The following is a 72,089-nucleotide window of genomic DNA, read 5'->3' as shown; positions in this document are numbered from 1 at the left end:
AGAGCGCAGTTCAGTGTCTCCCTCCAGGCAAACGGCGACAGGTGGCGAAGGCTTGAGCGCATCTCACGCCGGAGATGAAAACAGCATACAGACAGAAACAGAAACTCCCGTAGGAGCCTACAGACAGAGAACCTCCCGAAGGAGTTTGGTGATAGAGATATGATACGGAACGACCCGACCAGGACTGAGGGGAAGAGCGACGGTACTTAAAGCCCACAGGGGCGCTAATTAGAATACACATCAGGTGCATGATGGTAATTGATACTCGAACTAGAAGTGTGTGTTCGGCACCAGACCAATCAAACACATAATGACAGGTAGTCCAAGGGTGTGGCTGCTGAAGAGCAAACGAGAGTAAACGAACGCGAGGGTGGGGGCTAGTGAGGTGAGGAGAACAGGGAATTAAAGGTCAAGGGAAAGGCGAATCTCACAGTACTCCCCCCTCCACGGGAGCCACCGGGCGACCCAAAAATACAGACAGAGGGGCAGGGGACAAAAAACAAGGCAACAAACAAAAATTGGGCCATGCTAGCGGGGAAGCTACACCAAAAGTGGGGCTAGCAAAGGGGCAGGGTAGCTGAGGGGTAACTAGGGTAGCTGAGGGGTAACCAGAGGAGCTGAGGGGTAACTAGAGGAGCCGAGGGGTAACTAAAGGAGCTGAGGGGTAACAGCCAGGGCACTGAATAGCTACAGGGCCTATGCTAGCTGTACTGCTACATTAACAAAGAGGCTGCGCTAGCTGCCGGAGCTAGGCTGGCAGACAGGGCTGGACCAGCATGAGAGAACAAGCTAGCTGGAAGGACAGTCCTAGCTGTGGGAAACTGACCTAGCTAGCTGAAGGGGCAGTCCTAGCAGTGGGAGAAAACTGACCTTGCTAGATGAAGGGGCAGTCCTAGCAGTGGGGAAAAAACTGACCTTGCTAGCTGAAGGGGCAGTCCTAGCAGTGGGAAACTGACCTTGCTAGCTGAAAGGGCAGTCCTAGCAGTGGGAGAAAACTGACCTTGCTAGCTGAAGGGGCAGTCCTAGCAGTGGGAGCAAACTGACCTTGCTAGCTGAAGGGGCAGTCCTAGCAGTGGGAGAAAACTGACCTTGCTAGCTGAAGGGGCAGTCCTAGCAGTGGGAGAAAACTGACCTTGCTAGCTGAAGGGGCAGTCCTAGCAGTGGGGCAAACTGACCTTGCTAGCTGAAGGGGCAGTCCTAGCAGTGGGAGAAAACTGACCTTGCTAGCTGAAAGGGCAGTCCTAGCAGTGGGAAAACTGACCTTGCTAGCTGAAAGGGCAGTCCTAGCAGTGGGAAAACTGACCTTGCTAGCTGAAAGGGCAGTCCTAGCAGTGAGAGAAAACTGACCTTGCTAGCTGAAAGGGCAGTCCTAGCAGTGGGAAAACTGACCTTGCTAGCTGAAAGGGCAGTCCTAGCAGTGGGAAAAAACTGACCTTGCTAGCTGAAAGGGCAGTCCTAGCAGTGGGAGAAAACTGACCTTGCTAGCTGAAAGGGCAGTCCTAGCAGTGGGAAAACTGACCTTGCTAGCTGAAGGAGCAGTCCTAGCAGTGGGAAGGCTACACAAAAAGTGGAGGCCATGCAGAGGGACCGGGTTAGCTGCCTGGGCAAGGCTAGCTACAGGGCCTATGCTAGCTGCAAGGGCTGCATTAACATAGAGGCTGTGCTAACAGCCGGGGCTAAGCTAGCAGACTGGGGCCATGCAGAGGGACTGGGTTAGCTGCCTGGGCATGGCTAGCTACAGGGCCTATGCCAGCAGCAAGGGCTGCATTAACATAGAGGCTGTGCTAGCAGCCGGGGGTTAAGCTAGCAGACTGGGGCCATGCTGGTAGTAGAGGCCTAACAAGCTGCAGAGGAGCTAACCAGGCTAAACAGGGAAGCTAACAGGGCTAACAGGGGAGCTAACAGGGAAGCTAACAGGGAAGCTAACAGGGGAGACTAACAGGCTAAACAGGGGAGCTGACAGGGAAGCTAACAGGGGAGTCAACAGGGGAACTAACAGGGGAACTAGAGGGAACAAAAAAAAAGGCAAACTCAACATACTGTGCTGGCTGGGGTCGTCGACTGGTCGGGTCGTACTGTTATGGTTTGTAACCGACCCCAATCGCACAACACAAGACAGGTATGAGAGTAAGCCAAGAACTGGGCATTTATTGAAAACAACAGAAAACGGCACTGTCCCTTTAAGGGAGAACACAAATCACAGGAAAACAAGAATAGGGAAAAAGGCCAGTGCCTTTAAGAGGCGAGCTGGCTAAGGGGAAGGCTAAGGGAAGGCTAACGGACTGGGCCAGGGCAAGGGACAAGGCAGGAACAGGGAGGACTAGGAGGACTGGACAGGGAGGACTAGGAGGACTGGACAAGGAGGACTAGGAGGACCAGAAGGACTGGACAGGGAGGACTAGGAGGACTAGAGAGGGGAAACAGGGACAGAGGCCCGCGGAGGCGGGCTGGGGACAGGGAGGACTAGGAGGACTAGAAGGACAGGGAGGACTAGGAGGACTGGACAAGGAGGACTAGGAGGACTAGAAGGACTGGACAGGGAGGACTAGGAGGACTAGAGAGGGGAAACAGGGACAGAGGCCCGCGGAGGCGGGCTGGGGACAGGGATAGAGAAAACAGGGTAAGGCCTTGGAACAGGGCGAGGGCTGGAGCTGCTTACAGGGAGGAGTAGGAGGGCGCAGGCTAGACGTCTGGAGGAGAGTGCGCCGGCTCGGAGAGCGCATCAGGCGCGGAGGTCTGAGTGGTGCGCGTCTGCTTGGAGTACGCGCCGGTACGGAGAGCGCATCTGGCGCGGAGGTCTGAGTGGTGCGCGTCTGCTTGGAGTACGCGCCGGTACGAGAGCGCATCTGGCGCGGAGGTCTGAGTGGTGCGCGTCTGCTTGGAGTACGCGCCGGTACGGAGAGCGCATCTGCCGCGGAGTCTGGATGCGCGTCTGGATGCGCGTCTGGAGTGAAGAGCGCGTCTGGCGCGGAGTCTGGATGCGCGTCTGGATGCGCGTCTGGAGTGAAGAGCGCGTCTGGCTCGGAGGTCTGGATGCGCGTCTGGATGCGCGTCTGGAGTGAAGAGCGCGTCTGGCTCGGAGGTCTGGATGCGCGTCTGGATGCGCGTCTGGAGTGAAGAGCGCGTCTGGCTCGGAGGTCTGGATGCGCGTCTGGATGCGCGTCTGGAGTGAAGAGCGCGTCTGGCTCGGAGGTCTGGATGCGCGTCTGGATGCGCGTCTGGAGTGAAGAGCGCGTCTGGCTCGGAGGTCTGGATGCGCGTCTGGATGCGCGTCTGGAGTGAAGAGCGCGTCTGGCTCGGAGGTCTGGAGTGGAACACTGGAATACCTCCCATAGAGGATTAGAGAGCGCAGTTCAGTGTCTCCCTCCAGGCAAACGGCGACAGGTGGCGAAGGCTTGAGCGCATCTCACGCCGGAGATGAAAACAGCAAACAGACAGAAACAGAAACTCCCGTAGGAGCCTACAGACAGAGAACCTCCCGAAGGAGTTTGGTGATAGAGATATGATACGGAACGACCCGACCAGGACTGAGGGGAAGAGCGACGGTACTTAAAGCCCACAGGGGCGCTAATTAGAATACACATCAGGTGCGTGATGGTAATTGATACTCGAACTAGAAGTGTGTGTTCGGCACCAGACCAATCAAACACATAATGACAGGTAGTCCAAGGGTGTGGCTGCTGAAGAGCAAACGAGAGTAAACGAACGCGAGGGTGGGGGCTAGTGAGGTGAGGAGAACAGGGAATTAAAGGTCAAGGGAAAGGCGAACCTCACAGGGTTCCCTGTATCTAAAAATGTTTGTCGCAGCGTGGGTTCCCCCAGCCCCGCCCTCGCCAGGCCGGGTATTACGTTAGTGCCTCCCCCGTCCGGACTTCCAATCCTAGCAGCGGTAGTGAGTCAGGCACACGTAATTTGGGTGGTAGTAATATCACTACAGGGCTACGGTGTGTAGAGACCCACCCTATTGGGCAGTGTGAGGACCACACACCATGAATGTCCAGCCGCAGAGCAGGCCATCCCTAGCAAGTAAATTCTGTGCAAAAACGGGACAATGCTCAGCGGGGGAACTACCTCATTCACCAGGGGTGATGATAGCTCCCCCCGTGTCAGACCGCCCCTTTCTGTCGGGGTCCCCCCTTGGGTGCAATTGCCTCGTTGGTAGAGTCAGGGTGCGGCTCTGCGTAGGAGTGTGTGGTGTAATAAAAATACCCCAGAGGAGCAATATCCAATTCTACAGCCGTACCTTTTAAAAACAAACCTGAGGGAAGAGTACTCCTCTTCCCAGTCAACAGGTGGAGTACTTGGGCTTAATTCTAAGCTCAAGGTCTATGAGGGCAACCCTCTCAGAGCGGCGGCGAGAGGATATTCTCGGCGCGCTCGGGAGGTTCCGTCCTGGCAGGATGGTTACGGCGCTGTCTGTGATGCGCCTGCTCGGTATGATGGCATCTGCTCAAACTGTGGTCCCTCTTGGCCTCCTCTTCATGAGGAGGATACAGAGGTGGTTTTTCAGTATGAAAATAGACCCTGTGAGAGGCAAGTGGAAGCAGCTGAAGGTTCCCATGTCAGTACTGGGGGACCTCGCCCACTGAGCAGGCTATCACACGTCAGGCGAGTGGGGACTACGTCCAGACATAGTCAGGCAGGTCTGGGACCAGTGCCCTCTGTGGTTCTTGGTCAGTCGGAAGGACAACCCCTCTCTGGGAGTGGATGCCTTCTCGATGTACCCGTGGCCGCCCGGGATTCTGTACGCGTTCCCCCCCATACACCTGATAGCTCAGCTGTTGGAGCGGGTACGTCAGGAGCGCAGGACTTTGATCCTGGTTGCGCCGGACCGGGGCACAGCTGTGTGGTTCCCGGCCCTGATTCAGCTCTTGGTGGCCCCGTCGTGGCCTGTTCCGTGGTCACCACGGGCCCTCTCTCAGGCACGCGGAACACTGTTTCTGCCTCCTGTTCTGGGGCAGCCTCTTGGCTGCTGAAAGGGTGAATCTGGAGGGGATGCGTCTTAACTCTACTGTGGTTAAAACCATCCAGAACGCACGCGCTCCGTCCACTACCGCGGTTTACGCAGGGAAGTGGCGTATGTTTCAAGAGTGGTGTGAGGTTGGGGGCCTGGACCCGGTGTCGTGCCCCCTGGACTCGGTTCTGTCATTCCTCCAGTCTATCCTGGATAGGCCTCGACAGTGAAGGTATACGCCGCAGCTATATCGTCTTGTCATGTGGGCTTTGAGGGCAGAACGCTGTTCAGCCACCCTCTCGTGAGATGTTTCCTGCTTGGCGCACAGCGTCTCAAACCTGTGGAATGTGCTCTGTCTCCGAGCTGGGACCTCCAACTGATCCTGGAAAGGCTGTTGGGGGCCCTATTTGAGCCTCTTGAGCAGGCGCCATTGGATCAACTGTCTTTCAAGACCGCGTTCCTTCTGGCCATCACCTCCGCTAAACGCGTGGGTGAGCTGTGTGCTCTCTCGGTGCGGTCAGAGTGTCTATTCAGGCCGATAACAGTGCGACTCTGAGGCCTAATCCGGCCTTTGTGCCAAAGAATATCTAGAGCTCTTATCGCTCCAGGGATATTGTGCTCCAGGCTTTTCACCCTCCTCCTCACGCTAGTGAGTTGGAGGCGAGCCTTCACCTGTTGTGTCCTGTCCGTGCGCTGATAGTTTACCTTAGTCGCATGCAGGATCTCAGGGCTACCAATCAACTGTTTGTTTGTTACGGTGGCTCTCATGCGGGTAAGGCGCTGTCCAAGCAACGCCTGTCACATTGGTTATGCGAGGGCATTGCCCTCTGCTACACTTTGGCCGGACAGGTTCCCCCCGCAGGCGTCAGGGCACACTCCACTCGTGGAGTGGCGGCCTCCGCTGCCCTGTTTGGGGGGGCCTCTGTGGAGGACATCTGCGCTGCGGCCTCCTGGTCCTCCCCGGGTCCTTTTGTTAGGTTTTACCTCATGGACATGACTGGGGGCTCTGTCTCCCAAGCAGTCCTGAGGGCCGGGACCTCTCCTGCACCCCGCCATCAGGTGGGCTAGCAGGTGTGTGTGGGTGTGGACCGCAGAGTGCTCTGTCACGCGCGGTCACGCTTGCACTGTGCGTTCTAGAGTGACTGGTTCCCTTTTTCGCACATTGGTTGTAGTTGACTGCCTCCCCCCCCTCGTTAGGACGGGCGGGTGGATGGGACTCCCCTCCCCCCCTGGTCAGGGGCTTATGGGCCCTCAGGGGGTGCATTTGACATGGCCACGTGTCCGCTCTGCCCCTGTTGATCTCAATGGCAGAGCGAGACGCGAGCCAGATGTAATATAACGAAGGTTATCCTATAACCCTAGTTATATGAATACTGGCGGAGCGTCTCGCTCTTCAGCGCCCTGAGGACCCTTGGATGTTTTTCATGCATGGAATTCAGACTTGGAAGGGTGTAAGCGTGACCACTTCCTGTGTTTTGTAGGAACACACAGGAGTAGGCGTGGTCACGTGCAAGTGACGTGCATGTGTCAAGTTTTTCACGTGCACAATATGTGCATGGAGATGAATATCTCAATGGCAGAGCGAGATGCTCCGCCAGTATTCATATAACTAGGGTGATAGGATAACCTTCGTTATCATGTAACTGAGATTGATTGATTGATTGAACATTTTATTAACAGATTGCAGAATGGGTACAATACAGTACAGCTCAATACACACAATTGTTAAGGGGATGCAGACCAGAGAAAGACTTACGTCTTGTTTACATCAGGGTCCCCCATTTTCAATTCATCATAAAATTGAAGGAGGTGAGTTAGTGAGAGTCATTGTGTAAACTGAAGAGGTGAGTTAGTGATAATAGTTATCATGGACTCTAAATATCACTCTGCCCTCAGATTCATCACTAATGATAGATACAACACTCATCACTTTGTCTCTTAAGCGGTACTGGGCCGAGATTTACTGTACACTGTACATTGGAATACTGACAAAGCCATACTTGGTAATTTACTGTACAACTGGGTTAGGACATTTGTAGGGGCCAGTTTCGAATTGCAGTCTCCCGTAGGTGTTCTTTGAGAGTATTTTTTAAAGTGGGTAGTGATTCACATTCCTTTACAGCTTTAGGGCGTTCCACATTGATGTGGCATAATTGCGAAACGTGTTTAGTCCCTTGTTTGAGCCGAATCTGGGTTTAACATGACTTGTGGAGCTCCCTCTGGTGTTGTGATTCACTGACCTTTGGAAAGTATTTTGACATGTACATGGGTACCTTGTGTAGTGTATCTTGTAGACCAGGCCCATTGCAAGTTGCTGTACTCTGTCGTCTACTCTAAGCCATCCTAGGTTGTCAAAGTGGGCAGGGGTGAGGTGGGTTCTCAAGTTTCAAGTTCAAGTTTCTTTAATAGTTGTCATACAGAAGTACAGAATACTTTTGTACAAAATGCTTCTTACTGTTGCGCTCCAGAGACTGTGCAAGACAAGATAAGTATGAAATAAAAACATAGTAAAATTAGAAGTAAAAAAAGAGGTCACAGTGTTCAGTTTAGACATATGTACAATGTTCGATGCAGAATAGACGTAGTTACCATACAATATACAATACTGTGCAGTGTACTAATATACAATACTATATAGTGCAAGGCAGAAATGGAGAAATGGGACGAGGTGCAATTTAGGTACAATTCACAGTAGGTGTACGAGTTGTAGTGCAAATCCTTTATCAATAAATATAAAGTGTAAGTGTGTTTGTGTGATCTAAAGTGTGGAGAGTGGGTGCTGCAGTGTGTTGTTTGTTTGAGTGAGTGTGTGCGTGTGGGTGTGTGTGCTGTGTGCATTTGATGGTTGTTGCATAGTGATTATTGTTCGTTTAGCGATTATTGTTCGTTTAGCAGCCTGATGGCCTGGGGATAGAAGCTTCTTCTGAGTCTTTCTGTGCTCGCCTTAAGACTCCGGTATCGCTTGCCTGACCGCAGCAGTTCAAAGAGGCAGTTGTTCGGGTGGCTCGAGTCCTTAATAATTCTCTTAGCCTTCCCCTTGCACCGCTTGTTGTAAATGTTCTGGAGGGTGGGAAGCCCCCCTCCAATTGTGCGTTCGGCTGAACGTGTCACTCTTTGTAGTCTGCTACGGTCTTGTGCAGTGCTATTCCCAAACCAGGAGGTGATGTTGCCGGTCAGGATGCTCTCTATTGTACATGAGTAGAAGTTCCTAAGGATCTTCTGACTGACTTGGAACTTCCTTAGGCGCCTGAGGAAGTAGAGGCGTTGTCGTGCCTTCTTCACAACACTGTCAATGTGTGTGGTCCATGTCAAGTCCTCGGATATGTGGGCTCCGAGGTACTTGAAACTGTTCACTCTCTCAACCGGTGCCCCGTCGATGCTGAGGGGGCTGTAGTCCTTGACCCCCGACCTCCTGAAATCCACAATCATCTCTTTTGTTTTGCTGACGTTCAGGGAGAGGCAGTTCTCCTGACACCACTGTGACAGGTTCTCTACCTCTTCCAGGTAGGCCCTTTCGTCGTTGGCAGAGATCAGGCCCACCACTACTGTGTCATCAGCAAATTTGATGATGGTGTTGTTGTTCCGCTGTGCTACGCAGTCATGTGTGTACAGGGAGTAGAGGAGGGGGCTCAGAACACAGCCCTGGGGGGCCCCTATGTTGAGCGTGATGGATGAGGAGGTGCAGTTGCCGGCTCTTACCACCTGGGGTCTGCCCGTCAGGAAGTCCAAGACCCACTGGCACAGGTCATAGTTCAAGCCCAGGTCCCTGAGCTTGGCTATGAGTTTGGAGGGGACTATGGTATTGAATGCTGAGCTGTAGTCGATGAACAGCATTCTCACATAGTTCCCCTGCCTCTTGTCCAGGTGTGATGCTGCTGTGTGCAGCACATGGGCTATGGCGTCCTCCGTGGACCTGTTGGGGCGATATGCAAATTGCAGAGGGTCCAGGTTGATGGGGAGGGAGGAACAGATGTAGCCCTTCACTAGCTTCTCAAAGCACTTCAGGGCTATGGAGGTGAGGGCTACAGGGCGGTAGTCGTTGAGGCAAGCGGGCGTAGATTTTTTGGGTACAGGGATGATGGTGGACTTCTTCAGACAGGTTCTAGGAGTCAGGTCAAGCAGTAGTCTGACTAGTTTGTTTTGAGATGTTTGTAATTTGGTTTTTAGTGCCTTTGAGGTGCTTTGGTACCATGAGGTGCAAGCATATCGTAGTACCCTTGAATGAGTGCTCCTGCCAGAGTCTTCAGGGTATTCTTGTTTACCAGAGAGGAGATCCGGTACAAGAATCGAGTTCGTTGGTTGACTTTTTTTTATTGCATTGGATGCCATTTTGTCACAGGAAAGATTAGCCTCTAGGATGAAACCCAGGTAGGTAATTTCATCTTTCCTTGTGACAATATTGTCACCCACTGTAACTGAGAAGCCGTCGGTCTTGCTGAGTTTGTTATTTGAACCGAAGAGAATGGACTCTGTTTTGCCCATGTGTAATGATAGTTTGTTATCGGCGAGCCATATGCAGATTTTGCCTAGTTCCGAGCTGAGGGTTTTTTCAACCTGTGTGATTGATTGATTGATTGATTGAAAACTTTATTAACAGATTGCAGAATGGGTACAATACAGTACATCTCAATACACACAATTGTTAAGGGGGTGCAGACCAGAGAAAGACTTTCGCCCCCATTTTCAATTCATCAGTGAGTAAAGTGATGTTGTGTTTCTTTTTCAAATGTAGCCAAGAGTAAAGACCTAACCCTATCAAAACAGCAGTCAACGTGTATATTTTCAGCACTTTGTTTGTTTAGCAATGATTCTAATTGTTATTAGCGAAATATGAGCTTATAAAAATCTCTGTGCATTGCATTGGAAATCTGTGGATTTAGATGCAAGGACAGGAAGCTGTCATGAAATCGTTGTAGTCCTAAGAAAGAGGAGACATAGCGCTTTCGATGGACATCTACATTTCATAAAACTACATTACCCAGCTCACACCAGCCGCAGACAACGGAAGTCCAACCATTTTTGTCTTAGAAATATTGACGTGATTGAATGAATGAATGAATGAATGAAAACTTTATTTAACAGATTGCAGAATGGGTACAATACAGTACGGCTCAATACATACAATTGTTAAGGGGATGCAGACCTGAGAAAGACGTTTGTCTTGTTTCCATCAGGGTCCCCCATTTTCAATTCATATAGACATTTATGACATACACAACATACATGACATTTATGGCATAGGGACATATAGGTATTTAGTACTGATACATTTGTGACACAAACGATATTCAAATATACAGTACTGTTACCCCTAGATTCTGACAGAGTATATACATATGATGGGGAGGGGACTGTACACTAGGAGGGGGTGGGTGGGTGGGAGAGAAATATACATACGGCGGGGAGGGAATATATACATGCGGTGGGGAGGAGACTGTCTATTAGGAAGTGGTGGGGGTTTTGGGCATTTACGGTGGCCAGTTTCGAATTGCAGCCTCCCGTAGGTGCTCTTTAAGAGCGGTTTTGAATGTGGGTAGTGATTCACATTCCTTTACAGCTTTGGGTAGGGCGTTCCACATTGTTGTGGCATAATTGCGAAACGTGTTTAGTCCCTTGTTTGAGCCGAATCTGGGTTTTACATGATTTGTTGAGCTTCCTCTGGTGTAGTGGTTGTGGTATTCACTGACCTTTGGGAAGTATTTTGACATGTACATGGGTACCCCGGTCGTATAGTGTATCTTGTAGACCAGGCCCATTGCAAGTTGCTGTACTCTGTCGTCTACTCTAAGCCATCCTAGGCTGTCAAAGTGGGCAGGGGTGAGGTGGGTTCTGGGGTTCAGGTCAAGCCAGTTTGTTTTGTGATGTTTGTAATTTTGTTTTAAGCGCCTTTGAGGTGCTTTGGTACCATGAGGTGCACGCATAGTTGTAGTACCCTTGAATGAGTGCTCCTGCCAGAGTCTTCAGGGTATTCTTGTTTACCAGAGAGGAGATCCGGTACAAGAATCTAGTTCGTTGGTTGACTTTTTTTATTACATTGGATGCCATTTTGTCACAGGAAAGATTTGCCTCTAGGATGGAACCCAGGTAAGGGCGGCTAGGTGGTGTAGTGGGCAAGGCACTCGCCACCAATGTGGAGACGCTGGGTTCGCGTGTTCGAATCCAGCTCTCCACATTGTTTTCAGTTTAGCTGGTCGTCCGCAGTAATACACATTGGCCGTATTACGGGGAGGGAAACTGAAGGGTGGGGATTGGGCGTTGTGGACCGCGTCTCCTACAGGTCGGTTGGTGCGCCTGCGCAGTAGAATCAGGAAGTGTCGGGGGCAGCGTGAGCCTCCCACGCGTTACTCCTCGCCACTGAGAGATCGAGCTGCGCAGGTGAAAAGATGCGACTGCTGTTACCTCAAGTACCGGAGGGGACTTGTGCTATGTATGACTTAGTCCACATTGCAGCCGGCTTGTGGGAGGCAAGAAACAGCGTTCATGACAGGGGAGGGTTGAATTGGATGATACGAAATTGGGATGGGAGAAAAACATAGAAAATGGGAGAAAAAGTGGATCAAAAAAAAGGATGGAACCCAGGTAGGTAATTTCGTCTTTCCTTGTGACAATATTGTCACCCACTGTAACTGAGAAGCCGTCGGTCTAGCTGAGTTTGTTATTTGAACCGAAGAGAATGGACTCTGTTTTGCCCATGTGTAATGATAGTTTGTTATCAGCGAGCCATATGCAGATTTTGCCTAGTTCTGTGCTGAGGGTTTTTTCAACCTGCAACTTGTTCTTGTCAGAGACCAGCAGGGCTGAGTCGTCCGCAAACAGGAACAGGTTGCAGTCACAGGCTGACGACATGTCATTTGCATAAATTAGGAAGAGTAGCGGTCCTAGTATGCTTCCTTGTGGAACACCACAGCTCACTGTGAGGGGGGGGGATAGAGTACCGTTTACCTCTACCATCTGTTCTCTCCCCTCCAGGTAGGATTGCATCCAGCTCACTGATAAGCTATCAAAACCAATTGCTTTTAGCTTGTCCATCAGAATGGAGTGATTGACAGTGTCGAAGGCCTTTTGTAGGTCCAGCATGACCATGCCGCAGTATTTGCCCGCGTCCACCTCTTGTTTGATGTGGTCGTTCAAATAGAGGAGGCATGTGTCAGTGGAGTGGGACGTTCTGAAGCCAGATTGGAATTCGTAGATTAGATTTTTTTCCGCCAGGTACTTTTCGACCTGTTCGTAGACTATTTTCTCCATGACTTTCGAGATGGAGGTAAGAATAGAAACAGGGCGGTAGTTGCCTGGGTCTAATTTGCTGCCTTTTTTGTGCAGAGGGGTCACTCTCGCAATTTTGAAGTCCTTGGGGACGTGTCCCTGTTTTATAGAGAGGTTTATTATGTGTGTGATGACTGGGGTGATGGCGGCTGCTGCGTCTCTGAGGAATTTGGAGGGGATGTTGTCATGGCCAGTGGCCTTGTTAGGTTGGAGGGCGCTCAATTTTTTTAGTACCTCATCAGTTGTTACCATTTCAAGTTTGAAGTCATCTTTGTGGACCCCTAGGTTTTTGTAGTATTCTACTATGTGTTCTACCTCATAATGCCCTGAGTGGGAGGGTAGTTTGTTTACCAGTGTTGTGGCTATGTTTGTGAAGAAGATGTTTAAGTAATTGGCTACATCCAGCTTGCCTGTGATGAGCGTGTTGTCCGTCTTTATTTTTATGTTTGAGAATCTGGTTTTAAGTTTTTTACTGCAGCCTAGTTGATTATTGAGTAATTTCCAAAGTTCGCGGGGTTTGTTTTTGTTTTCCTCAGTTTTGTCGTTGATGAAATTTCTTTTTGCGGTTCTGATCATGGTGTTTACGTCATTTCTTAGTCTGTTTCTTTGAATTTTTAGTTCAACCACGTGGGCTTGGAGTTCACTGTTTGAGCTTTTGGAAAGCTTTGTCTGACTTTTATGAAGTTCAGAGCATTTTTTGTCTCTGGTTTTCATAGCGGCCAGTATTTCAGTGTGCATCCATGGCTCAGCGCGATTTTTAACCCTGGTGGTTCTTATGGGTGCCATGTTGTTGAGTATTGCTGTGAATTTGGTTTTGAATCCAAGCCATGTTTCTTCAACCTGTGTACCACTGAGTTCATCTGACCAGTCCAAGCTCCCCAGTTCTAGGTTAAAGGCCTCTCTAGAGTAAGTTTTGAGGTCTCTAGATGTGACTGTTTTGTGACAGCCGGCCTTCTGTTTTAGCTTTTTGCGGGTACAGAAAATCATATAATGATCACTTAACCCGCATGCTATCACCCCTTTATTGGAGATCATGGACTTGTCAGAGGTCAAAATGAGGTCAATGGTGGTTTGTGTCGAATCACATACTCTTGTGGGTTGGGTGATTAGCTGGCTGAAACCGTGCAGATCAGAAAATCTACTGAAGGCCTTGAAGACGGGTGCTGCTTTACGCAGCATATCCGTGTTCCAGTCCCCAATAAGAATTTTTTCTACCCCCTCCACCCCAGCTAAACACCCATCAAGTGTGTCATAAAAGCCACTCTGTTCTGGCGGTCTATATATTGTGCCTACTAGTACTGGTTTTGCCCTGTCTAATAAGATTTCAATCCAAACCGTTTCAATTTCATCATGGTTAAGGTCAGTACGGTTGATGTATTTGGTATCCTTGTGTATATACACGGATTACACGCAGACGCCACCTCCATACTGGTTTCTATCCCTCCTGACTATTGAGTAGTTTTCAATTTCAATCTCTGGATCTTGTACAGATGAGTCTAATTTTGTTTCTGTGAAATACAATATGTTAGCCTTACCGTTTAAAAACAACTGTTTGATTTCAGCCAGTTTAGGTCTCAGGCTATTTGTATTAATGTGGAATATGTGAAGTCCATTTTTGCTGGTAATCTGATCGATGTTGTCACACTGGAGGTAACTCTGTTCATTTGTGTCCTGTCCTGTGGTGGGGGGAGGGGGGGCGTTGTTGCTGTTTGTGCCGTGAGTGGGGAGGGGGTGATTCTTTGTCCTTTGCTGGAGTCTGTATTCCTCTGTGTGAAAGCCCGCGATGTGGGGGGGGGCTGGTTGTTTACAGATGTGTCGTGTTTATATCTCACAGGTCCAACAAACCTCAAGGTAATTGCCATAAAATACAACGTATATTGTTTATTTACCTTTCTGTTAACATCTAAAAAAAAAAACACGTCTCAATCCAGTCAAAAATGCCGGAGCTATGGACATTATACAAAAGTAACTGTACTTACAGTAGATTTCATTCACAGTTTTTGCTGCCCTATACCGGGCGCCTGGTGGTACTAAATCCAGATTTAACTCTGCCATTGGAAAGAGGAGATTTGGCCAGATCCATTATATGTATGACTTGGCCATAATAAGGTAATTTCTAGGCCTTATATTCTATATTCATATTTCTTATTGCATGTGTCAGGATGGCAGAATTCAGTACTGTATCTACAAAAAAACCTGTAAATCATCTGCCCTTTGTTAATTTGCTTAGATTCTTAGTACACTTGATCTCAAGGAGGTGCTGGATGAGCTCAGTGAATGAGCTTAGTTTTTTCAATTTTGGTCAATGTTAGCATGGTGTTATTCACCGTCAAAGATAGAAGAAAAAACTAATAATTATAATAATAATAATTTATATGCTCCTTTGGTTCATTACAATTTACTCAAGCATAGTAACAGACACAATATTTCTGACACTGGGAATACATTCCCTGAGGTCCATAGATGTCCCTAGATACCAAGACCATGCAAATGGACCGTGGAATCTTCCATTTACTTGGGTATGTACTTTTATTTAGGCGAATTTTCTGAAAATATGGCTAGTGCTTAACAGGTTATGGCCCCTATTGGTAAGCTACATCATTATTGGAATGGAATCTTGGAACCTATGGAACCCGGTTATCATGGTTATCATGTAACTGAGGAGGTGAGTTAGTAATAGAGTGTCATCATGTAACAGAGGTGAGTTAGTGATAGAGTGTCATCATGTAACAGAGGTGAGTTAGTGATAGTGTGTTACCATGTAACTGAGGTGAGTTAGTGATAGAGTGTCATCATGTAACAGAGGTGAGTTAGTGATAGTGTGTTACCATGTAACTGAGGTGAGTTAGTGATAGAGTGTCATCATGTAACAGAGGTGAGTTAGTGATAGTGTGTTACCATGTAACTGAGGTGAGTTAGTGATAGTGTGTTATCATGTAACTGAGGTGAGTTAGTAAGAGTGTTATCATGTAAGTGGCACGTGGTGTAGTGGTTAACACTGTCGCCTCACAGCAAGAAGGTCCAGGGTTCGATTCCCGCTTGGGGACCAGGTTTCCGCGATGCAGGTACCCAGGTGGGGGATCTCCCAGGCCTTTCTGTGTGGAGTTTGCATATTCTCCCCGTGCTCGCAAGGGTCCCCCCCCCCCCCCCCCCCCATAAGATAAACCCAATGGAAAAACATGCACAACAGATCGCTGACGCTGTTGTGACTCGTGTCCCTGACGAAGACGGGCAGGAGCACTTGGATCTGCTCCCGGCAGCCCTTGGGGGGAAGGACGACGGGATGGGTTAAGAGCAGAGCTCAATCGCATCGGTGACCCTGAGAAAAACAATTGCATGTGTGTGTGTGTGTGAATTCCTCTGTGTGCCGCCCATTGCATGTCGTTGTGTCGTTGCATGCCTGCATTATTATATTATTATTAACTGAGGTGAGTTAGTGATAGTGTTATCATGTTAACAGAGGAAGTTAGTTAGTGATAGAGTGCTATCATGTAACTGAGGTGAGTTAGTGATGGTGTCATCATGTAGGCTAACTGAGGTGAGTTAGCGATAGTTATTATGTAAATAAATTACATTAACAAAAGAGGCAAATTAGTGTACAATAACATCACATGTATGTAGAGAGGACTTCCCAGTCTATTTAAAAACATGATGTAAACAGATTTTTTTTTTAATTTTATATGAAAAGCACAATAGCTAACAACAACCAAATCATTCAGATCTCAACTGTCGAGCAAGCTTGCAAATAAAGACTAAATGCTTCATATTTGTGAGAAAATATTGATATGTATCCCCAGTGTAACACTGCTACAGGGCAGGGAGTGTTACAATCATTATAGTGGGTGAAAACTTGAAAAAATAAATACTCTATTGACACCGATCAATTGGAAGTGGTGACAACATAACTAGAATTCACATTGATTACTTGTTGCACCAATATAAAGCAAGGGCAGCGTGTACCTCTAGGGTTGGGGTTTGGCAAGAGAAAGGGATGGCAGATATTTCAATCAATTCCAATTCCAACAACATGCTAATGCATTGTCTAACAACGTGCCTGGAAACACACAATGGAACCTTCAATTCTGCTGTCAGAAACACTCAAATGTAGGTAAATAGCTACTACACAGTTTGAGGGGTAAATAATCCAATAAAGGTTTCTGTTTGTACATTGCATAACAGTTTCATCCAACAACATTTTGCTGTGCAAACTAGGGTAAGAAACAACCTTATTCTTGATTTTGGGAGGCATTCTTTTTGGCATACTGGGGCAACATCAAACCATAATACCTTCACATTAATGTGGAAATTATTGCTCCAGCCTCCAGGCACTATTTATTTTGTACCTATAATCCATATCAGGGACATTTAATACGCATTTTTGTTTTTCATCAGAGAATTAGGTAGAAATGCTGTAAAACTTAAGACTTTGTGTATCAAATGTTTGGTCCTCACCCAGGAGGGTCCTACAGATGGCAGTGAACAGACTGTGGCTCAGAGCTATTCCATTACCAGAGTTTGGACAGCGAGGTTTCAAAAAGAGTTCTAGTGTCAGTAGCTTATGACTCACTATGATAAGATGGCCACAACATGGCGTCCATACTATCCAACCTGGCTAAACTCCAAGATGGCCCCCAGACCAGCTCACCAGGTAATGCACGACTATAGGTCCATCTACTGCACTACAATGGAAAGAGGGTGACATTTGAGAGAGTAGCTATGACGACGACAACAGCGATAAAGAACAAAACAATAAATATACACAAAAACATTCTATTGGACACATCTCATTTAAATAGGTACAATAGCACAGGAATGCTTGATGGAACAGAACGAGGAACAGTGAAAAAGATAATGCTAATTAAATTCACATGTGCATCATATTAGTCAATTAGACTATAGAAATCTGTTCCAGTCCTTTTAGTTCAAATAGTTATGTATGTATTTAAAGGGGACATATTATAGGAATTGGGTTTTTCCCTAGTCTTTGTATTGAGTCGAGTTGTTATTTAGGCGCTGGGGGAAACATAGGTAGTAGTACTACTTATCTCTTGGCCGGGGTTTAAAGTCCTCAGATTAAGAAACCTAAACAAGCTGTTTTACTGAATTACTGCAGTTTGTGATTTACATTAATCAATTAGCTGTGCTTTTTGGAGCCAAGAACACTGCCTACCTAATGTAGGTACTGCTTAGTTTGTCAAATCGTTTTATTCTTGGGTGTGATGTAACCAGGCAGTGAAGGAAATCATTAATTTTAAATGTGGTGTGTCGCTACACCCACCCAAAACAGTGTTTAATACAAGGGAAGAAAGAGATGCTGGGAAATAAATAATATAAATTGGATTTAGACTGGTTTCTTTGTAAGTCTAAATACAATTTCAGACTAATACACATTCAACAGATTCAGGGAAGTCATATAAAATTGTTGCAAAGATACATAATGTCCCCTCTAATTCACATCAAATGACATCATGTGAAAATATATACTATGAAAATATAGTTTGCATCAAATGACGGGGGGGGGGGGGGGTTCGGGTCCTTGCATTTCTATCTAATGAACAACTGAATTCCATCAAATGACAAGTTGTTTGTATTTAAGCTTCCATGATCCTCTTTAATCACCATCTTGTTATTACTGATACTTTAAAGAGAATGTAAAAGGTCATAAAATCATCAAACGAAACACCTGAAATACATGTTTCTGGCAACTGTTGGAATGTATTGTTGGTTTAGTCATGGAGACACATGGTGAGACACCTGAACCCCTGTTACCTTGTGCCTCTTTCTAGTAGAATCACTATTATCACGATGACGTCCATGATGCCATGTCTCGGACCCTCCCCATTGAATGCGGTCTTGATTCCAAAAACATGCAGCCAAGGTCTTTGTTTGGTCTTTTACTCACTCTTCATCATTTGTTCTGAGGCAGGCAGTATATATAAATAGTTTATATGTATAGACCAGTACGACTTTTGGCGTTTCAGAAGATCTACTGCATTTATAAGCACCACCACAGGTGTAATTCTGAAGCACGTGGTCAGCTGCTTGGTCATATGATGGTCATCTGCTGGAAGTGGAGACAATGAACTCCCTTTTTTCAGAACAGCACTCCCTGTGTAGGATAGTTGGCACTAGACCGCGTTCACTGTCAACTGAGTCTGCTTACAGACGTCTATTGCCTCATTAGTCCAACACCGGTATCTGACACTTTCAGGTGGGATAATTTCATGTTCATGATATGGTTTTAAGGTGAAAAACAGTTAAATGATAATCGTACTAGTCTATACATATACGGTTTATAGTAGCATCTTGATGCTTATATGTGAACATCTATGCTAGTTTAAAAGATTCAAATGAAAATGAAGACTCGCAAGTCTTGAAATTAGTTGGCAAATTCACAAATTAAACAAGTGAATAATTCATATACATCCCCTGAACCGTTTTGTCACTCGCACTACAAAAAATAACATTCATTGAGCTCAAACATTCCTCAACTAATCTCTGCACACCTGTAAGCATATGTACATGTGGTTTGTAACAAGACATGTCCATCTGCAACCGTTACCGGGTTTTTACAGATTTCAGTCCAATTATGTTTTCAAGCAACAACTCTCCCCTCTCAACATGACTGGACATGTGTGATATTTGCAACCAGTGCGGATGAGCGATGAGTGACAGTGTAGTGAATGTTGTAGAGTGTAGTCTTGCTGTAAACTACCCATCCCTGGATCTCCCAAAGTATCCCACCACTTCGCAACTTCTACTCAGTCACTCTTTTCTCTAATTTCATCATCTTTGGTCTTCTCCATCTTCTCGCCCTCCGTCTTCACCTCCTTTTCGACTCTCTTCCCCTCCCTTCCTCCTCCCTTCAGCACCCTGCCCAGAATGATGCAGCCGACGGCGATGATGTGCATTATGAAGTAGATGGACATCCAGTAGTCGACGGTGTCGCTGGCCTTCAGCAGCACGAAGCCCATGCACATGTAGTCGTAGGCCCTCATCTTGAGGAACCAGTGGACCCAGTCGAAGATGCTCTGTCCCCGGGGCCCGAGCCGGACTCGCACGGACCCCTCCATGGCGGATTCTGCTGCGATGCAGAGGGGAATGGTGAGGAAGGATAGGTAGTAGCCGGCGTGGAGGCCGTGCCAGTAGGCACTGATGAACATGGTCCAGCCGGCCCTGGGAGTCAGAGGGAGAGGCGGTGAGTGGACGACAGGAGATGATAAGGAATGGACTTCATTTACATGTATATAGATTACCTAGGCTAGGTCCTTCCTTATTGTTGCTGTCAGACAAACTTTCACCATAAACTCCCCTGGTTTCTCCCTAACCACAAAACCAAAACAATTACCCCAACAACCTTATGATAATTTCCCCCCTTAATTTCACTTCAAGTACTGTAATGTTACATAAAAACATGCCCTCCTCTCTTTTCCAGTATTGTGTCTGAACACTGGTGCCAAAGAAAGTAGGCGCCTAAAGACTGTTGCTGTTCATCATTTTACAAACATGTTTTAGAAAGGGTCAGCCGTTTGCCGTCGCCCCTCGCCTGAGGGTGTAGGCTTTGAAAGGAGCGTTGGGGTAGATGTAGTGATGCAGCCACCTTACCTGAGGGTGTAGGCTTTGAAAGGAGCGTTGGGGTAGATGTAGTGATGCACCACCTTACCTGAGGGTGTAGGCTTTGAAAGGAGCGTTGGGGTAGATGTAGTGATGCACCACCTTACCTGAGGGTGTAGGCTTTGAAAGGAGCGTTGGGGTAGATGTAGTGATGCACCACCTTACCTGAGGGTGTAGGCTTTGAAAGGAGCGTTGGGGTAGATGTAGTGATGCACCACCTTACCTGAGGGTGTAGGCTTTGAAAGGAGCGTTGGGGTAGATGTAGTGATGCAGCCACCTTACCTGAGGGTGTAGGCTTTGAAAGGAGCGTTGGGGTAGATGTAGTGATGCAGCCACCTTACCTGAGGGTGTAGGCTTTGAAAGGAGCGTTGGGGTAGATGTAGTGATGCAGCCACCTTACCTGAGGGTGTAGGCTTTGAAAGGAGCGTTGGGGTAGATGTAGTGATGCACCACCTTACCTGAGGGTGTAGGCTTTGAAAGGAGCGTTGGGGTAGATGTAGTGATGCAGCCACCTTACCTGAGGGTGTAGGCTTTGAAAGGAGCGTTGGGGTAGATGTAGTGATGCACCACCTTACCTGAGGGTGTAGGCTTTGAAAGGAGCGTTGGGGTAGATGTAGTGATGCAGCCACCTTACCTGAGGGTGTAGGCTTTGAAAGGAGCGTTGGGGTAGATGTAGTGATGCAGCCACCACTGAACCGTCATGTTCCAGTAGCGCATGCCGTGTCGGACCTTCACGCAGAAGTCCGTGTTGTAGCAGTCGATGTTCTGGATGGTTTTGAAGTCGTAGGCTACTGGGCTGTCGGGGTCAGGGCTGGACACAAAAACACGCCTTCTCAGAAACACAACAGAGCCATGGGTCTATATGTATTTTAGAACAGACCTAGGATCAGTCGTCTGATGAACATGTGAAAATAAATCACCATGACTTTAAGATAATATCATATTATGATCCGCACTCTGTTTTAACACGTCTTTATGCATGTGGGTGCTGAATTCTACACAGAGACTAAAAGCTCCTTCACACCTAGGATTACAACTATATTGTAAAAAAGATTGTTCCAAGTAAAAAGAATGCCTGCATGAGGAACAATGTATCTTTATAGTTATTCGTTAGTCCTTTATAGTCATACTGCTAGGTGACAATGAGGTTAACTTTCCTTGTCTTTACATAGATGCTACCTAATACTGATGCAGAGTCTCTATATGTATTTGTGCATGCGATGACATGGTACCTATAGGTAACAGTGGGTCCTCCTCCAGGCTTGGACAGCGCTCCCTCTGCGTAGCAGCCCAACCCTGCACTGATGCAGCTAGCCTCCGCCCCGCACCACGCTGCGTAGAAACGCATACGAAACACGAAGAACACCACCGTCATGTAGACCAACCTAGACACAGAGAGAGAGGGGGGAGGGACAGAGAGAGAGTTATGCATCAAGTAATTTTGCCCTCTACGACTTTCTACTGAAAAGGACATCCAATGTATGAAGATTATATACTTTCACATTTGAAGCCTGTGCACTTCAAGAGAACATAATCAGAGCAGCATAACTGGACCACATACCACTTTAACATAACCTTTAGAGGTCAATGGATCGAGGTTTGAAAGCTCCCAAGGAATGTGATAGACAAACATCATGTAGAATGTATACTTTCACTTTAGATACTAATACTTCTCTACTTTTACTTAAGTAGAATTTGAATGGAGGCCTTTTACCAGAGTGCTAATTTATCTGGGTATCTCTACATTTACTTAAGTAGAATTTGAATGGAGGCCTTTTACCAGAGTGCTAATTTATCTGGGTATCTCTACATTTACTTAAAGGAACACGCCAACATTTTGGGAAATTAGCTTATTGATTGATTGATTGAAAATGTTATTAACAGATTGCAGAATTGGTACAAAACAGTACGGCTCAATACACACAATTGTTAACTCATTGGCTGCCACGCTGTTTCCGGGATATGGCTATGCGCTGCCACGCATTAAACCAATGGAGTCCGTCACCTTGTTTGCAGGGCTATAACTATATTCTATATTATAGCTATGGATGCAATACTATGGCCCATTTGACATCGAGTATCTATCATTCAATATGTGAAAAAGAAATAATTGGGGAGCTCCAGTAGCTCACCACGTACCGCGAGTGCTATTTCAGCGCCGTGGACAACCGCGCTCGCGCGGATCTGGGGCTGAGCGAGTTCGAATCCCGGACTGCAGCCGTGCCTTTCCCAGAGTGTCTTCCCCCCCATCTGAACCCTTTCAGCCTGCTTCTGTCGGTCGAACTTGACCAAGTATAAATGCGATAAACGTAGAAAAGAGCCAGGGAAATGGCCAAAGTTTAAAAAAAAAAGAAAAAGAAATAATTGGGGAGCTCCAGTAGCTCACCGCGTACCTCGAACGCTATTTCGGCGTCGGGGACAACCGTGCGCGTCACGGATCTGGGGTACACGAGTTCGACTCCCGGACTCGCCGTATTTTCTCAGAGTGTCTTCCCCCGATCTATACCCCATTCAACCTGTCTCTGTCGGTCATACTTGACCAGAAAAAGCGATAAACGCTAAAAGAAACCAGCTGACTGGTCAAAGTTTTAAAAAAAGAAAAAGAAATAATTTTTCCATCCATACATTCCCGTTTATACCGTGGTGAATATAAGTATGGTTTTAGAGCAGTCTATGGTAATTTCTGGGAGGCTAGTAATAGCCTGTGACGTGTATTATACTAAATCCATTGGCATTTCGTCCCTACACACGCTACAATAAAAAATTCAAATGCATATGATCGGTATTATGTTCCATCATGGGGGGGGGTCGTTTCTGATTAATTGATTGTCAATAACGGCATTCGTTAGTACAACAACATACGCTGATCAGGGCGATGGCTATGAAAACAAGGCACAATCAAGCTGAAATTGACGTTAAATTGCTCTTACCTGTGGCCGGTGGGATTCCAAAAAGAATATATGAGTGAAGCCCTAGGTTCAGGTTAGTACAAAAGAGCGCCCGGAGGCATTTCATCAACGCACAGCCCAATACACAAGGTTTCAAATGGTGCTCGATACTGCCGCCTGGTAGGATGCAGCCGGTATTGCACCTAAGCTATCTCAGACTCAGCCCCATGATAACACCAGGCTCCCTGGATGGATAATGAATGGAAATATCGAATAAAAGAAATAACGATCAAATAGCGAGTATACTCATTGTTGGCGCTCAACGATTGGCGGCCAATAACAAGTTTAATCGTTGTTGGCAGAGAAAGAGTTAAGGGGATGCAGACCAGAGAAAGACTTTCGTCTTGTTTACATCAGGGTCCCCAATTTTCTATTCATAATGACATTTATGACAATGATGTTCAGTAGAAAGCTAGCTGGCTGCATGTTAGCCTAGCTTAGCACAATGAATGGAAGCGGACAGTCTAGCCTAGGCAGTGTCCAACTAACACCTCTCCCGAAAGCTACCCACCACTGTCTGCTTCCATTCATTGTGCTAAGCTAGGCTAACATGGAGCCAGATAGCTTTCTACTGAACGCATAGAGAGGTAACTGGTATCTATCTCCTTGTCTCTCTCTGGAGAAGACGGTGAGCCAATTTCCCAAAATGTTGGCGTGTTCCTTAAGTAAAGGAAAGTAAAGAGATCAATGCCATATACAGACAACAATCGGAAATACAAATATGCAGCACAAGACAACAGCAGTACTCCCAAGGTTCTAAACCTAGTCACCTATTAGCCATGCGATTAAGAATTAATGCAAAATTTGCAGATATAACTACCATTAGAGCACAACAAGTACTTGAAACAGACCCTGAAAAAATAAACGATACATTCAAAGAATTCTACTCCGACTTATATAAATCAGAAACGACCTTCGATCAAAACAAAATGGACACATATCTTAATCAAATTATTCTCCCTAAACTTTCAGAGGATGACGCTAAACAGTTAGAAACACCAATCACACTAGAGGAACTCAAGAAGGCCATATCCGAAATGCAAAGTGGTAAGGCTCCCGGAAGAGACGGTATCCCACCAGAAATGTACCTTTCTTGTTGGGACATAATTGGACCCTTATTACTAAATATGATCTTATACTCAGTCAAGGAGGGGAACTTCCATAAAAACGACAATATTGCACTCATAACAGTCCTTCTCAAAAAAGACAAAGACCCCACCGAGTGCGGTAGTTACAGACCCTTAAGCCTCCTCGGAACCGATATCAAACTGTACTCTAAGGTATTAGCCATCAGATTACAAAAGCATATGACGTCTTTAGTTCATCCAGACCAAACTGGCTTCATAAGAGGCCGCCTGATCACTGATAACATAAGACGAATACTGCACGTACTAGATGCCGACAAGGACGACACCATACCTAAGGCGATGCTGTCCCTGGATGCAATGAAAGCTTTTGACAGGCTGGAATGGTCGTATCTATGGGCAGTATTAGAGAAGATGGGGTTAGGTAAAGGTTTCATTGATATGATTAAAGTAGTATACAAAGACCCATCAGCCATGATTACTACAGGTATAATCACCTCCGGAATATTTCCGGTATCACGCTCAGCTAGACAGGGTTGCCCTCTTAGTCCCGGACTATTCGATCTATCATTAGAACCTTTAGCACAATATATAAGACAATCCCAATCCATACAACCAATCGTAATCAAGGGCACACAACATAAAATTTGTTTATATGCGGACGACGTAATACTGTTCATGCAAAACCCCAACACCACACTGCCTCATCTGCTCAAGTTGATTGAGAACTTTGGTGATTTATCGGGATTCAAGATAAATTGGCCGAAGTCGGCTTTCCTTCCACTTAACACCCCTGCAAAAAAAGATATAACCCTCCCAGGAGAGATACCTATGGTAAAACATTTTAGATGCTTGGGAGTGGAAATATTCCCCACCATAAGACAAACGGTGAAGCACAATTACACAATAATCCAAAACAAAATCAAAGACGACCTTGATAGGTGGGCAAAACTTAAAAACTCAGTACAGGCACGGATATCAATAGTTAAGATGGACGTACTACCTAGAATCAACTTCTTCAGTTCAATGCTACCGTTACCCCCTCCAGAGGGTTACTGGAAAAGATTACACTCCTCCACATACAAATTTATTTGGAATAACAAACCACCACGTATAAAAAGATCCACCGCACAGAGAAATAAAGCAGACGGTAGGGCTGGGCGATATAACGATAACGATAAATATCGCGATATATTTTAATAATCGATATCGAATATCGAAATAAAAAAAAATCGAAAAATCTTTTTTTTTTTTCCTGCAACAGGGCAGTTTTAAAACCAGGGACAGTGGACAGACTTGTCTTTCTTGCCTGCAACTTAAAGTAATGGCTTTGCTTGTCCAAATGACAATACTGACCAAATTCAGATTTCTTTTTCTCTTGTCCATTTATTTTGTTTGCTTTCTAATTTAAAATACATTTTGAAACCGTCTGTACACAGTAGGCTATGTGTGCTAGCAGAACTAGACTCCAGTCACGAGTCACAGTGCACATGTGCGGTGGTTTGTCCACCAAAAAAGCGCCAAAAGATCGAAAATAAACAAGCAGAGCCAGAACTGTTCAACTCCTCTGGAGCCACAGCCAGCAGAGAAGCCGGTTTACTTTAGCTTTTAAACCAGCTGCAGCCTGAGAACTGGAGTGTGAGGGGATGTAACACTAAAGATGGCGGCAATGACAAAGAATTGCTGCAAAATAAACATACATCTGTTGTTAAAAAAAAAAAAAAAAAAATTTTTTTTTTTATACTTATAACAATTCGATAATTATCGATATCGAGAAATAAAATAAAATTATCATATCGTTATCGCGATATGATTTTTTTCCATATCGCCCAGCCCTAGCAGACGGTGGCATGGCATTTCCAGATTTTTTCCACTATTTTAAGGCGTACACATTAAGACCATTGACAACATGGTTTGATCCCCAAGCATTAGTATCCTGGAGAAAATTAGAAGAAAACATAGTAGCCCCACATAGACTGAAGGACATAGCATACACTAAACTACCAATCAAGCATTGTGAACGGAAATTTGGCCCCATAATTACTCATGCGATCCGGATATGGCGTGAAACACAAAAAAAATATCCTAACCCACATAAATGGCACAATCATACTCCCTTATTCAATAACAATGCACTCTTGATTGAAAAACGACCTATAAGATTCCCTATATGGGAAGAGCAAGGCATACACTCATTAGGGGATGTTTTTAACAAACAGGGTTTTTGTAGTTATGGAGAAATATGCAAAAAATTTAATCTCACCAAGTCCACATGGCTTTTTTACATACAGTTACGGCTATGTTTGAAGTCTCACGGTGTTCCATTAGACATACCAATTGAACATCACAGATACCACAAATTCTTCTATGAAAGAGACATCGAGAGGTTTTGTTTCAGATTTTTATCATCAATTACTAACGTCCTCGTATGAAACCCTCCAACTAGACTCTGTCTGGAGGAGGGATATACCAGACCTGGAAAGTGACTTTGATTGGCAAGAAGCCTGGGCAAATGTCCGACTTACATCAAGGAACCCGGACCATCAACAAATCAATCTTAACTATATTCACAGGACATACTTGACTCCTATAAGACTGAACAGAATGGGTCTTAAACAAGACTCCAAATGCTCCCAATGTATAAATGGGGATGAAGGGACATTTATGCACATGTACTGGGACTGCCCACCAGTTAAGATATTCTGGAAAGATGTGACCCAACAATTATCAAAACTCTTATCTTGGAATATACCTGTACACCCCTCTGTATTACTATTGAATGATGTTTTTGAGTTTGCAGTACATCCACAGCTAAAGAGATTGGTTTTATCGGGTATCACAGTAGCTACAAAGCTGATCGCATCACGCTGGTTTCAACCGGAAAAAATGTGCCGGAAAGTTTGGTTTCTTACATATCTCGATGTGATTTATCAAGAAATATCTACAGCAAGAATTCTGGGTCTCAATGAATCCAAAATGACAATGTGGTTAGAAGTGGTGGAGAGAATAAAAGCTAGCTTATAATGGTAGTGTCTGGTTAGGAGCGAGGGATAATGGAGGTACTATCCAAAGAGGGGTCCGGGAGGGGGGGGTTCGAGCTGGAGCATGTGTGTGTAGGTTTTTAGATAACAGGTATTAGGGGTATATCCTGTATAAGACATTGGTATAAATGGTAATTTCGTTGGATATACACTGTGTATTAATGCTTGTGTATCTTATCGTGTGTTGTCATGTTTGTTTATATGTGTGTTTAAAAAATAATAAAAAAAATAAAATACAAAAAAAAAGGAACTGTGTACCTCTTCCACCACCGGCACTAGGCTTACTCAAGAAAACAGCTCTGCTCTTTTTTGTGGATGGAGCACATTACTCGCCCCACAGCCCTACGCTGCCTTAGACTCCCATGCGCTACCTGAAGAGGAAGTGGCGGTCCAGGAAGTCATCGGTGCGAACGTAAGCCAGGGGGAAGACAGAGTTCACGGCCAGGAAGAGAGCCCCGTAGATGGGGACCAACTTCAACCGCTGCAGACAGGGGGTGACACCAGGCAGGGCCAGCGGGCTGGGCTGCCTGAGCCAGTCCACATAGGTTTGGAAGCGGAAGAACGGGCCTTCGGAGGGGGGAAATGAAGGGATGAGACCAAAGGAACGAACACGGCATTGAAGAGAACAGAGTGGAATGATGGACAAAAGGAGTGGTAAGGGTTATAAGACGATATTAACAGGGCAACGGGAGGAAGGTGTTTTAACAGGAGAGGGGCGCAATCGGATGGACAAAGGGAATAAAAGAACGATAGGAAGGGGAATTACTGGAGAAACTAAGGATTAGATCTTTAATGACAATGAAAGACTTATGTGGACTCACACAATATTGAACAAGAGGCAGAGCAAGACAAAGAGAGACAAGAGTTAAAATGGATGCAAAAGCAAACTTCACATTAAACAAGACACAAGACAAGTACATACGCACAACATCAAATAATGTACTCAAAATCCGTCAAATTAACGAAACATCCCCACATGCCCAAACACCACAACCACTATAGACAAATAGACCCCTTTTTACGGTTTGTAAACAATGATGATGATGATGATTTGGGATGCGCATGCAATTTGGTTTCGAAGTCTCCAGATGGAACTGATGTTATGTCGCGTGTTAGAACTGGGCTAGTTCAGCACAAAGCAACATACAAGCCATTTAGTACAGCATTAGTCAAGTCAAAGTCAAAGTCAAAGTCAGCTTTATTGTCGCTTATCATAATGTGCAAGACATACAGAGAAATTAAATTGCGTTTCCCCCTTCCCACGGTGTATATAAAAAAAGATCTAGTATAAACATAAAGTGCCATATAGGACACTATAAACATAAGTAACATATGGGACATAATGTACATACACTATACAGGACTATATATACACAGTATAAACAGTGGCTAAAAAATGAATGTATGATTGAAATAAATATGAGGTAAGGAACTTAGTGCAAATCTTTTTTTGTACAGCAGTGGTACATAGTAAGTATAACTAATAAATAATGGCAGTAGAATACAATAATGGCAGTAAAGTAAAGTGGCAGTGAGTTTGTGAAGTGGCAGAGTGTGTCTGTGGGGGGGGGGGCGGGTAGTCCAGAGTCTGTGGGGGCAGGGTAGGAGAGAGGGGGGAGAGCTGTAGTACAGAGTACAGTATGTCTGAGCACTTCAGAGTGGAAATAGCAACGCTGCATGGATGTTTCCAGTTTCTGAATTCAGGATTCACTAGGTCAAAATTACATAATATTTATTTCATTCATATATTTCTATATTTATTTATATTATATTTATTTATTTATTTTAAAAGGGGACATATTTAAGTATCTTTTCAACAACTTGACATGACTTCCTTGAAACTTGAAATGTTTGTTAGTCTCAAATTTGATTTAGACTTTGTTTCTTTGCAACAAAAACAAACGTAAAAACGTGTTCCACAGATTCAAGGACGTTATATAAAATTGTTAAAAAGATAAATAAGATGTCCCCTTTAATGCTTTCACGCACCTCCGTATACATACCAGTCATGATGCCCACATAGCAGTAGCTGTAGGACAGCATATCAAACAGAGAGGGCTCCTGAGTTAGACCTCCAACGACAGGAGACTTGGAGAAAGAGCTCACTTCCTTCTTCTTCTCCAGGTGGAAACTCTGCACCTCGTTGGCCAGACTCACCATCTGAGTTCAAAACAGAAAGGAAACGGTATGAATACATGTTGTACAGTATGAATACATGTTGTACAGTATGAATACGTGTTGTACAGTATGAATACATGTTGTACAGTATAAATACATGTTGTATGGTATGAATACATGTTGTACAGTATGAATACATGTACAGTATAAATACATGTACGGTATGAATACATGCTGTACAGTATGCATACATGTACGGTATGAATACATGTTGTACAGTATAAAATACATGTTGTATGGTATAAATACATGTTGTACGGTATGAATACATGTACAGTATAAATACATGTACGGTATGAATACATGTTGTACAGTATGAATGGAACGCTACATCGATTCAGATCGCAACATCGATTCAAAAGGCAATGAGCCAGAACAATCCATGCAATGTACATATATTGATTCAGATCGCTTAGACATTGTGAAACAAATAAGCAGTAAACAGATTCAAAGAATGGCTCCTCAGGATTCAAATGTTAAGCAGAGCTTCATATAAAACTGCACTCTGAACCTCATTTTGGTTGCATGCATTTTGGACTTGATAGAAATGCTGTAACATGATTGTGTTAGCTGATCACATTATATTTGTACATATGTTTTGTGGAATCGTATCGCATCGACAAAATATCAAACCGTTGCCTCTGGAATCAAAAACGTGTGGTTGTGTTGAGGTTTACAGTCCTTTTGTACGGTGGGTTTAACTACGTGAGTGAGTGTGTGATCTTCTCTGTACCTTGAGGGTGAGGAGCAGCTGGATGGCGTTAGAGAACGGTGTTGGTGGCGGCAAACCAAACCACGTGATCGACCGGAAGAAGAGGAGATAGAGAAAGGTCCAGCCGAGAGCGAGAGCGGGAGCCCTCCTGTTAGACAGAGGGACGAATGAACAGAGATCTATCAGAATATATCCAGTGTAGAATTGGAAATACGAAATTGGGATGGGAGAAAAATAGAAAATGAGGAGAAAAAGTGGATAAAAAGAAATAAGAATATATCCAGTGTCAGACAAAAGAGTATCAATGGTGAAATGATGCCTAGTATATAGGATTTATAAAGGGGAGGTGCCAAGTTACCTATACAATTACTTCCAATATGTCAAAAATACTCACAGCCATGAAACCAGAGGTAGAGACACAAACATAGTTCCTTTTAGATTTAAACTTATTTCGTACGGCCAGCAGAGCTTCCTTTACTCAGCTGCAGTTCTGTGGAACAGCCTGCCCAGCAGCATCAAACAGGCCCCCGGGTTAACTGGCTTCAAAAAGAAAAGTCTGTACGAACATGGCTATCGGTATAGGAAAGGAGAAGGTAGCATATTTATTATTATTTTATCTTCTATACTGTATATGCATATAGTCTTTTAATGTTTTATGATGATGTTCAATGTTTTATGTTGATGTTAATACCAGGGACCATGATGGAAATAAGTGCTTGCATTTTATCATGTTTTTATCCCTTGGATGATGTCTGTAATCCACAATAAAATCAATCAATCAAGACCCACTCAAGATGCTCATGCATAGCATGTGTGTGAGAGAGAGAGACACACAGATAGATTATACCAGCAAGAGAATATACCTGCATATAATCCTCCTATATGTAAGGGATAATGTATAGCTACGAGGTCATTGTCGCAAAATAATTGACCGACACAGAGTTTAAAATACAGAGCCGCCTCGGCGAGGTGTTTTAAACGTCAGTGAAGGTCAATTATTTTGCGATGATGACCGAGTAAAGCTATACATTATCCCGCTTATCACATGGCTAACTTACTAACAATATACCTAATTAATTTGACAAATCGCAGTTGTTCTGTGGCTCTGTCAGCCCAAATAAAGTGATTATTATTATCGAGGGCAGCCCGGCAGGTGTGTCTGATTGCACTGAAACAGTGTGTGTCAGTGGGGCTTGATTACTCCAGCTGCGAAAAACAATAATCACCGGTGGTTATCGAAAAATAATTCACTGCTGTCAGGGGCTATTGACCAATCACAAGCAAGCATTTCGGCGAATGTGAAAACGCCATGTAATAAACCTACTTATACACCTGCATGTAACCCATATAACTCTGTATGATAGCATGTACAATAATGCTGTATATATCCTATATCTTTTTTTTATTCTTACCATATATATCTGTCTGTACATACCTGCACATAATCCTTTTACATATCTGTAGATAGTATATCTATATCTGTACATATCCCTTACCTACTCGTACTAGTTAGGCTGCTGGCCAGTATGACTACTACCATATTGTCTTTATATCTGTATCATTATTTAGCACTACACTCAGTAGTACTAATTTATATATTTTATACCCAGTTTTAATCACCTGTACATTGTATATTACTATTGCACTTTACTGTTACATTTGCACTCTGGCTGGATGCCAAACTTATTTTCATTGTACTGTACTTGCTGTAAAATGGCAATACATTTTAATCTAATCTAATTCAAATTAATGGATGGGATCCTTCTGTGGTTTGCAGCACATGCGGTTGTTAAGAAGTGTTATTATTTGGTGATTGAGTGAGACAGTGAGGGGTCGAAAACCCAGACGGTGCTACTGTAACACTGTTACTGTGAATGTTTAACCGTTTGGATGTTCGCTTCTCACCGCCAGTTGGTCTTGATGATTACCCATGTTCCAATCACCGTCAGCAGAGAGTGGAGTGTGTGGATCTGACAGGTTGCTATGGTGATGGAGAGGCCCAAGATCAGTGCTGCCCCCTGCTTCACAGGAGGACCTGGGGAGGAAAGATTGAAACAAAACAACTAAAATAATCCAGCTACACACCATGGACCAATGAGCCGGATCATATATGAGATGGCAGCCTCTACAGATATAGAATAATGACGTATACAATAATGTATAATGTGTTTGACATCATCACCCATTCGAAGCATCTGTACATGGAGGATCAAATTATGTCAAATCAGGACGCCTCCATCTTTATTACTTGGTCCACTGTAAAAATGTAACCATAACCTTGGTTTATGACAACATTTTGGCATATAGCTTGGGCTGATAAATCACTATGTTTGAAAGGAAGTGGGTTAAGAAAAAGAAGTAATTTTATTAATCCACCTGGGAAGATTCGTCCTCTGCTCCATCCTAACTATTTAGGAGTAGTGGGCAGCCACACAGTGTGAGTGACCCCTGGGGACCGACTCCAGTTATAATACTTGGTCAAGGGCAGTGGCAGGAGGATATACCTAGCATCCATGTTTTTTTCTATGGTGTGAGGATAACTTTGCTATTTTGGACCTTAGACCCTATTCACGACCTGTCTACCATGTACCCGACACATAGAGACCATCATTCCACTGATCGGTCCAGTACTGAGCTAGCTACAATTTCCCTGCAGGTGTTTTTGCAAAGGATTAACGATTGCCCATTGACTGCTATTGTAGCCCAGTGAGTGTGTCAGGTACATGGTAGACAGACCGTGAATAGGGTCTAAGGTCCAAAATATCAAAGTTATCCTTTTAAATCCCAAAGGGACAAATAAACATATGAACATAGACAGTAAGGAGAACAGCCAATTGTGTCTTTATAGAGTCTCTGCACACCTTTTCAAAACAGATACCAACACCTACTAGGGTTGCACGATACACAGCTACAAGAAAAGTATTGCGATACCCAGCCGTTAAAAGCGGTCCAATACTCAATTTTATTAGTATTGTTACTTTTAGAATAATAGTAATGCTATATTTTGAGTTGAGTGGATGCGTGACCGGAGCAGTGTGTGTGTGTGTGTGTGAGAGAGAGTGCACACTTTGCATAGTGGGCGTGTAAACAATGTCGGCTGAACACACACCAAGGCATTTACCACATTTTCTGTTGGTGATTCTGGCTAAAGCTAGGACTTGACAGTGCAAGTGTTTCACTCCATTTACGACTAAAATAGAATATGTGCAAAAAATTATTTAGGAGCACATGTGAGTAAAGATTATATCCTACAAGCTGACAGTTCGATGACTTAAACTAATGTTAACTGCTGATGTTTTTGCTGTGGTATCGTTTTACAATCGGTATCGTGATACTTAGGCTAGTATCGGTATTGAAGTAAAAATGTTAGTATTGCGACAACATTAACACCTACATTATAATTTTTCATGTGGTCATTGGGACAAAACAAAGGTCACAAGGGAAATAAATAACCCATTTCCTTTATTCTTTCATTGGAACAAAGAACTCCTGCACAGTCTTCTTCACTTGCTGCAGGACCTTCATCAGGTACTCTTCCTCATCACATAACCTGACGAAGGTCCTTGCACTGAAACGTTGTTTCTCAATAAATATGTTTTAATTGTAAGTGAAGAAGACGATGTTCCTTTGTTGTTGGGCCATGGTCTTCTCCATGTGACCTACACTCAGGTGTGCATTTCAAAAGATTGAACTATTCCTTACTTTTAGTTTTAGGTTGAATGGTAGACCTGGACCAGAATACTCACTAAGATAACGGAAGAGGAACCCAACAGGGATGGAGGCAGCAAGGATCCCCAGGTAGACCAGCTCATCAGGAGACATCTGACAAAACATAGAAGTAAGAATGCTACACATTATCTCAAGCAGTGCTACTATCCTAAACTGTGTACTATAATATGAATGTATCCCCAACACAGAGCAGATGATGTAGGACTGAAATAACCAATATTATCCACCTCTAAATGGAATAATGTCTGTAAGGGCAGAGCCGGAGATGGTTAGAGTGGCACTTGAAACCTGACCCCCAAATTAACTATTTTGGCATAGAGGTAGAAAGGCTGGCCACCTATAATTGGAAGGTTTCTGGTTTGATCCCCTTTACTGACTAAATGGTTATTCCAACTGTGAGCATGCATTTTCAACTGTATGGACTCTATGTACTCAATGTTTATGTAACCGAATGAATGAATGAATGAAAACTTTATTTAACAGATTGCAGAATGGGTACAATACAGTAAGGCTCAATACACACAATTGTTAAGGGGATGCAGACCTGAGAAAGACGTTTGTCTTGTTTACATCAGGGTCCCCCTGAGATATTTGAACCTGTGACGATAGGATCCAGAGGTAGCCGCACTACGCAGGTGGCGTGTAGCCTTTTTACAACGCATCCGCGTTTCCGGGTTCCCGTTTTGTGCTCTGATTGGCCGCTGACCTACGCTAGTACGCCCCCCTCGCTATGAGTGTAGCAGGAGGACGGACGCTGAAATCGAACAGCTGTTACCTAACAATGCCCGATGCAAAATGGTTCTCTCCTCTTTGTATACCTTTGTCCTCACAAGTATTCTGCCAGGGAACTTATGGACACGACAATAGTAATAAGTAATAACATTCTGCAATGTTAAATAACGTTTATCCATTCAGTTTATCCATTCAACTAGCGGTACTAGGTAGCTAGCCTAGCCGCAATGCTATGGTCGATCCCATTGCCGTTAGCATGTAAGCTAACAACAGCGTCTTATAACTACTACTATTGTCGTGTCCATAAGTACTCGCGGAAACAGCTGTTCGATTTCAGCGTCCGTCCTCCTGCTACGCTCATAGCGAGGGGGGCGTACTAGCGTAGGTCAGCGGCCAATCAGAGCGCAAAACGGGAACCCGGAAATGCAGGATGCGTTGTAAAAAGGCTACACGCAACCAATTACAGTTGATGCCATTGAGCAAGATATTAATACCAATCTGCATGGAACACAGTTCTGAGAGTCATCTTGCACTCTAATCTCGTTTTGATTAAATGCATCATGGGTTTGAATGAATGAAAACTTTATTTAACAGATTGCAGAATGGGTACAATACAGGGGGGATGCAGACCAGAGAAATACGTTTGTCTTGTTTACATCAGGGTCCCCCATTTATGGTTTATGTTGTGTAACTGAGTGATATGGCATCCAATGTAATAAAAAAAGTCAACCAACGAACTCGATTCTTGTACCGGATCTCCTCTCTGGTAAACAAGAATACCCTGAAGACTCTGGCAGGAGCACTCATTCAAGGGTACTACGACTATGCTTGCACCTCATGGTACCAAAGCACCAAAGGCGCTAAAAACAAAATTACAAACATCTCAAAACAAACTGGTCAGACTACTGCTAGAACCCACCTCACCCCTGCCCACTTTGACAACCTAGGATGGCTTAGAGTAGACGACAGAGTACAGCAACTTGCAATGGGCCTGGTCTACAAGATACGACCAAGGTACCCATGTACGTGTCAAAATACTTCCCAAAGGTCAGTGAATACCACGATCACAACACCAGAGGGAGCTCCACAAATCATGTTAAACCCAGATTCGGCTCAAACAAGGGACTAAACACGTTTCGCAATTATGCCACATCAATGTGGAACGCCCTACCCAAAGCTGTAAAGGAATGTGAATCACTACCCACTTTCAAAAACACTCTCAAAGAACACCTACGGGAGACTGCAATTCGAAACTGGCCCCTACAAATGTCCTAACACAAACCCCTCCAATGTACAGTAAAAATGACCAAGTATGGTCTTGTCAATATTCCAATGTACAGTGTTGCTTGTACAGTGTGTGTCCCCCACCCACCCACCCCTCCTACCCAACCTCCTCCAATACGCGTACAGGACCCCCCCCCACCTACCCAACCTCCTCCAATGTACAGTTTCTACGTCAAATGTATATACTTCTTTTCTGGACTCTTTTCGTATCACAAACAGTACTGTATTTGCAAATCTGGTATGTCATAAATGTATAGATGTAGCAGTACTGTCTATCTGTATGTCATGTATGTCATATGTGTCCTGATGAATTGAAAATGGGGGACCCATGATGTAAACAAGACGAAAGTATTTCTCTGGTCTGCATCCCCGTAACAATTGTATAGAGCTGTACTGTACCCATTCTGCAATCTGTTAATAAAGTTTTCAATCAATCAATCAATACGTGGAAAGTCAAGTTGTGATTACCATCCGAGTGGGCCAATAAAGTAAACAATGGTCACATTTAAATGTGATCAGTTACACAGGTCAGATGAACTCAATGGTACACTGGTTGAAGAAACATGGCTTGGTTTCAAAACCAAATTCTCAGCAATACTAAACGACATGGCCCCCCTAAGAACCACCAGGGTAAAAAATCGCGCTGAGCCGTGGATGCACTCCGAAATACTGGCCGCTATGAAAACCAGAGACAAAAAATGCTCTGAGTTTCGTAAAAGTCAGTCAAAGCTTACTAAAAGCACGAGCAGTGAACTCCAAGCCCACGTGACTGAACTCAAACTAGAAAGAAACAGACTAAGAAACGACGTAAACTCCATGATCAAAACTGCAAAAAAGAATTTCATCAATGACAAAACTGAGGAAAACAAAAACAAACCACGTGAACTTTGGAAATTACTCAATAATCAACTAGGATGCAGTAAAAAACTTAAAACCAGATTCTCAAACATAAACATAAAAACGGACAACACGCTCATCACAGACAAGCTGGATGTAGCCAATTACTTAAACATTTTCTTCACAAACATAGCCACAACACTAGTAAACAAACTACCCTCCCACTCAGGGCTTTATGGGGTAGAACACATAGTAGCTTACTACAAAAACCTAGGGGTCCGCAAGGACGACTTCAAGCTGGAAATGGTAACAACAGATGAGGTACTCAATAAACTGAGCGCCCTCCAACCTAACAAGGCCACTGGCCATGACAACATCCCCTCCAAATTCCTGAGACTCAGCAGCCGCCATCACCCCAATCATCACACACATAATAAACCTCTCCATAAAACAGGGACACGTCCCCAAGGACTTCAAAATTGCGAGGGTGACCCCTCTGCACAAAAAGGGCAGCAAATTAGACCCAGGCAACTACCGCCCTGTTTCTATTCTCACCTCCATCTCGAAAGTCATGGAAAAAATAGTCTACGAACAGGTCGAAAAGTACCTAGTGGAAAAAAATCTAATCTACGAATTCCAATCTGGCTTCAGAACATCCCACTCCACTGACACATGCCTTCTCTATTTGAATGACCACATCAAACAAGAGGTGGACGCAGGCAAATACTGCGGCATGGTCATGCTGGACCTACAAAAGGCCTTTGACACGGTCAATCACTCCATTCTGATTGACAAGCTAAAAGCAATTGGTTTTGATAGTCTATCAGTGAGCTGGATGCAATCCTACCTTGAGGGGAGGGAACAGATGGTGGAGGTAAACGGTACCCTATCCCCCCCCCTCACAGTGAGCTGTGGTGTTCCACAAGGAAGCATACTAGGACCGCTACTGTTCCTAATTTATGCAAATGACATGTCGTCAGCTTGTGACTGCAACTTGTTCCTGTTTGCGGACGACTCAGCCCTGCTGATCTCTGACAAGAACAAGTTACAGGTTGAAAAAACCCTCAGCTCGGAACTAGGCAGAATCTGCATATGGCTCGCTGATAACAAACTATCATTACACATGGGCAAAACAGAGTCCATTCTCTTCGGTTCAAATAACAAACTCAGCAAGACCGACGGCTTCTCAGTTACAGTGGGTGACAATATTGTCACAAGGAAAGATGAAATTACCTACCTGGGTTCCATCCTAGAGGCTAATCTCTCCTGTGACAAAATGGCATCCAATGTAATAAAAAAAGTCAACCAACGAACTCGATTCTTGTACCGGATCTCCTCTCTGGTAAACAAGAACACCCTGAAGACTCTGGCAGGAGCACTCATTCAGGGGTACTACGACTATGCTTGCACCTCATGGTACCAAAGCACCTCAAAGGCGCTAAAAACAAAATTACAAACATCTCAAAACAAACTGGTCAGACTACTGCTTGACCTTACTCCTAGAACCCACCTCACCCCTGCCCACTTTGACAACCTAGGATGGCTTAGAGTAGACGACAGAGTACAACAACTTGCAATGGGCCTGGTCTACAAGATACACTACACGACCAAGGTACCCATGTACATGTCAAAATACTTCCCAAAGGTCAGTGAATACCACGATCACAACACCAGAGGGAGCTCCACAAATCATGTTAAACCCAGATTCGGCTCAAATAAGGGACTAAACACGTTTCGCAATTATGCCACATCAATGTGGAACGCCCTACCCAAAGCTGTAAAGGAATGTGGATCACTACCCACTTTCAAAACCTCTCTCAAGGGACACCTACGGGAGACTGCAATTCAACACTGGCCCCTGTAAATATCCTAACCCAACCCCCTCCAATGTACAGTCATTTACCTAGTATGGTTTTGTCAATAGTTCAATGTACAATTTTGTTTGTTTGTACAGTGTCTCCTCCCCCCCCCCCTCAATGTACAGTATTACTTGTTTATACAGTGTGCCCCCCGGCCCCCCCCCCCACCCCCTCCAATGTAAATTACCCAGTATGGTTGTCAATATCCCAATGTACCCAACCCCCCCCACACAACCTCCTCCAATGTACAGTTTCTACGTCAAATGTATATACTCCCTTTTCTTGACTCCTTCTGTATCACAAACAGTACTGTATTTGCAAATCTGGTATGTCATAAATGTATAGATGTAGCAGTACTGACTATCTGTATGTCATGTATGTCATATGTCCTGATGAATTGAAAATGGGGGACCCTGATGTAAACAAGACGAAAGTCTTTCTCTGGTCTGCATCCCCTTAACAATTGTGTGTATTGAGCTGTACTGTATTGTACCCATTCTACAATCTGTTAATAAAGTTTTCAATCAATTCAATCAATCAATCAGGTTAAGTAGTGTAGTGTGGGTTTACGGCTAAATAACTCTTAACCATTTCCACCACACGCCCACCAGCAGCCCTGCGTTAGTTGTTGAAACGTCCGGGCAACAGTAGCTCAGCCAACTGAATCGGCACAGAGCACCATACGGGTTATAGTTTTACTATGAGAACTGAACAAATAAGCTATACAATTAATTAAGTTAACGTTGAAAGCTAAACGAGCGGCATATTCCAGTAACATGCTAGTGTGTTAGCCGCCAGTCAGATTTCAACGTTAGCTTATTCCGTTAATGTTAGCACGTTGCAAACGTTACACAATTATTTGTGAAATGTATAATTACTTACGTTTATAAAATGAAGTCAATACGGTTTATATATTCCTTCTAGCAGACTTCAATTTAGCTATGCCATTTAAGGTCGATTGTAGTTTCGGCTACTGTTGCTCAATCTACTTCCTGGAACACTCCAACATGCACACCGCCCACCAGAGCAGACCACGCTACAGGCGTGGGGGGACTGATTGAAATTGAAAACTTTAATGATTGCAAAATGCAAAAAATATTGCAAAATGGGTACAGTACAGCTCAATAGACACAATTGTTAAGGGGATGCAGACCAGAGAAAGACTAGTCTCGTTTACATCAGGGTGCCCCGTTTTCAATTAATCATAAATTTAACATACTATGGGCACCACTTCCGGTGTTCTGAAATCATGGGAGAAAATTAATGTGGAAGTGAGCCTTGACATGAAGTGGCTGTGGTGCTGGAGACATGATCCAATAGACTTGTATACGCCAGTCTCCTGAACACGGAGCGACCAAGCCCAAGTAGATGGTAGTAGTAGCTACAACCACTTAATGTCAAGGCTCTCATCCAGTCATTAATTTTCTCCCCCGCTCCCCATGAGCTCAATGTAACGCGGAAGTGCAGTGGACCCTGGTCCATCTATACCATTGATCTACTCTGATTTGTCCAGGATGCAACACGATTTAGATCCCTCCACTCACAAGTCTGGCATAAAAAGTGTTGCAAATGTAGATTAGAGTTTTGTTCTGGATCCATTGTGACCGGTAAAGCCCATGGGGCAATTCCGTATGATTTCGGGCTATACAAAGATTAGTTAATCAGGTATCCATGCTTTCTGGTCACAATTCACACCATTTAAAAATGGAACATCACAACATAATGAAATTCACTTAGTCTTCTCCAGTCGGACGACAGAAACCAATTTCCTTCATGTTTAGTAGGAAGCTATCCGGCAACAAGCTACATTACCACAAAGCTGTTGGCCAACAGCGAGCCTAGCTGTCCTGTAGCCACTTCCATAATGTTGGGAAGTTAGAATGCCTTACTTCTAAAAATGTATGATTAAAGATGTTGAGTGATACTTAGAATATAGAGCTCAAGTTCCGACACTGCTATCAAATGAACATTTCAGATTACATGGACAGACAAGATTTCTGGTCAAATCAATGTTTTTATTGACATTTCAAGAGGAAGCGTAAATAAACACTAGCGACAACCTCCCGTTTAATCTTCCTCCTCATCGTCAGCACCTCCAGCTCCAGGCTGGCCCTTCTTGGCGTTCTTTCTCTTGACACGGCCGGGGCGTCCACCACCGTACGGAGACCTCAGAGAGAAGTCTATGTGTTTCTGGCTGTCCAGGCGTACCACAAATGATGGGATGTTCACCACCTGCTTGCGCACACTGCAAAAACAGGAAAATATATTTTTACCAACGACGGTAATCATAAGACATTTGCAACATCTTTTCCAATACATTTCATTCACTTTAGCCGTACGTTCCAGACATGTCAGGAAGTTGGATATTTAGCGTTCCTACTGGGGAAAAATGCAATGGAACGGCCCTGTCAGAATTCCAATTTGGAAATTCAGGCATGATCTTAACTAAAGACTTTTCCTAGATGCTGCGACGTCTTGTAAAAATGGCAGCATGCACTATAAAATCACAATAAACATGTTTGTAATCCTAAAACAATTGAAGCTAGATCAATTAAACATAGTTTCCCATCTTTGGTTGGAAAACAAGCCACACGTGGTTCTCACTAGATACTACATATTTTGCATTCTACCGCAGCATTTGAGTCGTACATTATATGCATGAAGGTCAATACTTAAGACCTCCAAAATGGGTGCTTTCAAACTCTCAAGACTTTGAATATAAAAAGGCATAAGATGAGCATAAAAGGGCACATGTTGTGTAATGCGTGTGACGAGCAAGAGGTTGCCCTCAAGTGATGGGCCAATAACAAATTGTCAAAAAGCAAGACTAGTTCCTTTACAACAGGCCTCATTGACGAGGAATTCATGACACCACAGAAGAGTCTGAAAATTCATTTAAATCATCGGCCCAGGGAAATGACTTCATGTCTACTGTAATGACTGCCATATCAGGTATCGCTCGTGAGTCGTGACTGGTGTGTGTGCCGTGTAATACACTTGCCCGAGGTGCAATCCCCCATACATTACCTGATGAGCCACAAAGCCACGGGGGCACAGGCACAGTCAGCCTCCTCGGTTGGCAGGATTGGCTCTGGGCAACGCCTATTGACAAGGTATACGGCTTTGATGCCGAAGTGACCTTGCTGAAAATGTAACTGATCTCAGCACGGAGCGATACGAGTTGGCAGCAGCCCTCTGGATGGAAGAGTCAAGCGAGTTGAGTTTTTCATGAGTCTAGTGCAGTGGGACTAAAATGTACCCTTAAAAACCACATGGCATTTCAATCACTGATGCTTACCGGATGTGCCTCTGGCGGATCAGGACACGAGCGTGATGGATGCTCTTGGCAAGACCCAGCTTGAAGACCTGTGTCTGCAACCTCCTCTCCATGAAATCCTCAACCTTCAGACCCAGGATGTAATCCAGCTTCATCTTGCCCTCGTCGAGCACACCGATCCTCACCAGACGCCTCAGCAGAGCATTACCTGTGACAGGCCAAATACAAATGAGTTACCCCACTGCTGCTCAATAAGAAACCACAGGTATGAGAAGTTATTTGGATAGCAATAAGTGACCCGCGCACTCGTTTCAGGTAAACAACTTGGCCTCATTGACGAGGAATTCACGACACCATGGAAAATCTGACAGTTGAATGTTTTAAATCATCGGCCAAAAAAAAAAAAAAAAAAAAACAGTATAAAACCCTATATTACTCAAACACTGCAATATAGCAACCACTTATACCTTCAAAAAGACGCTTGGGGTCCTTCTCATCCAGAGTCAGCAGCTCTCTGGCAGCCTTACGGATCTTGGCTAGGGTGAACTTGACCCTCCACACCTCACGCTTGTTCCTGAGACCATACTCGCCTGAGAAGTCAAATACACTCAAATCAGTCGAGCAACAAAGACCAATAACAAACCAAATGGAAGTTAAAAGCGTGCAGACTTGAAACTCAAATGTATATTTGGCATTTAGCAGACACAACATACAATAGTTTGAAGTTCTTAGTTACATTAGGTAAGTGGCAAGAAGCCAAATAGAAGCAGTAACAAGTACAGTGCCTAGAATAAGGAGGTTTGAGGTAGTCTACAATGACTCCCAAGTAGGCAAGTACACAGGGGTTGAATATGTATAAAAGTTATTTAAACATCTGAAGAAATGTGCCGCTTGTAAGAGAGTGACTAGGTTTTTTTTTTTACTGTTACAACAGGCCTCATTGACGAGGAATTCATGACACCACAGAAGAGTCTGAAAATTCATTTAAATCATCGGCCCAAGGAATTTACTCAGTCTACTGTAAATAATGACTGCCATATCGTGAATAGCACTTTCCAAAGCACTTTCCAATTTGTTCCTCACATTTTACCGATTCAATGGTCTGCCTTCTGCATGGCATAAGCAACCATGCAAGGTGCCAATTTGGAGCAATTAGGGGTTAAGGGTTTTGCCCATGGACACTTCTACCGGGAATCGAACTGGTAACCTCCGGATTACCAGACGACTGCTCTACATATGGGGACACTGATGTAAACAAGACGAAAGTCTCTGATCTGCATCCCCTTAACCAATTATGGAATTTGAGCCTCTGTATTGTACCCATTCTGCAATCTGTTAATAAAGTTATCAATCAATACCTCCGAGTTATTGTCGCCCCATGGCGTTAGCGGCAAGAAGCCCAATACCAGTACATAGTGTCTAGAATAAGGAGGTTTGAGGTAGTCTACAATGAGTAGGTAAGTACAAGTACCTAAACATGTTTATAAAAATAAAAATAAAACATTATATACCAATGAGTTTCAACTCCTGGTCGAGACGAGTCTTCTCGAAGGGACGGCGAGGGGTGACATAAGTCTTGCGACAAACCCAACTCCTGGCAACGGGCATGATGGCTGTTCAGTGCCGCCTATGGAAAACATGACATGTCATTTTATTTAGTCATGGTCCACACAGTATGTCAATTAATATAATAAATGACCGGTTGATAACCTAGTACAAGTTCATCTTGCCAAAGTTAGAACGTTTAGAGTTCCTTTGAGTCGATGGTCAAGTTATAATTATCAGCTAAACCAAACCACTCACATTTAGTTAACTTATAATGGACCGATTACATTTAGCTGACGCTTTTATCCAAAGCCACTTACAAGTTCTATACAACAGGTCCGCAGGAAGGGTACAATGTTCCGTCAAACAGTGTTGAAATTACATATGAAAAATCGGTAAATACTAGTTTATTATCAACACTTCCGTAATATTACGACTAGGCCGCATCCGCACCAGTCAGTCTACCACGTTGTTGTAAGCAAGCGTGCAAGCTAGCCAGTTAGCTTAACGTTAGCGCGTTCAACAACAGCATATTTTGTGTAAGTGTAAATGTTACATTTTACAAAATGGTCGAATAACACATATCATATGGATTTCAGTAAACTGTGTGACTTCCAGAATGGCATTTGTATCCAGAAAGACCACGCTCGTCGATCCACATACCTGTCGCTATCAGGGTCGACTGTAAGAGGAAGTCAGTCATCAAATCCAAAATATATATAGGAATCAGCAGAACTACATATCCCAGGACTCACATGTGTCGAGAAAGGAAGTAGTCATTATTAGTTGTTTATGTCTGTGTCTCCCTCTGTTGGTTGAACTGAAAACAACAGCTGACAACTGATAACAGTCCAAATGATGGTATTATGGTCTCATTGTTCACTTCAAACGTCACTTGATGACGCCAAATACAGAGCAAGTGTGTGTGTGCGTGTGTGTGTGCGTGTGTGTGTGTGAGGGTGAGTGTATGGTGTATGTGTGTGTGTGTGAGAGAGAGAGAGAGAGAGAGAGAGAGAGAGAGAGAGAGAAAGAGAGAGAGAGAGAGAGAGAGAGAGAGAGAGAGAGAGACCTAAACTTGTTGATTCATGATGTGACCCAGCTGCCACAGAAGTCTCTGACATCTCTGAATCATTCAAATGCAAGCCATTTGAATCCCAAGGTGGTTGTACTCATCTAACATAGCAGGCTGGCATTTTAAAATGAGGAAAGTTGTATTTTGTGCCACCAAACATTAAGAAATAGTTCATTTGCATGTATTATTTTTTTTAACATTCAAAATTAAAATACAACCCTCATAATTTTAAATGGCAATCTGCTAGATGAGTACAATCACCTCAGTATTCAAATGGTTTGAAAGGAAAAGGACGCGTGAAAGTACGGTAGTCGCACACGCGTAGCCATGATGCTAAATCATTTATTCTGTTTTGACAAACATGTCTTTTTCAGGGAATTCTATTTTAAGATAACATTTTATTTATTTTATTTAGCTATTATATATATATATATATATATATATATATATATATATATATATATATATATATATATATATATATATATATATATATTATTTTGCTATTATATATTTTTATATTTATATTTAAAATTATTAAATTCAATGGAGACTGCTTCTGGGTCCACTTCCTGATTTCTGAAGAGTCTCTGAAGTGTTATTGATCCCATCACAATGAAAGAACATTATCAAGCGTACTGTAAATATATCTTTTATTGGGGGAGAAAACATGACAAAGTGCGTGAGACAGGGGTGCCAAGGTGGCAAGCTCAGAGTGAGAACAGGCCGCCTATTTATATAACTGAAATGGGACCCTGAGAGCATGTGTTTCTGTCTGTCACGTTGACCAACTGACAGACACACACAAGTCCTCTCTTTTCCTCTCTCACCACTTTGTGGGCCGGTCCTTTCCGGACAGGTTAAGTTAGTTTTGAGGCCATTTGTTTTATTTAATTTATAATCTTACTTTCAATAAGCCAACAACTGAACAAGCTCATCAGACGCTTCCATACATTTTCTCACCCTCTCGGACTCCGTCCCCTGTCTTTCTCTACCGTTGGACTGGAATTTTTTATTCTTGTCTTCTCTGTTCGTTACAAACCTTTTTCTTTTACCTCTCTCGCTTTCCTCTTATTCCTGCCGTCCCCCGTCCCCCTTCCGTCTCCTTGCACTTGTTTTCCGGGCTATGCGCCATGCTGTCCTCTCCTACTGTGATTCTACAGCCTTATGGACTGCCTGTCTACCCACAGGCGGCCTCCTGCTACCCCGGCCTAGTACAGGTAACACTCTCTCCTTCAATCCCTGAACTTCTAACTTCTCGTCCTTCTCCATCGGTTTCTGTTTACGTTAAATGTTTTTTCCCCTGGATGTGTGTACTGTGCCCCACCAGGTGTAGAGCGTCTCAGTGGAACCTCCTGAGACACCTTTGGCTTGCTTGACAGTTTCGATTTCAGTTGCTGACTAAAGTGACTCATGGCCCCAGGATGTGCCGTGAGTCTAGTGACTAGCGTGAAAACATGCACAACAAATAACCTGCTTTATATTTGCATATGACAAGTGAAACTATAATTCCAAAAGGTTAAGTAGAGTTCCTCAGATGAGACAGGTGTCAACATCTAGGGCCATTCACGCCACACCACACAGGAGCCATTCAAGCCTAGGGAAATGGTAGCTACAGTTTTGTTTCAGGAGGAGGTGGCGACAGATCATTATTGGTTTACTGTAAGATGGTCTTGATGGAATTGAAACAAGGTCTTTAATGTGTTTGTGATGCATTGTGATAAATAACACTTGTGCGCAGGGCAGATGACAAGTGGTGGAGGAATGGTAGAGGGCCTGCTGACAGCTGCATGTATAGGCTGGAGAAAACACATTGCATCAGATCTCGTTTCTTTCATTGCAAGGACACATTAGTGGTTATCTTTGGTCCACTGATGTGTGTGTGTGTGTGTGTGTGTGTGTGTGTGTGTGTGTGTGTGTGTGTGTGTGTGTGTGTGTGTGTGTGTGTGTGTGTGTGTGTGTGTGTGTGTGTGTGTGTGTGTGTGTGTGTGTGTGTGTGTGTATTTGTGTATGTGTGTAAGAGTCCCTGACATACCACTACTGATACAATGCATCTGGAATATGTCTACCTTGTCACTGACTATATTTTTAGCCCTCCTCCTCCTCTCAGATAATCACAGGGAGAGATTCTGTTGCCTATCTCATTGCCTGTAGACAAGGATACTTATAATGGGGGAGGGCTGGGAGAGAAATAATCAATTTATGTAATAATCACAATTCCGCCTTTTGTGATTCTGCATCGATGAGATAAAATAAAAAATGGCGACGCACAGAGAATAATTCGATCATTGAATCATAGCTCTAGTAATCATAATAAAATACAATTGTGAGGTCCCCTGCTGACTCCCATCTCTACAATTGACTTGAGGGGGAGGTGAAAAAAACGGGGGGAAAACAAGGCCACGATTCACAATTTGAGAAGGATACACAACTAACGACGTTCAATGATATTAGGAACACTGTATTCAATTGAATACCGTGTGAGTTACACATATGTGTCGACTGGCCAACATTTACACGACACATTTACACATCTGCAGTTTCCCTGTCGTCTGAGTGTAAATCCTCAGGGCAGCTGTCCCAGCAGGCACCTGGCTCAGAACAGTTGACCTCTGACCACGAGGGCTGACAGCTGAGGAGGAGGGGGAGGAAGGAGAGAGAGGGAACAAATGGGGAGAAGAAGACCACAAGGAGGAGAAGGCAACACAAGTGGGACAATGTAGATTGGTTTTCTGACACTGCAATATACTGTATAGGTCATATGATTTGGAGAACATGCAGGGAGATATAGAGAGGGCTTGGTAGTGGTCATTCACCCCAAAAAACAACAACAACAACAACAACACAGATTTATTGCACATAAACGCAACACATACTGTATCTCAATGCTGTAAATGTCTTCCAGTGATGTCATTGGAGAGCACTGAATCCTTGTGTTACAAGCTCAATGAAATGGTGGAGATGAAAAAAATAACAATCCCTTTTACAATCCCTACTGCTATTTTTTCATCTCCATCATTTAATTGAGCTGTAATTAACACAACACAAGGATTCAGTGTCATCAAGTTCAAGTTTTGTTTTATTTGTCACATATAAAGTCAGGACATCAGGAAATCAGGAAAGCTAATACCAACTCATTAACTCTCAATAACTTTCAAACTAAATTAAAGTGTGCGAAACTGTTTACAGTTTTGGGATATTTGATATTATGTATATAATAAATAAGCATATCTTTTTTGGTGAAGTGCCCCTTTAAGTAATGTACCTAGGATGTTAACAAAGCATAAGAACACATATCATTTAATAGTTAACTTTTAGAACCAGGGGTAAGCAGGTAGAAAATGGGGATTTGAGAGTCGGATGGATAGTTCTTTACTGAACGTGTCATTGGGGAGTAAAGTAGGAGCCATTCTAGAAGGATGTCCCTTTAACTGACTGTTAAATCAACGGTTTATTATAGTCCCTCGTTGGTTCCTGGGTGCTCAATTGTTCTAATTGTGCCCCCTAATGTAAATTGTTACATATTCTATTGTCCTTCTCATTTGGACACTTCCCATGTAAGGCGTTTGAGACGGTCAGATGTTGGCTATTTGTAGGCGTACGATACGAACGATGGGGTCAGTGTTGACATGTTCTCTGACATGTCCCAGGCAGGTACTCTCTGTACCACAGCATGATAGCCAGGGCTGCTCGTGGCAGGCTATAAGAAGAGCCAATGGAATTGGAATGGAATGGATATGTGTTAAAATATATTTTTTTATAGATTTTAATGACAGAAATCTAATAATATTAAACATTTTCTGGGAGGTTTTAATATCAATTCTCTACTCATTTTATGCCTGTCTATAGTTATGCCAATTCTATGCTCATTTTATGCCTATGTCTATTTTGTGTCTACGTCACTGCTGTGAAGCACTTTGGGCTGCAATTCTTGTATGAAAGGTGCTACACAAATGTATTATTATTATTATTATTATTATTATTATTATTATTATTATTATTATTATTATTATTATTATTATTATTATTATTATTATTATTATTATTATTATTATTATTATTATTATTATTATTATTATTATTATTATTATTATTATTATTATTATTATTATTATTATTATTATTATTATTATTATTATTATTATTATTATTGTTATTAGTATTATTAAATTGGAAATATGTCTCATAAACATGGGAAAACAGTCGTGCTTTCCAAGACCAGAAACGGATGTTAACCACATGTGTAAACAGTGTAAAGTACTTTTGCAGTGTGTTTTGTGTTAGACAGGAAGAAACTAACTCTGATGTCCAACAATCTTGATATTGACAAGGGATATTATTTATTCCCAGGAAGTCTGCATATCCTCTCGGTGCTATTCAACCAACAGTAACGCTCGCAGTCATTAAACGTCTATAGTATCATACTGGGATTCTGCCTGGACACTGTATTTGGACCACATTAAAATGCAAGGCGTTACATGACCACTTCAAATTTCACACGTTCCTCCAGGCATATCCTCTTCCGTGAGCTCTAACTCACAACAGCTGATAGACATATATAAGAGAGGGGATAGAGGAAGAGATAGCGTTGGAGAGGAGCTGTTAATCTGGTCAGAGACATCCCAGATCTTAAAGCTGTGGTCTGGGACTGACTGACCTCTGACATGGCCAGCTACTTCCCCTTTCTTCGCAGAAGAAAACATGGGAATAAGTTTGATGATGCAACGCATAGGCTGCTAACCCGGTGTTGTCATAATAGATGGGGGACCCTGATGTAAACAAGACGAAAGTCTTTCTCTGGTCTGCATCCCCTTAACAATTGTGTGTATTGAGCCGTACTGTGTATTGTACCCATTCTGCAATCTGTTAATAAAAATGTCAATCAATCAATCAGATCACCGGTGTTGTTGCAGTACCTCATACCATGTTACCTGTTACCTGTTTATTGCACAATGTTTTTTTTTTTTTTTTTTTTTATTGGATTCTATTATATGTTGTACCACTGTATTGCACATCGTTGCGGGCAAGACCACCCGCATTTCATTGTATACTTGTATGCCGTGACAATTAAAACTCTTGACTTGACTTGACTTGACTAGAGCCACTGCAGCACTGTCCATAATAACTCGTTCTTATACTTGAATTATATGCAGTTTTAAAAATGTCACAAAAGTGTTGGATGTTTGAAAAGTGCTGTATGAGTGGACTGTTGGACTTCAGCAGCTGTCTTCTGTTAGGCTTTAAGTCACTATTGATGTACTTATCACTCTATCACTCTTAAAATCTTGTACTCAACTTTTAAAATACTTGTAGAGAAACAAAGCCACAATCTGCTTCATACACGATTCATATCAAGAAAAAGGAGTAGATAGCTTGTGTCAAAATACATGTGCAAAGTGATAAATCATGTAGCCTTTCCAGCCATGGTATTCTTAGAAGTGACCTTTTGTGTGATATACTGTCCAAGCACCATTTACATTCAATCAAGTACCTCAAGTTGGGGGAAGAGCTCAGTCTAGGTTTTGTGTGTGTGTGCGTGTGTGTGTGTGTGGGTGTGTGTGTGTGTGGGGGTGTGTGTGGGTGTGTGTGGGTGTGTGTGTGTGTGGGTGTGTGTGTGTGTGGGGGTGTGTGTGGGTGTGTGTGTGTGTGTGTGTGTGTGTGTGTGCGTGTGTGTGTGTGTGTGTGAGAGAGAGAGTGTGATTAGGGGGAAGGAAAGCTGACTGACAGGTACAGATGACCACAGCTGGTATGCCTCCCTCCCCTCCACCACAGCCCCCTTTTGCTTTCCTGTGTCAGTCATTAGGCCAATAGATTTGATTGGTGGATGAGTTGAACTTATGGAGTGGTGGGCGGGTGGATGGCTACCATTAAAACATGCGACTGTTGTTGGACAATGCATCAGAGAGCAGGAGGAATGCAGTAAAGGGGTAAGATAATTCTTCTAGTTAGAAACGGTATCATTCTCTTTCAACAAATCTGTATTGGGATGATTGTTCACCATGACTGTGTTTTTCTAGCTGAGTTTGGGACCAAACTCTTCAATGTTTCAGCCTAAAGATGCTTCAGTTAGATGTTGATGACGTCTAGAATCACTTTCTTCTTGTTGTGGCACACAAGATTCATTTGGTGGATTTCTTTTTCTCCAAACCATACTCAATGTTTGCTTAAAGGGGAACTATTTTACTATTTCTTTCACTATTTGGGCACTTTTACACAATTCCTGTGAGTCTATGGAACACCTCTGTAATATATATATTTTTTTTATTAATTGTTTTGTATTTCTAATCAAGTCCTCAAAAACAGCATTTTTCTACCTCAAGATTTCGAGCTGTTTTGAGCCTGGGCTCCTAAACCACTGCGCCGCGTCGTCGTCTATCTCAACATTAACATGCAGCGGTGACTATATGACATCACATATAGGCACATTTTCAAACGACTCAGTTCAGTGAGGGTGAATATTGTGAGAGGAGAATTGGAAGAATGCGCCAATATGAGAATTTTGAGACATAGATCATATTAATATAAGTTCACATAGCTAGGAAACAATGCTAAACACTCAAAAAGGCCATTTATAAGATAGTTCCCCTTTAAAAGTTAATAATAGGTCTTCTTTCGACCAGTTAGTGACGACACCCAAACGTAGCTCAGCTGTAAGAGATTCTTTGTAACTAATGCATGTTTTCTTAAAGGTTTCTTAAATCAGTGACTCGGATGAGATTTCTTTGTTTTCGACAAACAAAGAAAAAAGTTTTATTCTATATAAAAACAAAACAAAAAACATCTTACTGTTATCATGTGGGGACCCACCCAGAAGAAGAAACCAGGCTCGAATGGAAATAATTTGATGCATATCTGTCTGTAGGGTTCCAACAGCTGCACACCTTTCTCCACCAGATGTGTTTAGTTGGTTGTTAACATATCATTAACCTTTATATTCACAAGATTTGTGAAAACAAGTTCACTGTATACGAATAGTCATTAGTCACATAGTGAGGGAACTATTAGTAAACATTACAATTCACTATTCTTCTGGGGACCCCTGGGAAACCCCTCAAGGACCCCTGGGAAACCCCTCAAGGACCCCTGGGAAACCCCTCAAGGACCGCTGGGGGTCCCTGGACTCACTGGTTTTCACATCTATCAGATGTCACTGGTTAATGAGTCCTTCCTCCTTCCTCTCTATCCAATCACAGGGTGGGCCTGCCCAGGAGGTCGGTCTCGGCGGTGGTGACCCTTCCATGGCCCAGGTGTATGCACCCCCCCCCTCGTACCCTCCGCCAGGACAACTCCCACCCCTATCTGCAGGCAGACTACCTCCTCTAGACTTTAGCCCTGCCCATCCCAGTGTTGAGTACACAGAACATCACCAGCTCAGAGTTTATCAGGGCCCGCTACATGAGGGGGCGGAGATCTTGGCAGCCAATAGCACGGTAAGGACAATTTGATTGTAGTGTGTTGCTATAGCTACTTTAACTTGGAAACTTCACATTCAAAATACACGATCAGATTTAATTGGATCTATTGGATAATCTGTCATCGTTATATATAATTTAGTTCCTAACACACATTGTGAATGGGTGAGGCATTCCATGAGTGCTTAACCAAAAATAAAGCTTTAGTTATTTTTTTTAAACCTGATATTGTGAAAGATAATGTAAATATTTTTGTATAAAAGCAATAACATAGTACTTAAGGTCATGCTATATGATGGTTTATTGGCACCATTGTGCTGATGCACAGAACCCAGCCCACTGCGTCATTCCTATGACTGCAGAACACATCACAATAATAGCACTGCCTCTTGTATGTTATTGGTTATATGATGATATGTGTCAGTTGTATGGCAACTGCTTTTTAACAAATTCTGCCAAGTAGGTTGTAAGTATCTCCTACTGTAGCAAAAGGAGCGTGGATAGATAAAGTTTCCTACTCCTTCTATATTTAGAGCCCCACCCCCAATTGTACACAGCCCATATAAGGACATCCCCCTGATATTCAGCAGCGTTAATTGGGGGACAGCTGAGAGTAGATTTGTTGTTGAAAATGACCTTTTCCTTCTCATCCCTCCTATTTATCTGAAAATCTAGTGTTAATTAGCAAAGGTTTACTTAAGGTCGGAGTGTGGAGAGCTGCAAATGAGGTCAAATATGAAATGCTAACGTTGGGACTTCTGCTATTTCTCAATTGAACTATCTGTAACTTCTTGTTGACAGTGCTGCAATTACTATAGGAATTTTTTCAGATTCAGATTCAGAGTTTTTATTTGCCACGAATTATTGATTTGCTTATTTTTTTTACCTTACTTTAAGTTGATTTACTTTGACCTTGCAAACAACACACTTAATCTCAGTGACAATAGTGGCCATATACACTCTTAATCCATCCATGACGAAATCACTTATGCGTGACAATAGCTCAGTAAGATCAATGCACTTCTAAACCTCTGATTTCAAAGTGACAGCAGTAATGACAGAGAGGTAAACAAACTGGTGCGCAGGCTGATCCCAGGTCAGTGCTGTGTGCCGCTTCAGCGCATCTCTCTTTCTACATTCATGTAACTGGTGTTTTGTGGCCCCATATATTCTACTACTAGAGCCCCTGACATACAAGGTCCGTCCTGATTTCCGAAGGGAAAGTTGAGACGTCGCCACGGAGAGGGGGGGGTCAAAGGGGGAGGCTGACCGGATGACCCCCCTCCCCCTCTGAAATATCGCCCAGGTCCAGAAAACAATTATGCATCGTGACGTGACATCACCACCCACCTCAACCTCCTCCCCCCTTCTCTCTCTGCCCCCCCCCCCCCTCCCCACCTCCACTATAGCCTGTGTCTGTGTTTGTGTGTTTGTGTGTGAGAGGATGTGTTGGTGTGACCCAGGCTGTAAACTGTAGCCATGGCAACAATAGGCTGTGTATGTGTATTTGTTTAAAGCTCCTCAGTGTCTCTTCTACTACCCCCTTTGTATCTATCCCTTCCCACCTAATAATTATGCCCTTTGTATAAATTACCTCTTAACCTTTGGCAGAAAAAAACAGCACCGTGACCCCAGACTTACCCTTTAGATCTTGGATTTTGACCTTTGCCCCCCCCCCCCCACCCTATCCAAGCTTTTTGCGCAACTTCTTGCCTTGTTCACGTTCTACTTTTGGTTAATCCAGAAATGTTTGCTGCACAGAGGATATCTATCTCTCTCTCTCTCTCTCTCTCTCTCTCTCTCTCTCTCTCTCTCTCTCTCTCTCTCTCTCTCTCTCTCTCTCTCTGCCTTTCTTCACTAGAATGCTAAAACCTGCGTTTTCACCTCTGCACAAGAAATTGCTTGATTTATATTTTCATTTGAATTTCTCTTTTCAAATGACAAGATACTTTACCTCTTTTGCATTTTTTCTTTGCTATTTTCCTTAATACATTTTTCTGCCCACGCGCCCCATTCCCTCTTACTTCTCCTTTCCACCGCTGAAGCTCACTCTATTTTTGCCGTTGAAAAAAAAAATATTATCAGTAAAAAAAAGTAAAATTTAAAAAATGTTTGCAACATTTGATGATGCAGGTTGACCAACACACACACTGGCATCGTGGTGCATTGTGGGATACTGGATGTTTGGGTTTTGCAGCACAATACCTTTTTCTGAATTGTTTGCATGGGGGCATTTTAATCAATTACAGCGTAGTATCTCTATTGCACAGTTTACTACAACTGCTTAGATTGTATGCACATCTATTGAAGGTTTACAGAACTCTAACGAGGCTTTAGTTGCTCTCAGGGTCTGCATCTGTACGAGGACAGAAGTGAAAGTATCAGCGCCTGTATATATCAAATGTTTATGAGTAGGAATGCTGACCTAGGATCAGACCGCTCAGTTCACTGGACCATAATATATATATATATATACACCTCACTGGTCTCAGATCAGCACTTGTACTTTGACATGCTTGATAAATACAGGCTCAGGCGTCTTGATCGTTTGGTTGGTAGTATACAGTACATTTCCCGGGCATGTATTGATAGACTCCTCACTAAAATAGAGCCCTGTTCACGCCTCCTCACGTTTGCTTTGAGAACGAGCACTGGGTGCTGAATGCTCGTTGACCTTGTTTTCTTTTGATCACTTGATTCAATGAAAATTAAAAGTGTTTTGCCTAATGCAATGTGATGCTTATGCAGTTGATTCAGGAATTGTCTGAAAAATTACATGATGAATTTTATATTAATATTTATATATAAACAAAAATCTTAATGTAATTCTTCATGATGAAATCATAGATTAGTTGACCATTCAGATGGTCCAATGCATGAAGCATAGTTGTGACGTATTCTTAGATTATTTTTGTAATTATCTTTTTTCTTTCTTTACCTTTCTATTGAAACCCCCTTTATCTTTCCACACCTATTCCCATCTCATTCCATCTCCCCTTCTCTTCTCCCCTGTCTCCATCTCTCTTTCCCTCCTTTTCTACTCTTCCTGTCCTCTCTTTTTGTCTGTCCCTGTGCGCCTCCTCATCTACTCCTCTGTCCCTTTACTCCTTCCTACCTCCCGTTCTTCTTCTTCTTCTTCTTCTTCTTCTTCTTCTTCTTCTTCTTCTTCTTCTTCTTCTTCTTCTTCTTCTTCTTCTTCTTCTTCTTCTTCTTCTTCTTCTTCTTCTTCTTCTTCTTCTCCTCTCTTCTCTTTCTCCCTTGTCAGGACGACTCCCTGGTCGCATTGACCTCTGACCCTCAGGCTCTGACCGTATCGGTGTCATTGGGGGGTGGAGCAGGAAGTGGGAGTGATGAGGAGGGGTCAGGTAAGGCCCAACCCAAACGCCTCCACGTCTCCAACATCCCCTTCCGCTTCAGGGACCCGGACCTCAGGCAGATGTTTGGGGTGAGAGACACTGCCGGCTCCTGGCTTCACACGGAGGCCCATGTGGTCCATCCAGTCACATGGTTATACAGTTACAGTAACAATAGAGGCCTTTCACAGAACGTTTAGAATGACAATTTGCCCGCCATGTTGGATGAAACAACTCTTGCTATGTGTTGATATGTGAGAAATATGTCAACAAATTTGGTGTCTTATTACTGGATCTTGTAAACAAGTCACAGTGGAACAGTAACATCATGGTTTTACAGTGTCTCACTGGAAAACATATCCACTTCACAGAAATGAGGTATTCTCTTGCAAAAGTGGTTACCAATGGCTACAAAACATTCAGTGCAAGGTCTCTATTGCAGATGCAAATGAATAGAATCGATCCATCAAATGATTCTCAGACATAAGCCAAGTCACATGATGTCCTCTTAAATCTTTCAGCAATTTGGCAAGATCCTGGACGTGGAAATCATCTTCAATGAACGGGGATCCAAGGTGAGGAATCATTAAACTTGAGACAGAAACGGAGCTGAAGATACGGCCGGCTAAAGAATCACCCAAAAAAAAAAACATGAAGAGCAATATGATGGTTTGTCCCTGCAGGGCTTCGGGTTTGTGACCTTCGAGAGTGCGATGGAGGCGGACCGAGCGCGCGAAAAACTGAACGGGACCATCGTGGAAGGGAGGAAAATCGAGGTGAGGGAGGATCTTTTGCTGTCACAAGTGGTGTAGTAGTAGTAGTAGTAGTAGTAGTAGTAGTAGTAGTAGTAGTAGTAGTAGTAGTAGTAGTAGTAGTAGTTTATTCAGTCATCATCTCACACAATACAATATACACCATCATTTAACAATATTTGATTTTACAGTGACTGAAAAGGTACAGCCTGAAGCATAATGCTTATATATGCCTGTCCTATATATATATATTTTTCTTTTTCTTTTTTGTAAATGTTTTTATTTTCTCTTTTTCAAAACATACATAGAACAAGACATCACAATACAATAGATTTACGGTAATAATAATAGAGACACTAACAACAATAACACTAACAATAATAACAACAGAAATGATAGTAAGAATAATAAAGACATAATATAAACTATAAAAGTACATTATCAGACATGACAAAAGACAAACAACAAAGATATGGCTCAGATATTCACATGTTGTACACTGTATACACAGCAGAAGTGGCGGTTAGGGAGTCAACTCCTGGTCAACGATAGCACCCAGTGTACTGATAAACTGTGTGTGTGGAGTGTGTATGTTTATTTTGTATATATGTGTGCATTTAGTATGGATGTGTGTTTTATGTGTGCATGTTTTATATGTGTGAGTGCACATGTTTTGTGTGTGTGTGTGTGTGTGTGTGTGCGAACAGGCATGTACTTCTAAATACATTATGATACCTTCTGCAACGACCCAAAGCATCTACATACAAGACATTAGTGATCTCTAGGGAGGCTAAGAGTAATGGGGAAATCCGCAGAGTACAGTGGTGGATTACGCAGGTCCAATATGAGATAGATATGGGTCCCATATTTCATAAAAAGTGTCCAACTTGGAGTGCAGCATACATGTGATGTATTCACAAGGAATACAGTCCATAATAATGTTGTGCCATGACCTCTTTGATGGGACCTCATCCTTGATCCAGAACAACAGAATGTTTTTCCTGGCAGCAAATGTCAACAAATTGAACAGTCTTTTCAATTGTTTGAAATTGGCAATATGAATATCTGGGAGGCCTAGTAAGAGGCAGAGGGGATCCAGTTCGATGGGGGTCTGGAATATATCAGATAGTTCCTCTACGATGACGAACCAATAGCTCTGGAGCTTTACACAGGACCAAAAGCAGTGGATGTGGTTTCCAATCTCTATCTTGCATTTAAAGCAGAGTGGGGATGCATTGGGATCCATTTTACTCTTAACACTTTCAGTGCCTTTGATTAACGTTGATTTACCCCGTTGAATGCCACCATCCACTTCAATGTTAGTGTTAAAAACGCCTAATCTATGTTTATGTGTCTAATCTAAAATATAAAGATTCCATGATAAAAGACATTTACTGGAATATTCTAGAATACACAAAAACGTTGTCATTTTTCGACCTATTTATGAATCGTTTTCAAATAAACGCTAGATTATCGATAGTATATGTGTACGTATGCACGCTATAGACGCGAGCTGAAAAATCGATTCTCTTATTTCCTCATCAGCGATCACAGCCAAACAGCCACATCACACATAGGGGACACACTGTTCTATCAGCGAATACAGATCCGATTACCCCAAGACTGGTAACATAGACTCCTTACCTTAGATCAGATGTTCTCCAAAAAGATTATTCCAATTCCTGATCACCATTCCCAATATCGATCACGCTTATTGATTGATTATTGGCTGCTGTAAATATATATTCCAGGCCGATTTCCGTCCCGCGATCAGATCCCTCTTGAGCAGACTGCTCGCCAGTCCTCGTCCGTGATCTCTATGTCCAAATCTTTTTCCCAGGACTGTTTAGTGACAAGGGAAGATAAAGATGAATTAAGGTTTAGAGTACTATAGAAAATAGATATTTGTTTTTTAGGAATCTGCAAGGAGAGGGCTTTCTCCACCTGCGAGGTGGAACTGTTAATTAACAGTGAGGTGTCCTTGGTGATAAACTGCCTAATTTGTAAGTATTTAAAAAATTCCGTTTTCAATAGGCCATACCGCTGCTGCAGCTGTAGAAAGGACATTAGGGTCTGGCCATCAAACAAGTCGCCAAGATTAGTTATGCCCTGCGTATGCCAGGTCTTGAAGCCGCTGCCAATTTGGTCTGGCTTAGTCAGGATTGCCTACGATCGGGGTAAGAGGAGAGGTCAGCTTAGCTCGGCCCTCCACCTTACGGACAGTCTTCCAGGCCTTGACGGAGCATAGTGTGATGGGGTTAGAGCATATTTTCCTAACAGACTTAAAGTCTTTGATAAATAGTAGGTTCCACAGGGGGGACTTAGATTGCGAGGATTCAATGTCCAGCCAGATTGATAGTGGGTCTGATCTGAACCAACCGACAAGTACCCTAAGGTGTGCTGCGAGTTGGTAATGTCTTATATTAGGTAGGTCTAGACCCCCATCTTCACCATCCATCTGTAATTTGGCCATTTTCAGACGTGGTTTCTTCCAATTCCAAATTAATGAGCTTAGCCAGCCTTCTAGCACCTTGATAACCTTGTTTGTCAGCAGCACTGGAATCATTTGGAGAGGGTATAGTCTGGGGAGTACGTTCATTTTGACGAGGGCTATCCTACCCAGCCAGGAGATTGGTAAAGGGGCCCATCTAACTAAGTCTGCCCTTATGGTGTCTAAAAGGGGGGGAAAGTTGGGTGTCACAAATACTCCTAAGTAAACGAAGCCGGAGGGCAACCAGCGAAATGGGAAGGGCTCGGGCAGGATCGGGATGGATTTAAGTGTCCCAAGTGGCATTGCTTCGGATTTGGAAAAGTAAATTTTGTACCCCGAGAAGGTTCCAAATGTGGAAATCATGCGGGTTAGACATGGAATGGAAGAGTCAGGTTTAGATATAAAGATCAGTACGTCGTCCGCGTAAAGAGTGATTTTGTGCTCCCTCTCGTCCACCCTAATACCCGAGATGGCGGCTGACTGCCTTATGGCCTGAGCAAGTGGTTCTATGGCCATGTCAAATAGTAAAGGGCTAAGAGGGTCCCCCTGGGGGTTCCCCCGTTGTAGAGGAAAGTTGTTAGACCTAAGCCCGTTAGTCAGAACCGCCGTCATCCGTGAGTTGTAAAGAACCTTGACCCAGTCAATAAAAGTGTTTCCTAGGCCAAATTCAGCGACGGTTAGAAACAAATCAATCAATCAATCAATCAAATGTATTTGTATAGCACGTTTAAACATGACGCTTGTCAACCAAAGTGCTTCACATGGCTAAGCTAAGTACAAAGAAAAGTATAAAATAAACAGAGAAATAAAATAAAATCAACGGATAGACAAAGGAAAAACAGAACAACACGTCAACAAGTACGGCAAGAGTCAAAGTGAGTCAGGGAAGGCCAGGCGATATAGGTGGGTTTTGAGTTTTACGGCCATTCTACACGGTCGAATGCCTTCTCCGCGTCGAGAGACATTTGGATGATATTAAGGAGATATCATGTTGTCGGTAGAGTTCCTACCCTTAATAAAACCAGTCTGATCTTCGTTAATAATGAAAGGGAGCACTTTTTCTAGGTGCATGGACAGGATCTTGGAGAGCAATTCTTTTCTCCGAATTACGTAGGGCTATAGGCCTATAGGAGGCGCACTTTTCAGGGCATTTACCCTTTTTAAGGAGAAGGCAAATATTGGCCTCCCGTAGGGACTGGGGTAATATTCCAACCTCAGAGGAATGATTAAGCATTGCCAGCAGGGGATCCAAGAGAATATGACCGAATTCCTTATAGAATTCGCATCCGAAACCGTCCGGGCCCGGAGCCTTACCAGATGTCATACCCTTAAGGGCGCACAGAGCTTCTTCCTTCGTAGTTGGGGCGTTAACACTAGCACAGCCGACAAGGGTTCAAATGACCCCTAGGCATTTTTTCTTTTTTTTTTCTTTTTCTTTTTTGGCGTTTTATCGCTTTATTTCTACTGGGCAGTCCAGTAGGGAGAGACAGAGGAGGAATGGGAGACAGAGTGGGGGGAAGACATTCGGGAAATAATGACGGGTTCGGGAATCGAACCCGGGTCGCCCGTGTCGCGGCTGAGCGTGCTATGTGGTTTGCCCATCAATGTGTGGCTCTTCCATCCAAAAAAGAAATAAATTATAATATTTTTATTTATTATTATTTATTTAATTAAAAAAAATGTTTTTGTCACTCAAACCTGTGGTAAACCTCATATTTTTATATTAAGAGGTAATTATATAGTTTACACTGTTTATTTTTCTCATATAAGCTGTCGGGTCATCTGACCCGTTCCGGCGGGAATGGCTGTTCTAGTGTTAAGGAGCAAGTTCTGAGCTTTCGATACCTTAGGGAGGTGCAAGTCAGCGAAAAAAGCTTGCATGTCAGAGAGAGCACCATCGGGTCGTTCAGTCCTATAGAGTTGGGCATAGAAAGAGGCAAACTCTTTATTAATAGTTTTGATGTCAAAGGACCTGACCCCGTTTGAGTCCGAGATTGAGGCTATTACTTGGGTGTCAGCCCTCTTTTTTGCCAAGTTAGCTAGGCACTTGCCAGGCTTGTCACCGTGTTCGTACATTCTCTGTCTGGCAAATTTAAGAGAGTATTCGGCGTCTTGGATCAGAAGAGTGTTTAACGCAGTTCTGGTGGCCGTAAGCTCTATAAGCACAGCCGGGGCTGGGTTTGAAACATGTTGATTCTCAAGGTCGGCTAGTTTGGATTCAAGAAGTTTGCATTGTTATTTTTTCTTGCGTTTCTTGGATGATACGTAAGACATAATCAGTCCGCGAGAAAATACCTTGGATGTTTCCCAGAGCAGAGACGGGTTATCCGTAGAATGTGAGTTAATTGAGTAGAAAATGTTAAATTCCGATTCGAAATAGGAGACAAACCTATCATCCTTGAGGAGCTATGGGTTAAGACGCCAACGTCTCAATAGCGCCCTCTCTTCTGACAAGGAGTAGACCAGATATATAGGGGCGTGATCAGATAAAACAATACTTCCGATTGTGCAGGACGATACCAGAAAGAGCTTAGAGGAAGGGATGAAGAAATAGTCTATTCTACTGTTGCTCTTATGTGGGCCGTTAAAAAAGGTGAACTTCAGTTCGGATGGGCAAAGGGTTCTCCAGACATCTGAGAATCCAATGTCTGTACATAGGGAGGAGAGCATTTTTGCTTGCCTAGAGGGGGGAGCCAAACTGGGTGGGAGTTTGTCAAGAGACAGTTAAAGTCTCCGCCCACAAAGGCATTCTCAGAGGCCAGGCCATTCAATTCAGTAAATACTTTGGATAGAAAGTCAGGGGAGTAGCCTGGGGGACAGTATACATTCATAAATGTCATTTCTTTACCCTTAAGAACCCCTTTGATAATCACATAGCGACCGTGGCTATCTAAAGAGGAAGTTATGAGTCTAAAGGGGAGATTTTTATTGATCAGTATGGCCACTCCCCTACTAAATGTAGAATAGTTTGTGGCGAAGACCTGTCCCACCCAACTCTTTTGGAGTTTAGCGGCGTCGTTGGGTCCCATATGGGTTTCCTGTAATAAAGCAATAGAAACAGAAACATTCTCCTTCTTTAAAAAGGTCAGAATCGCCTTCCTTTTCGCTAGTTTCTGAAGACCTCGAACATTCCAGGAGCAGAGCTTAAAGCTCTCAGAGTTAGCCATAGCCATAGAATATTAGGGGGTGTGTAGACAGGGCAGACCTAAAAAGGCCTGTGGGCACACCAAATTCACCTATTTTAACCACTAAGCATAATGTACCTTGAGCCATACATAAAACAAATATTTTCAGTAGTAGACATGTGCCCTGAGCCATATATAAAACATACATAAAAAACATATAAAGGTGCGGGACCAGTGGGCCTTTCCCCAACAACACAGGGACTCACCATAGGGCCTAAAACCCTCAAACCTACCATAAGTAGATTACTCTCTCAGTGGCTGCTTGCCACACTCCCAAACATAAACAAAAAAAAGAAAAAGCCTCAAAACGTAGAGTAAATGGAAAAGTTCACATTAAACCTTATAAGAACATGGCTAGGTTTAAACGAGAAGAAGAAACCTAGAACAGGAACCATAGCAAGAGAAAAAGGGGGGGGGGGTTATATAACCTGTGTACTGCATGATAAACGTGTGCAGTACGTCCACCAGGCCGGAAGAGGGCGATACTCTGCTGACAGGTCCGTTGTTTCCTATGGTTCACACAGAGTAGATACTAGCTTGCTGCCTTGTCATAGCGCAATTAGACCGCCGTGTCAGGAGAGGGCGCTGTGCAAAAGTTCGTCTGACATTTTAGTGGCCTAGCAGGTCAACAGCAACCATTTGCCATGTGTGTGGCTAGCAGAGCGTAGTTAGACGGCTGATGGATCCATGAGACCCCAGTCCGAAAAAATATGTACACAACTACACACACACTAAAAAAAAGAAAAAGAAATGCATCACGGAGGCATTAACCTAAGTCGTGACGAGGCGTAAGTGACACGCATAGAAGTCCTAGGTCATTTAAACAAAGCTAGCGCTTAGCTCCCCGGCATATAGTGGATGTAAAAACAAACAAAAAAAATAAAGTGGCATTATGTAATAGTTATACAAAACAGACCAGGCCAACCCCCCCTTAAGTCAGACGCAGAGAACATTTTTAATAAAGCATCCAGGCGACACCTAACGTCACACAGTTTCTCTACTCCCACCCAGTTATAGGTTATAGGAAGTTATAGATAGTTATAGAAATTGGGGTTGATATGAAAAGAAATGTTGCAATTCGGAGCGTGTCTAACTGCACACATCATAGCGGGAGCCTCAAGGCAGCTTTGGTCCATAGGATTGCCTATACAGTATCTGTCAGTCGTAACTGTTTTGTTCCGTGTCTCCTCAGGTCAACAACGCTACTGCCAGAGTAGTCACCAAGAAGCCCCACACTCCCATTGTGAACAGCGAAGTTTCAAGTAAGTACATGAGATTCTGGGTCGGTTCAGCTTGTAGCCGAGGCTAGTGGAATACTAATGGTTATATACTAATACCACTAATACCACTATTCAGTGTTGTAGTACTCGAGTCTGAGTCCTGGACTGATTTTCAGGACTCGTGACTCGACTTGGACTTGAGCACTGAGGACTCGGACTTGGACTTCGAGCATTGACTGCATTCAGACTCAGAAGGTGCAGACTCGGACTCTGACTTGTTAATTGATAACTACAGTTATTTTATTATATATTTTTTGTAATAGGCCCTAATCATTTGGCATAAGATATTGATGGCTAGGGCATTTGTTTGGCTATTGTGTCACAAAGTAAATAATCTCCCTTTGAAATGGTGACCGCTGTGTCATTTATGTTTAATGTAGACCGCCGTATGTCAGCTCTTTGACTGCCAGAGTGGAGGTGACTCAACCTTGATGACTTGGACTCGGACTAGGGTAATTGGGACTCGACTCTGGCTCTTCGTTGGTGACTCAGACTTGGACTCGAGATTTAGTGACTCGACTACAACACTGCCACCATTACTAATAACATTTTCATCGCTTCTTCCTTTTCTGTCTGTGTAGCGTCTGGATGGAAGATCAACCCTGTCATGGGCGCCATGTATGCGCCTGAGCTCTATGCCGGGAATGAATGCCTATGTCAGTATCCAGTCGTCATATTAGCATGCAATATTTATCATTTAATAATCGTTGGTCTAACCTTGTCCACCTCACTGTTTCTAATATTGATTTTTTTTATTCCTTATTCTTTCATATAGTCGCCAGTTTCCCCTACCCTGTAGCCACGCCCACCCTAGCCTATCGGGGCGCTGCGTTACGCGGGAGGGGCCGGGCCGTCTACAATACGATTCGCTCTGCGGCTGCAGCCACGCCTACTGCTATGCCCGCCTACCCTGGGTGAGATACCCTCTGGTTTATTAATACATTACTGGGTAATATAAGGGTTTCTTATTCATTTAGTTTACTAGACGCTGTTTCAAACATTAACTTTGATATATTTTGCTTTTACCAGAGTTGTATATCAAGATGGATTATACGGAGCGGAGGTCTATGTAAGTGGCCACACATTTCCTACACATTTGCTTTTTAAAATCTTTATTTGAATTCAGTTTGGCTCGCCAGTTTCTTTATTCTTTTTTTTGCTGTAGCCATACTCAGTGGAATGTTATTGTCCAATCAGGGTGGATATCCAGCTGCAGCTTACAGAATGGCTCAATCCGCAGCTGCTGCCACAGCAACCTACAGTGATGGGTAAGCAGACAGAACTCTGTGGGGCACACCCATAAATATGTATTCCATAGATATGTTTTCCATAAATATGTATTCTTTAGGCCATATGCTGTAGAAAGCGATGCATGTACAACAGAAAGTTGCCTGTTTAGTGTGGTCATGAGCGATAACCCTTTCACTACCACACTACAGAAGGTTAACCTTTCACTTTAAGGGTTATGGTGCTGTGAAAAGGCTTAGAAAAGGTTCCGTTACGCATATGTCGCACGGCTTTTCACCAGATATGGACGGATTTACGCCGCCGCTGCGGACCCCTACCACCACGCCGCTCTCGGGCCGACAGCAACATATGGAGTTGGAACAATGGTGAGTACAATCAACACCCACACCACCGCCACCATGGGTCACAGTAATACATCTGTAGTAATACATCTGTATCGACAGGTCCCCGGTGCATTCTGTAGTAAATCAGCACATGCTCTGTTCTGTTTATGTTTTAGGCCAGTTTGTACAGAGGAGGATACAACCGCTTTACACCTTACTGAGCTGCCCGACGGGAGCAAAGAAGTCTCTGCCGTTAACTCTGGGACTTGGCTGATCTGAGGATGCTGCAGGACAGGTTATAAGATCATTAAGCGTTGGAGATGTGGAAAAACGGCGCTGCTTCCCGTTTCAACAACAAGCTCTCCTTGAGAGACTAAAGACTGTACTTGTAAATACTGTAGGAACCATTCGCTATTTATTCTGCCTGAGAATACACTGCATATGGTGGAGGATGTTATCTAATTTATAGACGGTTGCTTAAAACATTTATTTAACAATTGTGTTGTGATGTTTTAAGAGTTAAAGGAACATCTCTGTAATACTGTGGCCTAAAAAAGTTTCTCTCTTGGACAGTCTTGTAGGTAGATGGCTTATAATTGTCTTCGGTTTAGGGAACGTATCCTTAACTGCCTAAGATTGGCCAAGGTGCAATATACTGTGAGAATGTTTTCAATCGATGTCCCAGGTCTTCAAGTTTTCACGGGTCAAATTGTACAACAAAGGAGCATTTTATACAGTGTTAAATTGCTTATTTTAGGTGACAGGTTTTTGACAAGGATCTACTTGGTGTGTGTGTGGTGTGTGTGTGGTGTGTGTGTGTGTGTGTGTGTGTGTGTGTGTGTGTGTGTGTGTGTGTGTGTGTGTGTGTGTGTGTGTGTGTGTGTGTGTGTGTGTGTGTGTGTGTGTGTGTGTGTGTGTGTGTGTGTGTGTGTGTGTGTGTGTGTGTGTGTGTGTGTGTGTGTGTGTGTGTGTGTGTGTGTGTGTGTGTGTGTGTGTGTGTGTGTGTGTGTGTGTGTGTGTGTGTGTGTGTGTGTGTGTGTATGTGAGTGCATGGACAGGATTATGCATCATCATCGTTCAGTGAACAAAAGCAGGACGACACTGGAATTATGATATTCTGGTGATAAGTCTTTCTGCCTCTAGAAATGTGACAAACTTAAAACTAGTTTGGATATAATTGGAATTTTGTTTTGTTTCTTGCTCTTCTAACTACCTCTCAAAATTTCTAACTTTTCATACACTGTAGTTTTCACTAGTAGTTCTGTGTTATTGTCTGTATATGTAAGTAATCGTTGACTGATTCAGCAGAGACACACTTTCCTCTTTTCTGTTCTGTTCTTTTATTTTCTGTTCTGTTCTTTGCTGTTCTGTTCTTAGCGTTTCTGCTCTATCCAGTAGTGTGTATATATAACCCTGCCGACTATATTCTGCCTTTCTGTCGATTCTGTATCTTATTACCTGATGAGCCTGTTGCCTCTATGCTGGCGCTCTTTCTCACTTTCCACTGTCTGCCCAATGAGATGAAGCAAGATTACATCACTCTGAAATAAACAATGCATTCAAAAGCCAAAGGGTATAGTGCAACAATCTGTTCAGTTGTGTCGTCTATCGTTATAGGAGTTCCAAATTACCCAAAATGTAGACATACTGTACTCTACAGGGGGTGCAGGGAGTGTATCTGCACCTGTGCCTGGTCCCCAAAAAGAGGCTCCTCCCATGAGTAAATACACACTCACTCACTCACTCACTCACTCAATCTATAAAAATGGCTAGAGCATCAACATGATCAACACTCAAATCCTGGCACCCAATGGCCATTGTGACTTACTAGCTCCGCCAGTGAACCTAATCTCACCTCATCTCATTCTGTATATTTCCTATTCCTGTCATCTGATTTCTCTTTCCTTCCTCGCTCAAAGCTGTTGAGTAACTTCTTGTCTATCGTAGGATTGCTGAGCTCTTGTCGGCCATTTTCTCATTTCTCTTGTACTCTTCACTGCTGTGTGTTTTGTTGTTTTCCTTCTCAATAAAGCTCCCTTTTTCTTTTCTCTTTCCTCTCCTCCTCTTCTTGATTCCACTCTTCTACTTCTCGTTTCCTTATCTACCACTGTGCCCCTTTCCTGTTTCTGTTTCTGTGTTCCTCCGTTGTAGAAGGGGAATACTATCGGTTAAATGCTCCTTCTACACTAATTGGCTTTTAAGTGGGATGTAGGCTATAGGCTTACAATAGCTGCCCAAACCCTCTGGTGATAATATAATAGCTGGCTGAACCCTCTTGTGATAATATAATAGCTGGCTGAACCCTCTTGTGATAATATAATAGCTGGCTGAACCCTCTGGTGATAATATAATAGCTGGCTAATCTCTGGTGATTATATAATAGCTGGTTAAACCCTCTGGTGATAATGCCAGCTTGTTAAAAAAAGATCTACAGAGGGGGATGACTGGTGAGACTTGACCTAATCCATAAAATGTCTTCCTTTTCATCATTATAAATACATTGGCCTCATGCAGGGAACTGAAACAGCTTTTATCTTCTGGATAATTTTTTGTGTGTTCTGCCTTTTCCTGTCTTCATGATCTTTGCCTGTCAGTTGTTCTGTGTGTCATCTTTCCTTCTCCCAGTTGGCCATTCTGCTCTGTACCACTACAGACCTCATCAGATTTGTTCCACAAATATAAAGCGCCTACAAATCAAATATATTATTATTAGGGAAGCATGTCTTTAGAAACCACACACAAGTCTGGCTTTTGCTGCATTCTGCATGATCCTTTTGTGGTGTTTTTATCCATTATCTGTACTGTGCTCTATCTAGCACTCTTTATTGTCCTCACTTATTAGTTTCATCCTTCACTTCATCAGTGTACCTTTTTATGCTTCCCTATTTTCCTGTAGTTTGTCTCTATTAGAATATTTGTAGACCTCCTCTACTGTTATCCTTTGTACCTTCTTCCTGCTCCTGTTCCGTTCTATCCTTTAGCATCTTCTCAGCATTACTGGAAACGCATATTTCTTCTTCTATGCTTTTAACTAGATTTATTTATACATGCTGTATGATAACTTTAATCTTTCTGTTCTCTGCAGGTCTACCTTTTTCTGTGCTTCATATCCCTTTTCAAACCACCCAGCTTAGGTTTCTGGACTGGTTTCTTCCCGTCGCTCTTTAAATCCTTCATTGGATTCCTTCTATTTGCTTCTGGCTTCTCCGCTCTAGTCCTCTCTATTCTGTTTTTCCTTCTAAATTATTCTTGAGCTTAGAATTTCTCAACTCAAAACATAGCTGTTTTCTCACTAACCTTCTTGTTGTCGCCATCATTCGCCTTTATTGCCTGTGGTCTGTCTTTGGAACCTTGTAAAGCCTTTTTAGTAATACTTTCATTACATAGTACATTCATACCAGCCTTATTTCATGATTGATCATGATTCACATTGATCATGACACATTTAGGCTATAGGCGCTTCAGTACAGCTACTATACAATAGGTGTGAAATAGTGATATACTGGACATGATGTTGCTTAACGCTACTCATGCAGTTACATTTCATGGTGGCTCCGTGTCTTGCTTCACCTATTGGACTGATCATTGTGCCAATTGGCGTACATTCAAATATTTTGACTCAATGCACCTATCACTGACCTGGGCATATAGGCAGGTGCAGTGTGCCCACAATTACCCTTCTCGCTCTTTTATGCTGAAAGGATAGCTCACGATGCACCTCCAAGCAACGAAGAACCTTGGGTCCTCTCGTTGCCAACCGGCTACCTGCGCCACTGAGAGATCCGTGGGAAGAGCTAGCGGTCTCTGTGGCGACTCTCTGGAGGAAGAGAGTCAGCCTGTGATACCCCCCCCCCTCCACGTGAGCCTGTTGCTAGGGTGGGTGATTATTTCCGGGCGCTGGCTCGTCATACTCAAGCCTTTCTGTGTCTCAGGTTCCCTGCCTTTGATCCATAGGTTGCCAAAGGTGGTGAGAACATGATCAAGATAAAAGCGCTCACTAAAGGTTACCTGCTGTTCACGGCGGTAGAAGGCCGGGCGCAGCAGCAGAGGGAGGGCTTACCACGGCTGGATAAACCACTGGCATCCCTTCTCTGTCCCTATATGATGTAGCACCCAGAGCTAAGCCAATGCCAAAGGACTGGCTTAACCGCCATCTGTGTGAGATGGCTGACTGGGCATATTCCTCTGCAGTGCAGAGTGCCACTGCTGGCAATGACATTGCACTGCTGGCCACGTTCCTATCCAAGGTGTCTGCGAGAAGGAGTCCAGAGGATGCTGAGGCTTTGGCTCAAGCATCTGGCGTCATCCTACACCTCACTCAGATTCAGGCAATCGCCGCTGGTAAGGTTATGGCATTATCTACTGATGCAAAGGCATATTTGGCTTGAGCAGTCAAACCTGGGCGGTGCCAGGAAGAATCCGCTGTTGCTGGATAGTCTATTCGTCTCTTCCATTGATGAGGTAACAGCTGCCTGCAAGTCCATGGTCCCTCCTGTCCTGCCACGTCCTGAAGCAGGCCAGTACCAGCAGACCACACAGACATCGGCCCCTGTGGTTTTCAGTCAGACAGAAGGACAACCCCCCCCTCTGGGAGTGGATGCCTTCTTCATGTTCCGGTGGCAGAGGGAGCTTCTCTACGCATTTCCTCCAATTAATCTGATAAATCAGCTGAGAGGGTGTGTCTAGAGTGCAGGACTATCATTCTGATGGCACCGTATAGAGGGCCAGGTCACTGATTCCTGTCCTGATGCAGCTCCTAGTAGCTCTTCCATGGCCCATTCCATGGTTTCAGAGAGCCCTATCCCAGGCGCATGGCAGTGTGTGCCATCCTCCTATTCTCAGACAGTGGTTGATGGCCTGGCTGCTGAGAGGTTAAACCTAGAGAAAATAAGTATTAATTCCTCCGTGATTAAAACCATCCAGAGCATACACGCTCCGTCCACTACCACTGTTTATGCAGGGAGGTGGCACATTTTCCAGGTATGGTGCGAGGTCGAGGTCTCTAGATCTGATATCCTATCCCCTGGATTCAGCTCTAGTTTTTCTCCAGTCTATGCTTATCAAACTATCAGCTTCGAATGTGAAAGTATATGCTTTGGCTATTATAATAATAATAATAAACAATATTATTTAATAATTTTCTTTTAAAAAATTAAAGAAATTTGCCATCCCTTGGTGAAATGCTTTCTGCTGGGTGCAAGACATCTCAAGCCAGTTAAGCATATCCAATATGGGACCTCCCACAGGTTCTAATCAGACTTCAGGGAGCTCCTTTTGAGCCTCTGGAAAAGGCACCTCTGAGTCAGCTGTCTTTTCAAGAGAGCATTTCTCTTGGCTATCACATCAGTCCCACCCCTGCCTTTAACCCCACAAATATCTTTTCATTCTAGGGATATCGTACTCAAAGCCTTCTATCCGCCTCCTCATTCTGATGACGAGGAGAAGAGCTTGCACCTGCTGTGTCCCATTCGTGTGCTGTCCATTTATTTGGGCTTCAGGTCTATCCAACAGCTGCTGGTGTGCCATGGCGGGTCCACTAAAGGCAGGGCTCTGTCTAAACAACGACAATCGCGCTAGCTGTGAGAGAGTATATCCCTTTGCTACACCCTGGCTGGATAAAACCCACCTGTTGGGATCAGAGCACTACTCCACTGGAGACATCTGCTCTTGGTCCTCTCCAAGTCTTTTCTATCCAGTTGTACCTGTTGGTCATGGCTGAGGGTTCCATCTCTCATTCTGTCCTCGGTGCTGGAGTCCCCGACCCCTCACATCAGTGTAACTATTATGTGTCCGATGGGGGTTATTACTTTCTCATGTGAAGCATATCCTGTGCCTTTTTTTACGCATGCGGATATTCCGTTATTTCCAGCCTAGTATTTAGTCTTCTCTTTCTCAATCTTCATTTCCATTTAGTCTTCTCTTTCTTAATCTTCCTTTCCATTTAGTCTTCTCTTTCTTGCTTCATTTGCCTTTCCATTTAGTCTTCTCTTTCTTAATCCTCCTTTCCATTTAGTCTTCTTTTTCTTGCTTCATCTGCCTTTCCATTTAGTCTTCACTTTCTTAATCTTCCTTTCCATTTAGTCTTCTCCTGCTTCATCTTCCTTTCCATTTAGTTTTCTCCTGCTTCATCTGCTTTTCCATTTAGTCTTCTCTTTCTTAATCCTCCTTTCCATTTAGTCTTCTCTTTCTTGCTTAATCTTTCCTTCTATTTAGTATTTTCTTTCTTAATCTTCCTTTCCATTTAGTCTTCTTTTTCTTGCTTCATGTGCCTTTCCATTTAGTCTTCTCTTTCTTAATCTTCCTTTCCATTTAGTCTTCTCCTGTTTCATCTTCCTTTCCATGTAGTCTTCTCTTGCTTCATCTTTCTTTCCATATAGTCTTCTCTTTTTTAATCAACGTTTCCATTTAGTCTTCTCTTTCTTGCTTCATCTGCCTTTCTATTTAGTCTTCTCTTTCTTAATCTTCCTTTCTATTTAGTCTTCTCTTTCTTAATCTTCCTTTCTATTTAGTCTTATCTTTCTTAATCTTTTCTATTTAGTCTTCTATTTCTCAATCTTCCTTTCTATTTAGTCTTCTCTTTCTTAATCTTCCTTTCTATTTAGTGTTCTCTTTCTCAATCTTCCTTTCCATGTAGTCTTGCTTAATTTTTCTTTCCATTTAGTCTTCTCTTTCTTAATCTTCCTTTCCATTTAGTCTTCTCTTTCTTGCTTCATCTGCCTTTCTATTTAGTCTTCTCTTTCTTGCTTAATCTTTCCTTCTATTTAGTCTTCTCTTTCTTAATCTTCCCTTATATTTCATCTTCTCGTTCTTAATCTTTTATATTTAGTCTTCTCCTGCTTCATCTTCCTTTCTATTTAGTCTTCTCTTTCTTAATCTTCCTTCCTATTTAGTCTTCTCTTTATTAATATTCCTTTCTATTTAGTCTTCTCTTGCTTCATCTTCCTTTTCTATTTAGTCTTCTCTTTATTAATATTCCTTTCTATTTAGTCTTCTCTTTCTTAATCTTCCTTTCCATTTAGTCTTCTTGTTCTTAATATTTAGTATTCTCTTTCTTAATCTTTCTTTCCATTTAGTCTTCTCTTTCTTAATATTTAGTCTTCTCTTTCTTAATCTCCCTTTCTATTTAGTCTTCTCTTTCTTAATCTTCCTTTTTATTTAGTCTTCTCTTTCTTAAACTTTTTTATTTAGTCTTCTCTTTCTTAAACTTCCTTTATATTTAGTCTTCTCTTTATTAATCTTTCTTTATATTTAGTCTTCTCTTTCTTAATCTTCCTTGCTTCATCTTCCTTCCCATTTAGTCTTCTCCTGCTTCATCTACCTTTCTATTTAGTCTTCTCCTGCTTCATCTTCCTTTCTATTTAGTCTTCTCCTGCTTCATCTACCTTCTATTTAGTCTTCCCCTGCTTCATCTTCCTTTCTATTATCTTCTGCTTAATCTTTCATTCTATTTAGTATTCTCCTGCTTCATCTTACTTTCTGTTTAGTCTTCTCTTTCTTAATCATCCTTTCTATTTAGTGTTCTCTTTATTAATCTTTATTTCTATTTAGTCTTCTCCTCCTTCATCTTATTTTCTGTTTAGTCTTCTCTTTCTTAATCGAATTCCTTTCTATTTAGTCTTCTCTTTCTTAATCTTTTTTATTTAGTCTTATCTTTCTTAATCTTTTATATTTAGTCTTCTCTTTCTTAATCTTCCTTTCTATTTAGTCTTATCTTTCTTAATCTTCCTTTCTATTTAGTCTTCTCTTTCTTAATCTTTTTTATTTAGTCTTCTCTTGCTTCATCTTTCTTTCTATTTAGTCTTCTCTTTATAAACTTTCTTTCTATTTAGTCTTCTCCTGCTTCATCTTCCTTTCTATTTTAGTCTTCTCTTTCTTAATCTTCCTTTCTATTTAGTCTTATCTTTCTTAATCTTCC

General features: G+C 43.3%; 3 protein-coding genes across 4 annotated transcripts; 1 reads left to right on the top strand and 2 right to left on the bottom strand.

Annotated features, from left to right (window-relative positions):
* Positions 1 to 15,956: 15,956 nt before the first annotated feature.
* Positions 15,957 to 39,235, bottom strand: mboat7 (membrane bound O-acyltransferase domain containing 7). The gene is made up of 9 exons (XM_084335752.1): positions 39,119 to 39,235; positions 33,542 to 33,617; positions 31,701 to 31,830; positions 29,817 to 29,943; positions 28,909 to 29,065; positions 27,277 to 27,472; positions 21,064 to 21,216; positions 20,466 to 20,642; positions 15,957 to 19,393 (listed from the first exon to the last, which is right to left on the bottom strand). The coding sequence occupies exons 2-9, from the start codon at positions 33,615 to 33,617 to the stop codon at positions 18,979 to 18,981; spliced, it is 1,431 nt and encodes a 476-aa protein (XP_084191878.1). The 5' UTR covers positions 39,119 to 39,235; the 3' UTR covers positions 15,957 to 18,978.
* A 995-nt stretch (positions 39,236 to 40,230) lies between these two features.
* rps9 (ribosomal protein S9) lies at positions 40,231 to 43,759 on the bottom strand. 2 transcript variants are annotated; one of them, XM_084336483.1, is made up of 5 exons: positions 43,722 to 43,757; positions 43,025 to 43,140; positions 41,981 to 42,103; positions 41,535 to 41,721; positions 40,231 to 40,481 (listed from the first exon to the last, which is right to left on the bottom strand). In XM_084336483.1, exons 2-5 carry the CDS (start codon positions 43,119 to 43,121, stop codon positions 40,304 to 40,306), a joined length of 585 nt encoding a protein of 194 aa, XP_084192609.1. In that variant the 5' UTR covers positions 43,122 to 43,140; positions 43,722 to 43,757; the 3' UTR covers positions 40,231 to 40,303. The 2 variants fall into 2 exon arrangements, with proteins under 2 accessions (XP_084192609.1, XP_084192610.1); XM_084336484.1 differs by lacking the exon at positions 40,231 to 40,481 and adding an exon at positions 41,254 to 41,431 and having other exon boundaries at positions 43,722 to 43,759.
* Positions 43,760 to 45,263: 1,504 nt separating this feature from the next.
* On the top strand, positions 45,264 to 64,831 carry rbfox1l (RNA binding fox-1 homolog 1, like; the record flags this gene model as incomplete). Its single annotated transcript, XM_084336091.1, has 12 exons — positions 45,264 to 45,350; positions 51,324 to 51,560; positions 54,808 to 54,987; positions 55,417 to 55,470; positions 55,579 to 55,671; positions 62,516 to 62,585; positions 63,185 to 63,259; positions 63,379 to 63,517; positions 63,633 to 63,672; positions 63,801 to 63,871; positions 64,132 to 64,216; positions 64,351 to 64,831. 12 exons carry the CDS (start codon positions 45,264 to 45,266, stop codon positions 64,393 to 64,395), a joined length of 1,176 nt encoding a protein of 391 aa, XP_084192217.1. The 3' UTR covers positions 64,396 to 64,831.
* Positions 64,832 to 72,089: the final 7,258 nt, after the last annotated feature.

Source organism: Notolepis coatsorum (assembly GCF_963971535.1).
Source record: "Notolepis coatsorum genome assembly, chromosome: 19".
NCBI classification, from domain to species: domain Eukaryota; kingdom Metazoa; phylum Chordata; class Actinopteri; order Aulopiformes; family Paralepididae; genus Notolepis; species Notolepis coatsorum.
This window is presented reverse-complemented; position numbering and strand designations above follow the sequence as displayed.

Excerpts from the sequence above, each read along its gene's own strand:
- mboat7 (XM_084335752.1), bottom strand. The coding sequence starts at position 33,617 with ATGTCTCCTGATGAGCTGGTCTACCTGGGGATCCTTGCTGCCTCCATC. Across the intron at positions 31,831-33,541 it reads GTTCCTCTTCCGTTATCTTA|GTCCTCCTGTGAAGCAGGGG; the intron begins GTGAGTATTCTG and ends TTTCCTCCCCAG. Across the intron at positions 27,473-28,908 it reads CTATGTGGGCATCATGACTG|GCCCGTTCTTCCGCTTCCAA; the intron begins GTATGTATACGG and ends CCCCCTCCGAAG.
- rps9 (XM_084336483.1), bottom strand. The coding sequence starts at position 43,121 with ATGCCCGTTGCCAGGAGTTGGGTTTGTCGCAAGACTTATGTCACCCCT. Across the intron at positions 42,104-43,024 it reads CCAGGAGTTGAAACTCATTG|GCGAGTATGGTCTCAGGAAC; the intron begins GTATATAATGTT and ends TTGACTTCTCAG. Across the intron at positions 41,722-41,980 it reads CCCCAAGCGTCTTTTTGAAG|GTAATGCTCTGCTGAGGCGT; the intron begins GTATAAGTGGTT and ends GGCCTGTCACAG.